This window comes from Gopherus evgoodei, chromosome 1, assembly GCF_007399415.2.
Source record: "Gopherus evgoodei ecotype Sinaloan lineage chromosome 1, rGopEvg1_v1.p, whole genome shotgun sequence".
NCBI lineage: Eukaryota > Metazoa > Chordata > Testudines > Testudinidae > Gopherus > Gopherus evgoodei.
This window is the reverse complement of record NC_044322.1, coordinates 277,970,954-278,042,663: the sequence shown is the minus strand read 5'-3', so window position 1 is coordinate 278,042,663 and position 71,710 is coordinate 277,970,954. Positions and strand designations below refer to the sequence as shown.

General features: G+C 43.6%; 1 protein-coding gene across 2 annotated transcripts; it reads left to right on the top strand.

Annotated features, from left to right (window-relative positions):
• Positions 1-11,580: 11,580 nt before the first annotated feature.
• On the top strand, positions 11,581-53,194 carry GAS2L3 (growth arrest specific 2 like 3). Of its 2 annotated transcripts, XM_030548452.1 has the most exons (10): positions 11,581-11,617; positions 12,554-12,644; positions 21,953-22,000; positions 25,149-25,317; positions 26,053-26,171; positions 37,753-37,894; positions 41,066-41,129; positions 42,293-42,431; positions 43,955-44,062; positions 49,249-53,194. In XM_030548452.1, the coding sequence occupies exons 3-10, from the start codon at positions 21,977-21,979 to the stop codon at positions 50,677-50,679; spliced, it is 2,196 nt and encodes a 731-aa protein (XP_030404312.1). In that variant the 5' UTR covers positions 11,581-11,617; positions 12,554-12,644; positions 21,953-21,976; the 3' UTR covers positions 50,680-53,194. The 2 variants fall into 2 exon arrangements, with proteins under 2 accessions (XP_030404312.1, XP_030404313.1); XM_030548453.1 differs by lacking the exons at positions 11,581-11,617; positions 12,554-12,644 and adding an exon at positions 20,660-20,737.
• Positions 53,195-71,710: the final 18,516 nt, after the last annotated feature.

The following is a 71,710-nucleotide window of genomic DNA, read 5'->3' as shown; positions in this document are numbered from 1 at the left end:
TTTGTCCACAATCATGAGGGCTGGACACCTTTTGAAAAAAATAAAAGCTGAAAGTTTCACATATTCAGATAACATAAGTTATAACAAAAAACACTAAATATTGTGATAAAATTATAACAGTTGGCAACACTAAAGTTGTGGCAGAACAACATTATTATCCTAATCTAAAATAGGATTCCTACTGATACAGATAATTTATAACTTTTTGAAGTGGTCTTTTGTCAGAGATGTTTTGTAGTAACAATACAAACACATCCTCTTCTTGGTCCTGCCCACTCCTTTCCCTATTATCCATTATGCTGGCATGCTTTTTTCTTTTATGTTTTTAGCCACTTTCTCACTAGTGGCTAATATTGCCTTGCCTATACTAAAGCTTCCATCCCACAAAAATATACACACACTTAACTTTATATATGTGAATAGTCCCATTGACTTCAACAGGACTTTGCTAATACATATTTTCAGGATTGGAACCTAAATGTTTTCTTAAAATCTCCACCTTTGCACAGTCACTTTTTGTTGCTCAGTAAGCCCACGTCCACACTACAGCTTAAAATCGATGATATTAAAATCGATTTTATAATACAGGGTTTATAAAATCGATTTTACGCGTCCACACTAGGGCACCTTACGTCGGTGGTGTGCATCCATGTTCCCTGGCGTCCATCGATTTCAGGAGCGTTGCACTCTGGGTACCTATCCCACAGTTCCTGCAGTGTTCCCTGACCCTTGGAATTATGGGTTACTACCCCAGTGCCTGATGGGGCAAAAATCACTGTCGTGGGTGGTTCTGGGTACAGCCTCACCCCCTCCCTTCCGGAAAGCAGCAGACAGCCATTTCGCGTGTTTTTTACTGGGTGAAGTGAGCAAACGCCATTTTGCAGCAAGCATGGATCCTGGTCAGATCATTACCTTGATCGCGGATGTTGTAAACAGTTCACGCATTCTCCTGCTGTCTATGCTGAACCATGAGCCAGAAATGCAGGAGAGGATGCTGCAGCGCGGCGACAAGAGTGATGAGGACTTGGAGAATGAGTTCTCCGAAACCGCGGGCCCCCGCGCTTTGGAGCTCCTGATGGTAATGGGGGAGGTTCTACCCGTTCCTCGCCAATTTTGGGCCCGGGAAACAAGCACAGACTGGTGGGACTGCATAGTCTTGCAGGTGTGGGACGATTCACAGTGGCTGCGGAACTTTCGCATGCGTAAGAGCACTTTCTTTGAACTTTGTGACTTGCTTTTCCCTGTCCTGAAACGCCATAATACCAGGATGAGAGCAGCCCTCACAGTGGAGAAGCGAGTGGCAATAGCCCTCTGGAAGCTTGCAATGCCAGACAGCTACCGGTCAGTCGGGAATCAATTTGGAATGGGCAAATCTACTGTGGGGGCTGCTGTGCTGGAAGTAGCCAAAGCAATCATTAAGCTGCTGCTACGAAAGGTTGTGACTCTGGGAAACGTGCAGGTCATAGTGGATGGCTTTGCTGCAATGGGATTCCCTAACTGTGGGGGTGCCATTTATGGAACCCATATTCCTATCTTGGCACCGGAGCACCAGGGCACCCAGTACATAAACCACAAGGGGTACTTTTCAATGGTGCTGCAAGCACTGGTGGATCACAAGGGACGTTTCACCAACATCCACGTGGGATGGCCAGGAAGGGTTCATGACGCTCGTGTCTTCAGAAGCACTACTCTGTTTAAACGGCGGCAGCAAGGGACCTACTTCCCAGACCAGAGAATTACAGTTGGAGATGTTGAAATGCTTATAGTTATCCTGGGGGACCCAGCCTACCCCTTCATGCCCTGGCTAATGAAGCCATACACAGGCAGCCTGGACAGTGGTCAGGAGTTGTTTAACTACAGGCTGAGCAAGTGCAGAATGGTGATAGAATGTGCATTTGGCCGTTTGAAAGGGCGCTGGCGAACCTTACTTACTCGCTCAGACCTCAGCCAAACCAATATCCCCTTTGTTATTGCTGCTTGCTGTGTGCTCCACAATCTCTGTGAGAGTAAGGGGGAGACCTTTATAGCAGGGTGGGAGGCTGAGGCAAATCACCTGGCCGCTGATTATGCGCAGCCAGACACCAGGGCAATTAGAAGATCACACCAGGAAGCGGTACACATCAGAGAAGCCCTGAAAACGAGTTTCATCATGGGCCAGGGTACGGTGTGACTGCTGTGTTTCTTTCCCCTTGATTAACCCTCACTCCCATGTATTGACTCCTGCTGCTGCAAGCGAGATTCCCTCCACCCTTCCAAAACAGCTTGCTTATGGCAAATAAAGTTACTATCTGTAGAAAACATTGTATTCTTTATTAAAAGTCAGTCCCTGTAAGCAACCCACCCTCCCTCTTGCTTTTACAAGCATGTGATTAAAAATACATAAGTAGGGGTTTTGGGGGGAGGATAGTAGAGGGAGGGAGGGAGGAAGGGAAGACAAAGGCAATTAAGGAAGCCCTGAAAACGAGTTTCATCATGGGCCAGGGTACGGTGTGACTGCTGTGTTTCTTTCCCGTTGATTAACCCCCCTCCCCCATGTAATGACTCCACCCTTCCAGAACATCTTGCTTACTATCGTAACCAACCCACCCTCCCACTGCCTTTGAATAGCATATCCTAAGAGTAAAAGAAATGAAAAGGTACCCCGGGAGTGGTTTGGGAGGAGTATAGGAGGGAAGAAAAATGCCATTAAGGGCATTTCAATGTAATGACAGCCTTTTGGTTGGACTGTCCACAGGGTTGGAGTGGGCAGGTGCAGAAAGCCTTCCCCCACGCATTCTTACATGCCTGGGTGTGGAAGATATGGGACATGGTGAGTACTGAGGGAGGTTAAACATGGGCTGGAGTGGCACTCTGTGACCCCGCAGCTCTTCCAGCAGACTTTGGAGGAGGTCAGTCTGATCGCGAAGAAGTTCCAGCGTTGCTGCCCGCCACCGCTGATCTTCCTGCCACCACATGTCATTTCGAGCATCCCTCCTGTCCTCACGTTCACTGGCAGCATCCCTGTACTTTGCGAACACGTGTTTCCACTCCCCCAGATGAGCTCTTTCACTGCGGGTTACTGCCATTATTTCTGTGAACATCTCCTCCCGTGTCCTCTTCTTCCTCAGCCTCCTTATCTGACCTATCCTTCGGACAGGAGAAGGGAGGCTGGAGAAATGTGCAGCTGCGTGTGTGGGGGAAAAGAGTGATAAAAGGATCATAAGAGATACATTTCACAGAACAATGGTTATACTCTTTCACAGTGAACTAGACTATTCACCGTACGTAGCACATGTCACTTCACTACAAGGTCGCCTTAAGATTCTTTTAGTATTTAGTGCTTACGGCTGTGGAGTCAGAGATCAACACAGACGCAGGTCAGGGGATTACAAAAAAGCTTGCTGGAGGACATGGTAAGTCTAATGGCAGTGAACCATGCAACCTCTTTTATTACCCTGTACCCCCGCCTATTAACAGGTAGCATTCACGCTTGGCAGCCAAACTGCTAAAAAGCAAAACTCTTGCTTCTTTTCTTATGCCATCAGAAAGGTTCAGCACTAGAGGAAAATTGTGAATGGCTTCCCCCCCACAATCTGCATCTCTGCTGTAATGGCAGGTCACTTTACCGCCTCCCCCCTCCACCCTCTGCCTTGGCAATTAGCAGCGATAATTCCTGCTGCCCAAATGCTAAAAAGCTCAGCGCCATTAGAGACACCACCCCGTAGGAATTTGCAGGTTTTTACCATCCCCCACATGGCTAACTGCTAGGAAAGGTTTTTTTATTAAAGGAGCAAGAAAGCAGAAACGAAGGAATGGTCATCTCTGTCCCCTTAATAAAGTACATTACTTTTTAACAGGTGACCATGAATGATATCACTCTCCTGAGGATAACAGAAAGAGAAAAAGAAATTATGCTTCTTGAATGCCAGCAATCCCCGGGGCCATTCGCAGCTAGGCTTTGTCATGCAATGATACCCAATTACGTGCTCCAGGCATGGCGTGGTAAAGTTTCGTACCATGGTGGACGGAATAAGGCTGCCCTGCCCAGAAACCTTCTGCAAAGGCTATTGGGGTACCTCCAGGAGTGCTTCATAGAGATGTCCATGGAGGATTTCCGCTCCATCCCCAGACATGTTAACAGACTTTTCCAGTAACTTTAATGCCAGCTACTGCATGCAAGCCCTCATGGCAAATCAATCATTAAAAAATGGTTGCTTTTAAACTATGGTTTTTATTTAAAAAAGTACACTCACCAGAGGACGCTTCCACAGCTTCATTGTCTGTGCTACTGGCTTGAGAGGGCTGGGAGGGTACTTCTGTCAGGGTGAGGAAAAGATCCTGGCTGTTGGGGAGAATGGAGTGCTGTGTGGTCTCTGCCATCTCGTCCTCCTCCTGTTCCTCCTCCACATCTTCGCCGTCCGCAGAATCATCAGCAGTGGCTGAGATTATTACCCCCACCTCTGAATCCACAGACAAGGGGGGGCTTGTCGTGGCGCAGTTACCTAAAATTGCGTGAAGCTCCGCGTAGAAGCGGCATGTTTTTGGGCCAGATCCGGATCTGCCATTTGCTGCTTTGGTCTTCTGGTAGGCTTGTCTGAGCTCCTTCACTTTAACTCTGCACTGCACCGAGTCTCTGCTATGTCCTCTCTGCCTCATGGCATTAGAAATCTTTTCAAAAGTTTTCTCATTTCGTCTACTGGAACGCAGTTCTGATAGCACAGACTCTTCTCCCCATACAGCTATCAGATCCAATAACTCCTGTGTGTTCCACGCTGGAGCTCTTTTCCTATTCTCAGGAGACTGCATTGTTACCTGTGCTGCTGAGAGCTCCACGCTGGCAAAACAGGAAATGCAATTCAAAAGTTCCCGGGGCTTTTCCTGTGTACCTGGCCAGCAGTAGAGTTCCTTTACCTGTCCAAAGCGGCCACTGGTGCACTGTGGGATACCTCCCGGAGGCCATTAACTTCGATTTCCGTCCACACTAGCCCAAAATCGATTTTGTAAAATCGAGTTTAGGGTTACTCCTTTCGTTTAGATGGAGTACAGAAATTGATTTTAAGATCCCTTAAAATCGATTTTAAGTGCCTTGTAGTGTGGACGGTTACAGCGTTAAATCGATTTAACGCTGTTTAAATCGATTTAACGCTCTAGTGTGGACCTGGCCTAAGTCGTACAAATGGAGGCTCTGGCATTTACAACAGTGGAATTGTCTAGATCTGCTCTGAGCAGGGTTAGAACAGGCTGGTGAAAACACCTGTGCCCTGTTTATGCTAGCACTCCCACCTTTGCTACCTCTGGGAAGGGACTGCACTGGTAATAATGCACTAGTGAAAAAGGAAGAAATATTGTAGTGTAGACACAGCCTCTAATTGCTTTTCACCATGACAGAGTGTAAAGACAAGTCTTCTGAAATGTAAATATTTGACTACAGGTGTTTCCCCATCGTGTAGTTGGTATCCTGCTTGGAGAACATATGACAAAATCAGTTGCTATTACTCTAGGGAACAAGAGTTGCTTTCAAACATAATTTGATTCTTAGATTATAAGGCTGTGACATTTTGCTCAGCATACCCAAAACTTTAAATCATTATATTACCACATTGCCTCAGCAGCTTTGCTGCTGCTAAGCTGTGTGTCAGCCTGGCTGCCTTGCCAGCAAACTCCTTGAGACTCTGCCTGTATAAACCTTGCCTTGAGGTAACAATCAGTGAACCCCAGTTCCCAAGTTCCCCAGAGACATCTCCTTGCAGTGTCCAGACCCTCTCACTGTGACTCTGGCAGAAATTATTAAATTAGCTGCTTCTAAGGAGACAGAGCACACACCACCCTGTTAGGCTAGCGAGCTGAAGACTTACACTTCATTTTAATACACAGTGTTGGGATGGTTTTGTCATAAAGCAAGAATACATTTATTATTAAAGACCAGAGATTTAAGTGATACTAAACAAGAATAAAAGAGATAGGTTATAAACAAAACGCCCTCTGGTGCCTAAAACTTAATTTTAGCAAGTTACAATCTTTTGCCTGTACAGTTTTTTATTTATATCAAGTTACCAGCATCCAGACTACTATACCTCCAGAGTAGGGGATTGGCTCAGAGATAGTGGTACCCTACGTCCCCTAGTCCTGGGTCAGTAAAATATCTTTTTGATCCCCTTATATATTACCCAGAGTCCACTCAAGGCTTCTTGGAATGCAATGTTCACCTCTGGTGAGCTCGCTAAGCTCCTTCCTCAGTTGCTCATTAGCTTGATTGCTTCGTTTACCTGATATGTATATGTATTTTCATTGTCCTCTGCCTGTAATCAAGCCAGTCAGGCAGGGGAGTCCACATTCCTATGACTATGGCAGGCTCAATGTCTGCACTGTCTCCCAAACACATTTTAAGAACAAATTTCCAGAACACACATACAACTCTTTGTACACAACCCGTATATATCTCATGCAATGACTTTCGGTGCCAGCATGTCACCAGTTTACATAAAACACCTTACAAGAAAGCCACCTTTTAGATATATATTATGACAATAGTGCATTGTGGGTAGTGAGTGTGTCAGGCTTGATATGAGTTACACTATAGTGGGCCCTCTGTCAGTGAGCACTGAGGGGCTCTTAGGGTCACAAGAGACCATTGTGATCATCTAGTTTGACCTGGGCATAACACAGGCCATGGAATGACACTGAATTCATCTTTGAACTTAGGGTGACCAGACAGCAAATGTGAAAAATCGGGATGAGGGTGAGGGGTAATAGGAGTCTATATAAGAAAAAGACCCAAAAATTGGGACTGTCCCTATAAAATTGGGACATCTGGTCACCCTATTTGAACTAAAGCAGGGCTTTTCAAACTGGGGGTCACGAGATTATTACCTGGTGGTCACAAGCTGTCAGCCCTGCATCCCAAATCTTCTTCAGAGTCACTGCTTTCCGGGACAGAGTCCCCCATCCTGTAAGTATGGCTACGATCTTTGTTCCTAGAGGGATACATTTACATTTAGCCATATTAAAACACACAGTTTTGTTGTACCCAGTTTACGAAGTAATCCAGATAGCTCTGTATTAGTGACCTGCCCTCTCCCATTATTTACCACCAGGCCCATTGACAGTAATTCCGGGCCCCAGGGCAGAACAGCCAGTGGGTCCTCACGCATGCACAAGCTGCACCAATGCAGTCCATCTGACATTAGAGTGGTGCTGAGTTTGCGCTGGCTGGTGCCCAGCAAGCTGCCGGCTGCACTGCTGGGTGCACTTTTTCAGCATGGCCAGGGCTTCCACATGCCCACTCAGTAGGGTTGCCAACTGTTTAATTGCGCAAACCCAAAGACTCTTGCCCCACCCCCTGTCCTGGGGCAGGGTTGGGATGCAGGAGGGGGTGCAGAGTGCAGGCTCTAGGAGGGAGTTTGGATGCAGGAGGGGATGCAGGGTCAGGCTCTGGGAGGAAGTTTGGATGTGGGAGGGGATGTGGGGTCGGGCTTTGGGAGAGAGGTTGGGTGCAGGAGAGGATGTGGGGTGCAGACTCTGGGAAGAAGTTTGGTGCAGGAGGGAATGCGGGCTCTGGGAATGAGTTTGGGTGGGAGGGCAGGCTCTGGGAGGGAGTTTGGGTGCAGGGTGTGGGCTTTAGGCTGGGGCAGGGGCCTGGGGTGCGGGGGGGGGCAGAGGATCGGCGCTTACCTTGTGTGGCTTCCGAAAGCAACCAGTATACCCCTCTGGCTGCAGCAGCTCCTAGGTGAGGGCCTATGGGGGTCACCACATGCCTCTTTGGCCGCCCTGTCAGGGGGCCTGTTTACCATGCTCCCAACTTCGTGTCATTTGCAAACTTTATTAGTGATCATTTTATGTTTCCTTCCAAGTGATTGATAAAAATGCTCAATTGTGTAGTGCCAAGAATGGATCCTTGCCTGACACCACTAGAAACACACCTGTGTCATGTTTCAGAGTGGTAGCCATATTAGTCTATCAGCAAAAACAACGAGGAGTCCTTGTGGCACCTTAGAGACTAACACATTTATTTGAGCATAAGTTTTCGTGGGCTAAAACCCACTTCATCTGTTGCATGGAGTGAAAAATACGGTACGCAGTACATATATTACAGCACATGAAAAGACAGGAGTTGCCTTACCAAGGGCAGGGAGCGTCAGTGCTAATTCAGTTAAGGTGGAAGTGGCCCATTCCCAACAGTTGACGAGGTGTGAGTATCAACAGAGGTAAATTACTTTTTGTAGTGATCCAGCCACTCCAAGTCTTTATTCAAGCCTAATTTGATGATGTCCAGTTTGTAAATTAATTCCAGTTCTGCAGTTTCTCTTCAATGTCTGTTTTTGAAGGGTTTTTTTTGAAGAATGGCCACTTTTAAGTCTGTTATTGAGTGTCCAGGGAGACTGACGTGCTCTCCTACTGGTTTTTGAATGTTACAATTCTTGATGTCTGTCTGGTTTGGTCAATGTACATGGCAGTGGGGCATTGTTGGCACATAATGGCATATATCACATTGGTAGATGTGCAGGTGAACCAGCCCGATGGTGTGGCTGATGTGGTTAGATCCTATGATGGTGTCACTTGAATAGATAGTGGACGGAGTTGGCAATGGGGTTTGTTGAAGGGATTGGTTCCTGGATTAGTGTTTTTGTTGTGTGGTGTGTAGTTGCTGGTGAGTATTTGCTTCAGGCTGGGGGGCTGTCTGTAAGTGAGGACTGGCCTGTCTCCCAAAGTCTGTGAGAGTGAGGGATCATCCTTCTGGATAAGTTGTAGATCCTTGATGATGCGCTGGAGAGGTTTTAGTTGGGGGCTGTAGGTGACGGCTAGTGGCATTCTGTTACTTTCTTTGTTGCGCCTGTCCTGTAGTAGCTGACTTCTGAGTACCCTTCTTGCTCTGTCAGTCTGTTTCTTCACTTCAGGAGGTGGGTACTGTAGTTATAAGAATGCTTGATAGAGATCCTGTAGGTGTTTGTCTCTGTCTGAGGGATTGGAGCAAATGCGGTTGTATCTTAGAGCTTGGCTGTAGATCGTGTGATGTGGGGGGGAAAGGCTGGGGGTGAGGGAGGGGACTGCACAAGGCGAATTAGTAAAGCTGTGTGCTGCTGACTTGAAGGTATAAATTATCCCCAAATGTGAAATAGTTGTGGGTGAGGACAAAGTCACAAAGTTCAGTCACCAGATTTGCCGTGACATTATCGGGGATACTGTTCCTGACAGCTTGTAGTCCATATTTGTGTGGAATGTTGGTGTAGAGAGCTTCTACATCCATAGTGGCTAGGATAGTGTTTTCTGAAAGATCACCAGTGGATTGTAGTTTCGTCAGGAAGTCAGTGGTGTCTTGAAGATAGCTGGGAGTACTGGTAGTGTACAGTCTAAGGAGAGAGTCCACATAGCCAGACAATCCTGCTGTCAGGGTGCCAATGCCTGAGATGATGGGGCATCCAGGATTCCCAGGTTTATTAATCTTGAGTAGCAAATAGAATACCCCTGTCTGAGCTCTAAGGGTGTGTCTGTGTAGATTTGTTCCTGTGCTTCTTCAGGGAGTTTCTTGAGCAGATGGTGCAGTTTCTTTTAGTAACCCTCAGTGGGATCAGATGGTAATGGCCTGTGTCATGGTGTTGACATGTCATGGTGATTCTCTCTGTATAATTACATTTTTGAGACCTGTTAGTTGGCCAGTTTTTAATCCATTTAATGTGTGCCATGTTAATTTTTTATTGTTATAGTTTTTCAATCAAAATATTGTGCAGTACCAAGTCAAACACCTTATGGAAATCTAAGTATATTACATGAACATTATTACCTTTAAAAGCAGCAAAAATCCTGTGGCACCTTATAGACTAACAGATGTTTATTACTTTTGTCAACCAAGTTTGTAATTTCATAAAAAAATTATCAAGTTATTTTGACAGGATTCATTTTCCATAATGTCAACTGTCATTACTTATAACAATATAATAATAATAATAATTCTTTATTAACTAAGTCCTGGATGAGCTGTTCCATTATTTTGCCCGACATTGATGTCAGGCCTATAATTAGACAAGTCATCCAGTTTACCCTTTTAAAATATTGGCATCACATTAACTTTCCTTCAGTCTTCAAGAACTTCCTCAGTGTTCCAAGACTTATTGAAAATCAACATTAACAGTCCAGTGAGCTCTTGGAAGCAAGTTGTCAGGACGTGTTCATTTAAAAATGTCTAATTTTATTCCTGCTGTCTAACATCATTCTGAGTTACTACTGGAAGAGGAAATGTTTCATCGTGATCATCATATGATATGACTACAGCATTTGGATTTGTCCCAAATACAGTATTGAAATATCTATTTAACACTTCTGCTTTTTCTGATTATGGACAATTTTACCATTTCCATCTAATAACGGACTAATACCATCTAACGGGCATACACTAATATTTATTAAGTACTATTATTTAATTCTCTTCTCTGACCAGATATAACAGACAAGGCTAGAAAATGATGTTTTTGGGTAAAGAAAGTAAAACCCACAGCAAAATGACCTCTCTCCTCCCCCATTTTATAGTGGCTAGAGTTTGCACAGTACACAGCAATTTCTTGCCCACCCTAATGATGGAAAGAGACTGTACGCAAGGTCACATGTACTCCACAGTAACTGCGACCTAAACTTTGCAGCAAGACCCCAGTATTCTTTGGCACTCCAGAGCAATTGACTCTGCTGCAGCTTCAGCAAAATTCAAAAACTCGGGTTTGCAGCACATGTGAAAATGAGTAATATACTCACTACAGTATCCCTGTGTCTCACTATTACATTCAGTTATTTTATGCTGTCTTTACATTTTTAATTTTTGTTATGCTGAACATTGCAGAGCGGCACTGCAAAGTTGGCAGAGGGAAGCAGAAGGTGGGTGGGGTGACTGGCTTGGGACTCTGGCACTCAGGTAAGTGTACAAGACAACTGTTGGCTTGGAAAAGGGAGCTGGACGTTCAAACGATCAGCATGAAACGGTTAACAATCAAATTGACACTGCAAATTGCATAACCAGATATAAAAGTGAATGCAGCTAGAGGGGGGCAACACACCTTCTGGGAGTGGGAGCTATTGTTTCTGGTGTCTGCAGCAGGCACTGCACGGTTCCCCGAAGGCTCTCAGAAGGAAGGTTATGCTCACACCCTACGAACCACAATTCTGCAGCACGGGGAGGACTCTGCAACACGTTCGGGGGCTGCAGAAGAGCAGGATGCATGGGCCACGGCCCCTGCCCCTCTCATGGGGACAGCCTGCAGAGACATCCTCCCCCTCCTCTCCCCGGACAGAGCCTAGCCCGGGACTGGGAGGCGGCAGCAGCAGCACAAGGGCTGTCAGGTGATGCTGTTGCAGCCGCCCCAGGCCACAGAGCGGCTGAAGTTTGAGTCTGCGCCTAAAAGGCCCCGCAGAGGGTGAGGCCCGGCTCGCCCGACGGAGGGGTGGGGCTGGCTGTGGCCGACATCCAGGGCTTCCGGCCCGGCTCGCCAGGCTCCTCCTCGCTCCGCCTGATTGGGCCTTTCGAACGGTGCGGGCGGGCGGAGGCGAATGAATCAGCGCCGGGAGCCGCGGATGCGGCAGCTGGGAGGGCTCTGCCTGTGTCCGCAGCGTGCCAGGTAGCTGCACTGGGGGAGCGGGAGTTCTACAGCCCCTGCCTGTGAGTACTTTACCCCAGCTCGGCACACGGGAACCACCCTGTATCCTCGGCCCTAGGCCGCGTAACCCGCGGAGTGGCTGTAGCCGCTACACGCTCACTCGCGGGGGAAAGGCTGGGGGTGAAGGAGGGGACTGCACCTGGCGAATTTGTAAAGCTGTGTATGTGCAAGCGTCTCCCCTTCTGGGGCGTGAATGGTGGGGGATAATTTAATTTAATGCGGCACAAAAAAAGCATGAAGGATGCTCTTGGGGTGTGAGTTGCAGTGCAATACATAATCTCTGAGCACTGTCTGACATCTGCCCTGCAGTCAAAGTGCCACAGCAGCTGGATTTTGTGACAGTTCTCACTGATCAGGTCTCCTCTTTCCAGGAGGAATCTTACTGGCATTGAAAATGAAACTAACCTTCCGAATAAATTGCTGCTAACGATGATGATCATTATCATCCAGATTTGGAGATAATGTGATTTGGAACCTGTTCCAACCCAGAGTCTTTAAGTGTTCTTGATTTGATCAATACACCCCACCCATTCCTGTTGCTAGAGATCTTTGCCCCTCCCTCTGGCAGTGGTAAGAGATCTAGGCATCTTGAAGTACAATGTAAAGAGCTACATGAGATGAAGTGCACTTTTGAGCTAACTGTGGTTGTTGCTAATCAATATTAAGTACTTGAAAGTCAGGCAAAGGAAAAGCTAGGGGAATCATTTTAACTGTAACTTGCCTATTTTAACCATACTATATATTAAGGTGTATATTAAACAGCATAACCATTATATGTTTATATAAATGAGAAATATTTTTTCAGTTTATATGCTGTATCTAGCATAAATCTCAGTTTGCGGTAGGAGGAAATTACCATAGAAACTTTTCCATTTCTTGATTTTTTTTTTTAATGTTTAAAATTACAATTTTTTTGTTAACATCTTTGTATTTTGTAGGTTTATGCTGGAGGACAGTTTATAAAACACCGATCTCTCTGAAAGTATATACAACTATAGAACTCAGAATGAAATGACAACACCACATCATGTAACTATGAAACTTAAATAATGTGTATTTGTATTGTCTTTAATGGGACTACATTTGGATCTGAGGGCCAGTGAAGGCAGATCACTTTGCCAGATCATAAAAATGGCCATATTGCCTCAGACCAATGGTCCATGTAGTCCAGTATTCTGTCTTCCGATAGTGGCTGCGGCCTGATAATCCATTGGGAATGAAGTAGAACAGGTTTATTTTTTCAGTGAGCCAACCTCTGGCAATTAGAGGCTTAAGGACGCCCAAGAGCCTGGGTTTGCGTCCCTGAACATCTTGGCTAATAATCATTGATGGATCTCCATGAGCGTACTTAATTCTTTTTTGAATCCACTTTTACTTTTTGCCTTCACAATATCCCCTGGCAATGAGTTCCACAAGTTCACTGTGCCTTGTGTAAAGATGTAGTACTTCCTTTTGTTCATTTTAAAGCTGCTGCCTGTTTACTTTATCCACAAAATTCATGTTTTTATAGACTTATATTCACCCTTTGTTGTCTCTTCTACGATGAACAGTAACAGTCTTTTTAATCTCTCCTCATATGGAAACTGTTCCATACCCCTAGTCATTTTTGATGCCCTTCTCTGTACTTTTGTCAATTCTAATCTATCTTTTTTGAGATGGGGAGACCAGGACTGTATTCAGTATTCTAGATGTCAGCATACCATGGATTTATGTAGTGACATGGTGATATTTACTGTCTTTTATTTTCTATCGCTTTCCTAATTTGGTTGGCTTTTTTGACCACTGCTGCGCATTGAGCAAATGTTTTCAGAGAACTATCCACAATGACTCCAAGCTCTTTCTTGAGTGGTAATAACTAATATAGACCCCATCATTTTGTGTATATATAGTTGAGATTGTTTTCCAGCGTGAATTACTTTGGATTTGGCAAATGAAATTCAATGTTGATATTTTGTTGCCCAATCATCCAGTTTTGTGAGATCTCTTTGTAACTCTTCACAGTCTGTTTTGGACTTAACCATTTTGAGTAATTTTGTACCCTCTACACACTTTGTTACCTCATGGTTCACCCCTTTTCCCAGATAATTTTATAAATATCTTGAACAGTATTGCACCCAGTACAGATCCTTGGGGGACCCCACTATTTAACTCTCTCCATTGTGAAAACTGATCATTCTTACTCTTTGTTTCCTTTTTTAGCTAGTTACTGAGCGATGCAAGGACCTTCCTTCTTTTCCTATTTCTGCTTATTTTGCTTAAGAGCCTTTGGTGAGGGACCTTGTCAAAGGCTTTCTGAAAGTCAAGTACACTGTGTCTGCTGGATCACTCTTGATCTTTGACCTCCTCAAAGAATTCTAGTAGATTTGAGGGATGGTCTCTCTTTACAAAAGCCATGTTGACTCTTCCCCAACACATCATGTTCATCTGTGTGTCTGATAAATTTTGTTTCAACCAATCTGCCTGGTTCTGAAGCTAGACTTACTAGCCTGTAATTGCTAGGTTCACCTCTGGGACCTTTTCTAAAAAAAAAAAAATGGCGTTACATTAGCCATCATTCAGTCATCTGGTACAGAGGCTGATTTAAGTGATAGGTTCCATAGTTAGTATTGCTGCAGTTTCATATTTGTGTTCTGTTAGAACTCTTGGATGAATAGCATCTGGTCCTTGTGACTTATTACTATTTCTTAATTTATCAATTTTGTTTAAAAACATCCTCTATCAACAGCTCAATTTGGGACAGTTCCTCAGATTTGTTTTTTAAAAAGGTGTGGGAATCTCCTTCACATCCTCCGGAGTGAAGACTGATGCAAAGATTTCATTTAGGCTGTGTACACAATTTATATTGATTTAAGTTATGTTGCTCAGGGGTCTGAATAAGCCACCCTCCTGAGCGACATAAGTTATGCTGACCTAAGTGCCAGTGTGGACAGCACTATGTCAGTGGGAGAGCTCCCGGCTCTGCTGGAATAATTAAGTTGATAGGAGAGCTCTCTCACTTTGGCTTAGAGCAGAGGTGGGCAAACTTTTTGGCCTGAAAGCCACATTGGGGTTGCAAAACTGTATAGAGGGTTGGTTAGGGAAGGCTGTGCCTCCCCAAACAGCCTGGCCTCCGCCCCCTATCCAGTCCCTCCCACTTCCCACCCCCTGACTGCTCCCCTCAGAACCTCTGACCCATCCAACCCCCCTGCTCTTTGTCACCTGACCGCTCTCCCCCTCCCCCCCAGGACCCCTTAGCTAACCCCCCATGCTCCCTGACTGTTCTGATCCCTATCCACATCCCCGCCCCCTGACAGGTTCCCCCCCGAACCTCCGCCCCATCCAATTGCCCACTGTCCCCTGACTGCTCCCCGCCCCCTTACCATGCTGCTCAGAGCAGCCGCGCCGCTTGACCAGAGCCAGACACGCTGCCATGCGGCCTTACAGGAGCACGATGCCCTGCAGGAGCAAGCAGCCCCGCCGCCCAGAGCACTGCGCACACGGTGGTGTGGCTACGGGGAAGGGAGGACAGCAGGGGAGGGGCCGAGGGCTAGCCTCCCCGGCTGGGAGCTAAAGGGCCAGGCGGGACGGTCCCACAGGCCGGATGTCGCCCGTGGGCCATAGTTTGCCCACCCCGGCTTAGAGCCTCCACCAATGCAGCTGTGCCACTGTAAGCTCTGTAGTGTAAGCCATAGCTTTTCCACAGTGGCCTTATCTTTTTTTCAGTGCTCCTTTTGCACCTTGACCGTCCAATGGCCCCACTGATTGTTTGATAGACTTCCTGCTTCTGATACACTTAAAAAATATATTTGCTGTTAGTTTTGTGTCTTTTGCTAGTTCCTCTTCAAATTCTTTTTTGGCCTAATTATACTTTTACCTTTGACCTGCCAGAGTTTGTTCATTTCTATTTTCCTCAGCGGCATCTGACTTCCAGTGTTTAAATGATGCCTTTCTGCCTCTAAGTGCCTCTTTTAGCTTGTTGCTTAGCCACGGTGGCATGTTTCCAGTCCACTTACTGTTTTTAATTTGGGGTATACATTTAATTTGAGCCTCTACTGTGGTGTTTTTAAAAAGTTTCCATGCAACTTGCAGGCATGTCACTCTTGTGAATGTTCCTTTTAATTTCCGTTTAACTAACTTCCTCATTTTTGTGTAGTTCCTCTTTTTTTGAAGTTCAGTATTACTGTGGCAGACTTCTTTGGTATTTCTCTCCCCCTCCCCCGATGTTAAATTTAATTACATTATGATCACTGTTGCTGAGCAGGTGTGCTTTATTCATCACAGGATCTTAATCATCAAACTTGAATAAATCAGGCTCCCAGGAACCACAGATTCAAATCCCATAGGGGCAACACTGTCCTTCCAAAGTGGATCCTGCAAGCTGAGTGCCATGGAGATCTTTTGGAAGACACGTTGAAAATCAGGGTGCAGTGTTCTCTTCCTGGACACTTGATCCTAGTACTGATTTTATAGGAATGAGGTTTGCTCTAATGTCCTTGGCTAAAATTCCCATTCCTGTTGTTCAGTGTGCTGAAAATGGTGGACTGCATTTTATCTAGTAATACATGTTGGCATCTTTTGGGATACAGACAGTATATATAAATGTAAAGTATTATGTACCTTTGGTCTTTAAGGCATAGGCTTATACAGCTGAAATCTTACTAGTGTTGTGTCAGGATTTTCATTGTAAAACACAGGCAGATTATTCATATTACAATTTGTCCTGCTCCTGCCAGGGTTCTTTTAAAACCTTTTCCTTGGTACCTGACTATAGCCATATAACAGGATGGCCAGGCTTTGCCTACCCAAAGAGCAACATGCTGGGACTTTTAGGGCTGCACTCCCAGTTCCTGCCTTGCTGGGTAAAAAGGGTGTTTATCAGTTAGTTAGCTTATCATGATTGAAAAGCACTATTGAGAAGTGCTGTTGAGGTGCCTTTTTCTTGAGGTAACTAATGCACATGAGCTATTCTGAGGTGGAGCGACAGTGAAGACCAGGCACTTAAGTTTTTTGCCCTGAGGTAAACTCCCTAAGGTCAATCCATGGAGGGGCTATAGAGCTGTTTTCTTCACAGTAAAATTGAAGTGTTGTATTTTTTACCTCAGGATAGCTCACGTGCGTTAGTTACCCTGAGGTAAAAAACACTTTTTTTTTTTTTTTTTAGCAGGGAAGAGAAGGCCTTACATGTCTGAAACCATGTTCAAAAGGCTTTGGCTCTGGCAGTGTTGTAGCCACGGGTCCCCACAGGCTATATGTATTCATATCAAGTGAACCAATTACACCCTTGCTATAGAGGTGCTGCTTGATGAGCTGGCATGTTCCAGCAGGAAATGCTCCTTGAGTTCTCTGTCATGCAGGGACTTGTATGAGTTCAGGAGCCTCACCTCTGTATTAAAGTGGGGAGTTGTAGAATGCTGTATACGCCGTTGTTTTGGGCTCCAGAAAGAGACTCCCTGAGGAGCAGCGTTGCTGTACATCCTGATGAAAGGATGTTTGCCACCGCAAGGTGTTTGAGCCCTGGTGACTAATTTTGGTTCTTTTTCTATTCCATGCCTTTGAGGCCCCCTCCCCCAAGAAAAACAATTTGAAAGTAAGCAGGAGTTTTGTTTCCTATGATGTAACTGGAGGCCTATAGTTGCTGTAGTAAAATACATAGTAGCACACTCTAGACGTCACATCTGTTCTGATACATTTAAGAACCTAACATTCAAAACAAAATTGTCAGTATGTATAATGAAGATATCCTGGATATATTAAGTATACACCCTGACATTAGGAAGGAAAAGAAGCTGTGTTTTTATTTAAAAATGAAGATATTTTGTAGGGATGTGGGTTCCAACAATACTGTCAGAACTAATATAAAACTTCCATCAATTTCAGACCGATCTGTTTGTGACTGTCTTGGGGGTTGCAATCTTCCACCCCAGTATGCTTTATATTTAAATCTTCAACCTGTATTTTGAGAGAGACAGTCTTATGTACAAACATTTTGTAATGAGTTTATAAATGTCTTTGGGTTCCACCTCCATCTAAATTAGTGACTACCTCCTTTATATTTAAGATGCCAATAACTGCTGGGTTGACTTTTTTGTTGTATTGCTCAATGTCTGAACTGCTTATGGGTCACTAATTACAGCATATGTGATTTTGGCCAGACTTATAAACTTGCATTACAGAATAGCTTGTATCTAATTTAGCATCTTTTGCGACATCATGACTTATGGGGCTAATGAGTAGGAACTACCCATCTTATTTAATGCATTTAATTGCCATTTGAAACACTACTCTCATGGCTTGTCTTTATTGCATTATCAGCTTGACCTATAACTCGAGTTTTCCCCGAACTCCTGTCAACACGCAAAATCTGTAGCTCAAATTAAATGATACCTTAAGCTTGAGCTAACTGGCCTAACAGAGAAGTGGGTTGAAGGTCAAGCACTGCTAACTGGAGTTTATAATGCAGTGAGGATAAAGCAGCTCAAGTTACAACAACTCCTAGTTCTGCTTATCCAATCACTCTAATCATTCTTGCTTGAGGTAGCTGTCTTGAGTGTAGTAACTTGAACTAACTGTTACAGCACAGACAAACTCTAAGCTGCACCTCCTGAGTCTTTATTAATTTTTGCAGTAAATGCTTTGGTTCATATTGACTGGAATACCTGTGGTTCTGTTTCTTTGATCTGCTGTGCACCAGGTGGTGGCACTGTGGGGTGTGGAGAGGGAGTGAACTGCCTTATGAGGGCATGTTGAGAGAGAGAGAGAGAGAGAGAGAGTGTGTGTGTGTGTTTATTACCTGGGCCATTGAGGCCTGTGCAGAGGGTGTGTCCCAAGCCATACCCTCTTCCTGAGATACACGCACATCTGTGTGGTCAGGTGCCCTTCCCTCCACTTGGATCCATCACCCTGGCCTCCCCTGGCTGAACTCCATGCCTCCAATTACTGCCTGCTCCTGCCTCCCTTAATGAATCAATTAATGTCTGGTCTGCATCCCACAATAAATTACCCTAGCTGAGCCCCTCCAACAATAAATTTAATGCTTCTCCCCCAACAATTAGTTCTGTACAGACTCCTCTGCTGGGGTGGCAGGAGTGGAGACAGAAATCCACTGTCCTTCCAGTGCGCGCACAGTTCCCCAGCCTGGAGTGCTGGAGGCAGGAGCGTACACACATGCTGGGCTGGGATGGTTGTGCCCCCTGCTTTGGAGAGAGAGAAGGGATGAAGCCCTGCCGCTGCTCTCTCCTTCAAGGGGTGAAGGTGGGATACAGCCCTTTAGGGCAACTTACTCTTCATAGTGGCAGCTGACTCCTCATCTGATCTGCAGTGGCAGGACTGGAGCCACTTTTGCAGATTTATTAACTGTGTTGGTTACAGTGTTCTCATACTGAAGGCTTCTGCTACAGAAAACAGCACTAGAGACATAATCCTGTTTAAAAAGAAGGCAACTTGTTTAGAAAGGAAGATGACCATCGCCTACCATAGATTCCTACTTGCCCTGGGGGAGTAGATTTTTTCAAGCCCTGCTTGTGATAGTTAAGACTGATACCTACACTAAAAAGCAATTACACTTTAAACCAAATACTCCACTAGAACACTGTAATGTGAGAAACTTGTATGTCTGGAAATTAACAAGCTTCCAGCAGCAGCCTTAATTCTGACACTCACCCAACTCATATTCCAAAGAACTCCATTATCCCAGAGGGCAGAAGACTTGTCTGTTAACCCACTTACTAGTTATGAATCAGCCCTCCTGTGGACCACAGCATCTCACATATCTCTACACACTGGCTGCCTGAGACCCGGTCCCATACCTAGCAGCCCATTAGAGGCTATACCAGAGATCAGCAACCTTTGGCACACAGCCTGCCAGGGTAAGCAGTTTGTTTACCTGCCTCGTCCACAGATTTGGCCGATTGCGGCTCCCACTGGCCGCGGTTCACCGCAGCAGGCCAATGGGGGCTGCAGGAAGCAGTGGCCAGCACATCCCTCCACCCGCTCCACTTCCTGCAGCCCCCATTGGCTTGGAGTGGCAAGTGCGAACCGCAATTGGCCGAACCTGTAGACGCAGCAGTTAAACCGGTCCAGCCTGCCAGGGGACTTACCCTGGTGGGCTGTGTGCCAAAAGTTGCCAATTCCTGGGCTTATACATTCCAATTCCCCCATTCACCTTCCCTCTATTAGACCAAGGGCCAATCCACCTGACACAGGCCAACACCCCTTTTTTACCAAAACTGCTGTACCTGTATGGGCTGTGGTAGCCTACATTCCTCAGCAGTATGAACTCCAGATCTGCCTGTAACTGATGGTTTGAGAAAGAATTTAAGTTAGCAGTCAGTAATTCTAGTGTGAGTCCTTTTGAGGATACTTAATATTGTAAAAAATTGTTCTTGCTACGATTATTCAAATGTTTACTGTGTTAATGCAAAGCTTTAGCTTCTTAGGGAGCCCTCCTCTGACAACTAAGATTGCAGAATAACTTATGTAAAAAGAAATGCATGAAGTTCAAGTGTCACAATTTCCCTCAATCCCTTTATTTGTTTGTTTTTAAAAGACCAGTTTTGTTAGGCCTTCCCAAAAAATGCAGATGCTGAACATTCTTGTAATAGCTGCTTTGTGACTATTTTACTGTGTTCATGTTTTGAGCACTCCCTCTGAATTAGGCCGCCTTTTGTTCTTCTAATGGCAGTTGCCATGTTAAGGCTCTTGTTTGATTATGTGGGGCTTCTTATTTTAATGAGAACAGCTTTTCTACTGGCTGTTCTATCCATATTTTTTTTTTAAAGAGTCAATGAAGCCTCTTATTGGGACTCTCTCTTGGGACAAAGGATCTCTTATGCTAAAGGAAAATATATGCCCCTGGACCAACTCGTGGGAAGATGGCAGGCATTATAAATGAGCAAGTTATGTACTCTGCCCTTTCCCTCTAATATGTAGAGAGGAAAATGACATCAGAGATAGGACAATCCCACTATTTATTTTGTTTTCCTGCAAATAAAAAAGTGATGTAACTCTTGCATGTTCAGATATAACCAACTCAGGGCATCTTTGGTAAATCTTTACTTGATTGGCATGACACGTTTTGTACAAAGAAAAAGCTTCTGTCTGAAAACAAGCTGATTTCATAGTAGGAGTAAATGCATGGTCTTAAGGTATGTTTTGTAAAGTTTATTAAAAGACGTAGTGGGTGGAATGCAAAGGTCGAGGTAGCGGGAAGGGCAGATGGGAGAGAAACAACACAAACTCTTCTTAGGAAATGGAGATACTTCTGTCTATAGTAAAACTTACAGTTTAGAGAAAGCTAAAGAATTGTGTTACAAATGTAAATTTACGTTTCTCTTTGACTTTATACACACACACAGTCAAAACATCACAAATGTGCTTCAATCCCACTCTGGCTGTGTGGTGACTCTCTAGAACTGTTTCCTATTATCATCAAGCAGGTCGTCTTCTTTTTTTTAAAGAAATATCTGACAGATGTCTTTCCCTATCATGTGGTATTTACTCCATAGTGATGGACAAATTACAAAAGATAAATGTATATTTCAGAGTTTATGCAACAACTATGTTGGACATTTCTGTATCATATCTATGAAAGTCTGAATTTTTTTCCTTTCAGTTTTATTAAGAGCATGTGTAATTAATTTCATTACTTTGCTACATGAAATAGAATTACACCATATATGAAATGCATTATACGATATGGCATTCTTTGGAAAGGACATTGGGGTAGGGGCTGTCTTGTTCTGTTTGTACAGCACCTATCACAATAGGGGTCCTTGTTCAGGATTGGGGCTCTGAGGCCCTATCACAGTTCAAATATTAAATAATACAAACATTTTGTGTTTTATCTGTTTCTGAGTAAACTTTGACTTCTCCTATGTATTGCATGTGAAGAAACTAATTTTTATAAATATTTTACTTTAAAGACTGAGAGAACCTTAACTCATGATTTTCTGCAGTTATAATGCTTGTGATATATAGCAATGGACTACAACAACTTTAACTTCTTCAAGTTTAAGGTTTTTTGGGTACATGTTGGATAACTGATGTAATAGCAAACTTGGAAGTTTTTTCCTCTTCTACAAGTCAGAGAGCTTTGACACCTTCTTGGAAGCACGTGAACCATTATCAAATACTATTTATAGCTAAATAGTAGTGAAGAAACTTGCCATTTTGTCCTGTAATATTTACTATTTTCTGACAGTGTAGAGTGGTAAACTATCAGGTCAAGATTAGAACTCTGTTAAGAGAGTCAGTCTGACTGTTTTCACCTAATAGTTTAACTCTTGTAAAAATTAGAAGTGATTCCATTAAAAATAATTTGCTGGGTTGTTTTTTTTGTCTCTTCCTCCCCCCATGTCCAGGAAAAGCCTTCCATATAAATACAGATGACCATGCAGCATGCTGTTCAGGTAAATGACATTAATAATAAAAATGCTTGATACTTCATATGCATCTTTTCTTTATGCAAGGATCACAGGGCGCTTTGCAGACAAATTACTGCAAGGCTCACAGTTGACCCTGTGAGATCTTTACCATCCCATTTTACAGGTGGGAAATCTTAGTCACAGAGGTTAAATGACTTGCCTTAGGTCACACAGGGAGTCAGTAGCAGGACTGATAGTTCTGGAGCCTAGCTTTCTGTTTCAGCTACTAGATCATGCCACTTCTCCTTAGGTGGTGTTATCTAAGAAGATTTCTAAGGCAAAATAAGCGACTAAATCAAACGTAATTGTTCCTAAAATATAGTGACTTTATTTGTGTAACTATTAATATTCAAGTTTTGCAAAGTGATTAATTCTATAAGAGAATATGTAGTTGGTCCATCCACAAGTTAAAAAGTCTTGTGGGACCAACTAGCTCAGGGGTTCTCAAACTGGGGTTCAGGACCCCTCAGGGGGTCATGAGGTTATCACATGGGGGGTTGCGAGCTGTCAACTTTCACCCCAAACCTTGCTTTACCTCCAGCATTTATAATAGTGTAAAATATGTAAAAAAGTGTTTTTCATTTATAAGAGGGGGTCGCACTCGGAGGCTTGCTGTGTGAAAGGAGTCACTAGGACAAAAGTCTGAGAACCCCTGAACCAACTAATCATGGATGAACTCAGTCAACAGTTAGTTGTGTGGCTGGGCTAGGTTATCTGGGATAGGATGGTGAGGGCATGACATTTTGTGTGGTGAATGAGATCCTCTGAGAGGGAGGGGTTTTGTTTGGTTTTTCTTCGTCATTTTTTCTTCATCCCCATTACTCTCTTTGACTCCCTAAGCTAACCCTTAACAACGTTACTGATAGAAAAACCCATGAAAGAGGAAATTATCTTTCTTTAAATTACACAAGGTATTTCCAAGTGGAAGTTTGCCAGGAATCCTGGGATGAATTACTCCCAGCTTACCCTTCTGTCACCTTATCTCACAGGGTTGCATTCCAATGATATTGCTTTGGAGGGATTTCTATATAGAAGGAGTAAGAGGAAGAACTTGAGGCCTGGTCTACACTACGCGTTTAAACCGATTTTAGCAGCGTTAAACCGATTTAACGCTGCACCCGTACACACAACAAGGCCCTTTATATCGATATAAAGGGCTCTTTAACCCGGTTTCTGTACTCTTCCCCGCTCTCTGGTTCTCTGATACACTGGTTCTCTAGTACCCTTGCCCCATATTCTAGGCAGGACTGACTCTATTTTTAGATACAACATAAAGGAGGGAATGACCCACGGGGTCATTCTCATTTTTGTCTTTGCGCCCCCAGCCAACCTCGGCGAAGGTCAGCCAGGAGCACCCATGACAGCAGCAGACGGTACAGAACGACTGATAACCGTCTCTGCTACCTTGCAAAGGCAAATGAATGCTGCTGTGTAGCGCTGCAGTACCACCTCTGTCAGTGGCATCCAGTACACATATGATGACAGTGACAGAAGGCAAAACGGGCTCCATGGTTGCCATGCTATGGCGTCTGCCAGGGCAATCCAGGGAAAAAGGGTGCAAAATGATTATCTGCCATTGCTTTCACGGAGGAAGGAATGAGTGATCACATTTACCCAGAATCACCTGCAACACTGTTTTTGCATCATCATGCATTGGGATCTCAACCCAGAATTCCAATGGGCGGGGGCGACTGCGGGAACTATGGGATAACTACGGGATAGCTACCCACAGTGCAACGCTCCAGAAATTGACGCTAGCCTGGGTATATGAACACACACCACCGAATTGTTGTGCTTTGTGTGGCTGCGTGCATTTGACTTTATACAATCTGTTTTACAAGACTGGTTTATGTAAAATCGGAATAATCCTGTAGTGTAGACGTACCCTGAGTTTTTCCTTTCTCCTCATTGTCTCCTATTATTCAGACTTTTTTCTGCTTTACTCTGTAGTCAAGTCCTTCCTCGCTGCTTCTTCCCCTTTCCCAATACCCAAACTGTCCCAAAGAGCTTGCAATTCAAGGTAACATTTTACTCTCAGGTACTCTCAGTGGAATTCCATTGAAAACAGTGGAGTTAAAGGCACAGATTGATACAAATCAGAACAAATTTTCATCTGCCCCTATTTCTCTGTTCTGTTTTGTTTTCCTCCCATTCCTTGGGCACTGCAGGTAAAGTTTCTGCAAGGCTGGCTTTTATGTATATCATCAGAATTTCTTTGCTAACATGAGACAGGTGTTGACACAGGAAAAAATACAGTTAGAAGACTGGGACTGATATCCTTTTTCATTGATGCTATGATATAGTGAGCAAATGAAGTCTTCCTTCCTGCCCCATAGCGAAGAAAACACTTTCAGTGCCACTGCACGTTGCTTTAGAATGCTTGAATACAAGAGGTGAAGACTTGTCTAAGAAGTGTACTGTTCAGACTTGTTTAATACAAGGACATAACACATTTTCTATTGTAGCTTAAGAATTTTAATGTTCTCTCCCCACCCCCCCAAAAAAAAAACAACACCTCCTGTGAAATCTTTGATCAAAGAGAGAGAGGCCAGCAGCAAATTTAGTTTTAGGCTATAGATTTGTCTTTTTATATTGTGGATTCTGCCCAGTACTAACTTTCTTACAAGTTTTATAAATTAATTCTTTATTTATAAGGCAGTTAAAAAATAGACCTTTTTTGAGAGAGAAAATGTTTTTATGTATGTCAGGTGGAAAACTGTAAATCATAGACTGATGTAGTAGCATCTGAACTTAGGAATGATGACTGACAGCCGCAATAGATCTTTGCAGGGTTGATGAGTAGCTTAAAAATCAAAATTAGATCTCTCTTATCATTACCTGATGTGTGAGGAAATTATCAGATTCCATTATTGGAGGTTGCAGCTGCTAGACCAGGGGTTCTCAAATTGGGGGTCAGGACCCCTCAGTGAGTCGCAAAGTTATTACATGGGGATTGCAAGCTGTCAACCTCCACCACAAACCCCGCTTTGCCTCCAGCATTTATAATGGCATTAAATATATAAAAAGGTGCTTTTATCTTATAAGGGGGGGTCACACTCAGAGGCTTGCTATGTAAAGTTTGAGAGCCACTGTACCAAACCCATTTGTTTTAACTTACTGAAATCTTCTCTAGGTGTGGTTTGGAGATGATATTCCTTTAACTCCACGAAGTCCTCTGACTCCCAGACATGGCCCGGGCTTGGCAGATGTTTGCCTATATGATCAGTGGATATCTGTGCGGCATGAAGCAACTCTGGTACCTATGCAGGAAGATCTATCAATCTGGCTATCTGGATTGCTGGGTAATGCTAAAATCATCATTGTCTAATGAATTTGAAAGATTCATTATCCTGGCCAATGCTGACCTTTCATATTCATACATTTGCTAAGAGCGAGTGAATGAGACTGGGCTTGCGTAATGAGGAAAGTTGCATTAAAATGCATGTTTCGGTTTAAGATTTTAAGCTAGCATTGACAGTTTTCCGCTCATAATACCACTTACTTATATTTCCTGTTCAGTAAGTAGTCTGTAGTCTAATTAAATAATGAATATTTTATTTGATTTTATCTGAATTTTAATAGAAATAGTTTTATAGCTAAATAAACATTTTAATTTTAAATGTATGCCAATTCTCTTTTTAGAATCTCTAAAGCTATAGGATATAACTAACAGGCTGAAACAGTGCATGTTGAGAAGAGGGAAACATATAGTACAGATACATCTCTAAGTTAGTATCTGTTTTTTAGATTTAATAAAAGCTTACATTTATGTTATTGCTTCAGTGGCAGTTGATTTTTATGGTGCATATGTGAAGTAGCAGAAATTTTAAAGTTTATGCCATTCATCAGTTGTTTTAGTTGAATGGAATAAAAACTGGTATTCAAAATACTGATGATCTCACTTCTATTGTAGACTACGGGCCAACTTTGTGTCTTTTTAATGGTGGAATGCCATGTCTGAGTTGCCTGCATGTAGTTTCTGTTAGGCTGCCTTCCTCTGGAATAATTCTAACATTTTCCACTTTTTTTATTTTCAGGGGTAGAAGTTACAGCGGAACGGTTGCTGGAAGAGCTTGATAATGGTGTACTACTCTGCCAGTTGGTTGGTGTCCTTCAAAGTACAATTAAAAAATGCTGTAGCTCAAAGGACTTAAGGGTGAGTTATCTGACTATTACAGTAATTGATAAACTTCATCACTTCATGTGCAACCACTTTTTAATCTGCATTTAACAAAATTGCACTCTATATGCATTGCACTTGGAAATAAGAAGAAATGTGATGTCTTAACGGATCAAATAAGTAGCTACAAATGAGATGTTGACTATTCATTGTGTGTCAAATCCTAAAGCCCTCACTTCAATAGAGGTGTGCTGATGGAAGGCCTGATTAAGGACCTTATGGTCTGACCCCTCAAGACTCTGATTCTTATTGATTTGTGTGTGGTGGGAAGGACTAACTGGGTAAGAGAAACAGGAAACCTGTTGGCATTTTGTACCAGTAATTGATCACTAGACTAGAGTGTGCTGCACGGTGAACAGCCACTAAAAATCCCTAAAACAACATATGTATGGGAGACATGCTTAAGCACCACTATTGGGAATAAAACGTGGCAGAAACAAGAGTGGCTAAAACTCACAATTTATACAAAGTAGAAGGATTTGAAGTCTTTATGACACATGACTTGACCCTTACACCTGTGCAAACATTAGCATATGCCGTGTGTGATTGAGATGTACAGAAGATAGAGAGAATGTTTAGAATAGTGCTTTCATGTATCAAAAATATTGGACAGTCATTTCATGTTTTATTAGTTCCCTCTGAGAAAGAAGTGGCTGAATCACTGTTCCCACAACTTTAATTTCTTCTTCGAGTGCTTGCTCATATCCATTCCAATTAGGTGTGCGCGCGCCGCGTGCACGTTCGTCGGAGACTTTTTACCCTAGCAACACTCGGTGGGCCAGCAGGTCGTCCCCTGGAGTGGCGCCGGTATGGCGCCTGATATATACCCCTGCTGGCCCGCCCGCTCCTCAGTTCCTTCTTACCGCCCGTGTCGGTCGTTGGAACTGTGGAGCACGGCTAGCCATTCTCCACCTCCCTAGCGTTTCACTCTTCTGCAGTCTAGTGTATATAGTTGTAGTTATAAAGTTAAGTAAGTATAGTTGTAAATAGTTATACTGAGGATCGGGGGTTCGCCCCTTTTTCCTCCCCGCGGTGCCGGGGCCCATGCCCGGTTCACCCGGCTTTAAGCCTTGTGCGGCCTGTCATCGGCCAATGCCAACAGGAGATCCGCATGACTCCTGCCTGAGGTGCCTAGGCGAGTCCCACCTTGTGGACAAGTGTCGGATCGGCAAGGCGTTCAAGCCCCGAACGAAGAAGGAGCGGGACAGTCGCCTGAAGCAGATCCTGATGGAGGCAGCGCTGACTCCCCCACCGTCGGCACCGACTCCGGCACCGGGACCAAGTGTCGCCTCCGCTTCGGACCGCCCGGCGCCGGCGAAGGCTCCAACTTCCCACTCGGCACCGGCCCGGCACCCTAGCCGGCACCGCTCCCTCTCCCCGAGGAGCAAAAAGCACAGGGCTCCTGCGGTGCCTGCAACTGCACCACAGTCAGAGCGTGCCTCAAAACCTGACCGCCCGGCACCGTCATCTGCCGCGGCACCGAGCGTCGTCGCACCGTCGACTCCGGCCCCTAGAGACCGTTGAGTCCGGTGCCATTCAGCTTCCCAGTGAGGACAGGGGTCAAGCTTGTCGCGCCCTCCACACCGGAGACCTTCTCAGCGGCACGCGACATCATCGCATTGACAGAGCCCGAGCTGCCCCAACCCCCGGCACCGCCGGTGCGGGTTATCCAATCGCTGGGCAAGCCCGCCATGGTACGGCCGCATTCGCCGGGTACTACCGGGCATCGGTCCCGTTCCAAATCAAGGGACCACTCCCAGCGTCGCCGCTCGAGATCTAGACGCCGCTCGCAGTCCCGGGACCACTACCTGCGGCACCGGTCGTACTCGCGGCACCATTCAAGATCCCGGTCGCCGTCGTACTACTCTCGGCACCGGTCTAGATCGCGGCACCGACGTTCATACTGCAGCCGATCCCAGCACGGCAGTGGACGGCACCGGTCGACCTCCCGGCACCGAGCCGGTAGCAGGTCCCAGTCTAGATCACAGTACCGCCATGATTCCCAGTACCGTTCACCGGCACCGCGCAGCGACGTCGGGATGCGCAGAGGCCTGCCACAGTCGTCGGCGGCTCCTCCATGGCCTTTGAGGCACTCGTCCGCTTCTTCCCATATGGACAGTGCCTCTTACGGGGGTTCGGATGTGCACGCCCGCACGGACCAGGGTCCACCTCAGTGGTCTTTTTGGACGCCCTGGGCATACCACCAAGCCCAGGGCAAACCTTCGGGACAAGCTCGCTCCAACCCATCGGAGCGTCGTGCACCAGAGGCCACAATCAGTCGCCCACCCCCCCCCCTCAGGTATGGAGGAAGACCCCACGGATACCCTGGGGCAGCAGGATACCCGGGAAACGGAGGCCCCTCTGGACGAGGCTTCCGTGCAAGAACCACTCCTCCCTGGGGTGTCTTCGTCCTCGTCCCTGGATGAGGCGGTAGCGGGCACATCTTCATCGGGGCCCCCGCCGATCGATCTCCGGGCACATCAGGACCTGCTGAGGCGAGTGGCCCAGAACATAAACCTTCCTGTAGAGGAAGTCCCGGAAGTAGAGGACCCGGTAGTAAGCATCCTCTCGGCGGAGGCACCGACCAGGGTATCCCTCCCCTTCATTAAGTCGATCCAGGCGAAGGCAGACACCATCTGGCAGTCTCTGGCCTCCATTCCACCCACTGCCCGCGGCATGGAAAGGAAGTATATGGTACCATCCAAGGGGTATGAGTACCTCTACGTACACCCTGCTCCTTGGTGGTACAGTCAGTCAACGAGCGGGAACGCCACGGCCAACAGGCTCCTGCACCAAAATCAAGGGAAGCCAGGCTCATGGACTTGCTGGGCCATAAAATTTATTCTGCTGGAGGCCTTCAACTCCATCTGGCGAACCAGCAGGCCCTCCTGAGCCGTTACAGCCACAACACCTGGGAGGCTGTCGGCAAATTTACAGAGCTGCTCCCCCAGGACTCATGCCAGGAGTTTTCATCTCTCCTGGAAGAGGGCAGGAGGGTCGCCAGAACCTCGCTACAGGCGTCCTTAGATGCCGCAGATTCAGCAGCGAGGACTCTGGCGTCGGGCATAGCCATGCGCCGTATATCGTGGCTGCAGTCTTCCGGACTACCGCCGGAGCTACAATACACGATCCAGGACCTGCCATTTGACGGGCAGGGCCTCTTCTCTGAAAAGACGGATCCGAGGCTACAGAGCCTGAAGGATAACCGGGTCATCATCCGTTCACTGGGAATGCACACGCCCCAGACGCAGAGAAGGCCATTCCGCCCCTACCATCAGAGCACTTACCCCCCGCCTCGCCCCAGACAAGATTTCAACCGGAGGCGAGGCCGGCCAAATCGTAGACGGCAGTCAGGTCCTCAAAGGGGTAACACTTCCGGGTCCAAAAGGCCACCGCAGGGACCCAAGGCGAACTTTTGAAGGTGCGCCTGAGAGCAGCTTACCAGTCCCGTCTCTGGATACACTTCATTTCCTCAACCGCCTCCGCCACTTCCTACCGTCATGGTCCCAGCTGACTTTGGATCGTTGGGTCCTGAGCACGGTGCAGTTTGGTTACCATCTTCAGTTTGTTTCTCCACCCCCCTCCCATCCTCCCTCCTCGTCCCTCTTCAGGGACCCCTCTCACGAGCAACTTATCGTCCAGGAGGTTCGCAAGCTCCTGTCCATTGGGGCTATAAAGGAGGTGCCAAGGGAGCTAAGGGGCAAGGGGTTTTATTCCCGGTACTTCTTAATCCCCAAGTCAAAAGGGGGCCTACGACCCATCCTGGACCTGCGAGGCCTGAACAAATTCATCAAAAAGTTCAAGTTCCGCGTGGTAACCTTAGGAACCATCATCCCTTCCCTGGATCCCGGAGATTGGTACGCCGCTCTCGACATGAAGGATGTGTACTTCCACATTGCGATCTTCCCCCCGCACAGATGGTATCTCCGCTTTGTGGTGAATCAGGACCACTACCAGTTCACGGTCCTCCCTTTTGGGCTCTCCTTGGCCCCCTGGGTATTCACCAAGTGTATGGCGGTCTTTGCTGCTGCCCTGCGACGTCGTCGTATCCATGTCTTCCCTTACCTCGAAGACTGGCTCATTCGAGGCACGTCGGAAGCGCAGGTGCCCGGGCACATCACTATCATCACGGAGCTGTTTGTGAGCCTAGGCCTGACCATCAGTCTGGACAAGTCCACTCTGGTGCCTACGCGGAGCATAGAATTCATAGGGGCAGTGCTGGACTCCAACCTCGCGACGGCCAGCCTCCCCCGGCACCGATTCCAAGCCATAGTGTCCATGGTCACAAGCCTGCGGGCCTTCCCAACCACATCTACTCGAACGTGCCTCGCTCTCCTGGGGCACATGGCCGCATGCACTTCGTCACCAGACATGCAAGACTCCGCATGCACCCGTTGCAGACCTGGCTCGCGTCGGTCTATCGACCAGGCAGGGATGCCATAGACACAATAGTAACGATTCCACCGAATGTTCTAGGCTCCCTAGGCTGGTGGACAACGCCCTTCCAAGTGTGTGCGGGCCTACCGTTTCACGCCCCACAGCCCTCAGTGTCCCTGACAACGGACGCATCATCGCTGGGCTAGGGTGCGCACCTGGGGACCCTGCGTACACAGGGTCTGTGGTCACACAGAGAGTTGACTCTTCACATCAATGTGCGGGAGCTACGGGTCATTCGCCTAACATGCCAGACATTCCAACGCCATTTGCACGGTCGTTGTGTTGCGGTATTCACGGACAACACAACGGCCATGTATTACATCAACAAGCAGGGTGGGACCTGGTCCTCCCCGCTGTGTCAGGAAGCAATACGTCTGTGGGACTTTTGGATAGCCCACTCTATTCATCTAGTGGCCTCCTTTCTCCCGGGAGTGCGGAACACCGTGGCGGATCACCTGAGCAGATCCTTTCTGTCCCACGAATGGTCCATCTGTCCGGACATCCTCTGTCATTTTCCAGAAGTAGGGGTTTCCCCAGATAGACCTGTTCGCCTCTAGATTGAACAGGAAATGCCAGGTGTTCTGCTCTTTAGAGGGTCGCTCCCCGGGATCCCTGTCGGACGCGTTCCTCATACCGTGGACGGGTCGTCTTTGCTACGCCTTTCCACCCTTCTCTCTCGTCCATCGAGTCCTGATCAAGGTCCGGAGAGACAAGGCCCGCCTCATACTGATTGCTCCGGCGTGGCCGCGGCAGCCTTGGTACACCATGCTGCTTAATCTGTCCCTGGCGAATCCGATTGCCCTACCTCTTTGGCCGGACCTGATCACGCAGGACTTCGGCAGGATGCACCATCCGGATCTACAGTCCCTCCATCTGTCTGCATGGCTCCTGGCTGGTTAAGCCAGTCCGAGCTGCGCTGTTCCTATGCAGTACAACAAGTGTTGTTGGGCAGCAGGAAGCCTTCCACGCGTTCAACCTACCTAGCGAAATGGAAACGCTTCTGCTGCTGGTGCAGTCAGCACAGCCACGACTCACTCGCAGTGCTAGTCCCCCACCATCTTGGACTACGAGTGGTCTGTCTCAAGCAGCAGGGCTTGGCGATCTCCTCTCTACGCGTCCACCTCGCGGCCATATCCACCTTCCACCCAGGCGAGGCTGGCAAGTCCGTATTTTCTCACCCAATGGTGTCAAGATTTATCAAGGGCCTGGAGCGACTCTACCCTCAGGTCAAATGGCCTACCCCTACTTGGGACCTGAACCTGGTTCGAACCAGGCTCATGGCGCCCCCCTTCGAACCCTTAGCCACATGCTCGCTGCTGTACCTATCCTGGAAGGTGACCTTCCTAGTCGCTATTACGTCGGCCCGGCGAGTCTCGGAGCTTCGGGCTCTGACCGTGGACCCTCCGTATACGGTGTTCCATAAGGACAAGGTACAGCTGCGACCGCACCCGGCGTTCCTCCCTAAGGTCGTCTCCGCCTTCCATATTAACCAAGATGTCTTCCTGCCAGTCTTTTACCCAAAGCCGCATTCATCCCGAAGAGAGCAACAGCTCCACTCCTTGGATGTCCGAAGAGCTCTCGCGTTCTACATTGAGAGAACTAAACCCTTCCGGCGTTCACCACAATTGTTTGTGGCAGTAGCAGAACGCATGAGAGTCATGGCAATCTCCTCCCAGCGTATCGCATCCTGGGTCACGTCCTGCATCAGGACATATTACGACTTGGCCAGTGTGCCAACGGGACCCCTTATTGCCCATTCTACCAGGGCTCAGGCTTCCTCGGCCGCGTTTTTGGCTCATGTCCCCATACAGGAAATCTGCCGTGCGGCCACATGGTCTTCTGTGCACACCTTCGCATCACACTATGCGCTGGTACAGCAAGCTAGAGACGATGCCACTTTTGGCGCAGCGGTTTTACAGTCCGCAACGTCTCACTCTGACCCCACCGCCTAGGTAAGGCTTGGTAATCACCTAATTGGAATGGATATGAGCAAGCACTCGAAGAAGAAAAGACAGTTACTCACCTTTGTAACTGTTGTTCTTCGAGATGTGTTGCTCATATCCATTCCACACCCGCCCTCCTTCCCCACTGTCGGAGTAGCCGGCAAGAAGGAACTGAGGAGCGGGCGGGCCGGCAGGGGTATATATAGAGCGCCATGGCGGCGCCACTCTAGGGGGCGACCTGCCGGCCCACTGGAGTTGCTAGGGTAAAAAAGTTTCCGACGAACGTGCACGCGCGGCGCGCACACCTAATTGGAATGGATATGAGCAACACATCTCGAAGAACAACAGTTACAAAGGTGAGTAACTGTCTTTTTTTAGGGGCAGTGGGTGGAAGCAGCACAAGAAACAGGGACTACACCTTTCATGCATTATATAACAAAGACAAAACAAAAACCCTGATAGCAATGTCCAGCACTGACAGAAAAAATACGTGTAAAGGAAATGACTTGGAAGGGATTAGTCTTTATTCTTCTAACCTCCAACATAAAGCAGCTGTTGCAGTTCAACTAGCCTAGAGCTGTTTTTGCTAGAACTACATAAAAATCAGGGTCAGTATTTTTTTTTTTTAATAGAAGCCAGTTAATCATGTGATGGCAGCACTAGTTAGCTTCTACCAACTGGTAGAAAACACTTTCGGTACTATTCCCCTTTACCAAACTACGGCCTGATCTACACTACACGTTTAAACCGAATTTAGCAGCATTAAACCGATTTAACCCTGCACCCGTCCACACAACCAGGCCCTTAATATCGATATAAAGGGCTCTTTAAACCGGTTTCTGTACTCCTCCCTGACGAGAGGAGTAGCGCTGAAATCGGTATTGCCATGTTGGATTAGGGTTAGTGTGGCTGCAAATCGACGGTATTGGCCTCCGGGAGGTTTCCCACAGTGCATCATTGTGACCACTCTGGAAAGCAATCTGAACTCGGATGCAGTGGCCAGGTAGACAGGAAGAGCCCCGCGAACTTTTGAATTTCATTTCCTGTTTGCCTAGCGTGGAGCTCTGATCAGCACGGGTGGTGATGCAGTCCCAAATCCAAAAAGAGCTCCAGCATGGGCCGTACGGGAGATACTGAATCTGATAGCAGTATGGGGAGACAAATCTGTTCTATCTGAGCTCCGTTACAGAAAAAATGACAAAGCATTAGAAAAAAATCTCCAGGCTATGATAGACAGAGGCCACAGCAGGGACTCAGCACAGTGCTGCGTGACAAGCGTGACGGAAAGCCAAAGAATGAAATGGATGTTCATGGAGGGAGGGAGATGGGACTGAGGACTCCAGCTATCTCACAGTCCCCACAGTCTCTGAAAAGTATTTGCATTCTTGGCTGAGCTCCCAATGCCTGTAGGGTCAAACACATTGTCTGGGGTGGTTCAGGATCTATCTCGTCAACTTACTCCCCCCTCCCTCCCATGAAAGAAAAGGGGGAAAAAAATCGTTTCTTGACTTTTTTCAGTGTCATCCTGTGTCTACTGCATGCTGCTGGTAGATGCGGTGCTGCAGCACTGAACAGCAGCATCCTCTCCCCACCCCTCCCCAGTGGCAGACGATACAGTACAAAAGGACTGATAGCCGTCCTCGTCATCATCCCTTGAGTGCTCCTGGCTGTCCTCAGGTGAGGTCGGCCGGGGGCGCCTGGGTAAGAATAGGAATGACTCTTGGTCATTCCCAGCAGGTGGTCCAGAACGGCTGGTAACCGTCCTCATCATAACAACTGGGGGCTGAGCTCCATCAGCCCCCCCTTTCATGTCTAAAGAGAAGATTCTGTCCTGCCTGGACTATCATAGCAGCTGGAGGCTGCCTCCCCCTCATTTTATCTCACTAAAAACTCAGTGTTTCTTATTTCTGCATTCTTTATTACTTCATCACACAAATGCCACGGTAGCCCAGGAAGGTTGGGGAAGGAGGGAAGCAATGGGTGGGGTTGTTGCAGGGGCACCCCCCGTGAATGGCATGCAGTTCATCATTTCTGTGGGATCTGACACAGAGCAGCTGTGCTCTCTGGTTCTCTGATACACTGGTTCTCTAGTACACTTGCCCCATATTCTAGGCAGGACTGACTCTATTTTTAGATAAAACATAAAGGAGGGAATGAACTGGGGAGTCATTCCCATTTTTGTCTTTGCGCCCCCAGCCGACCTCAGCGAAGGTCAGCCAGGAGCACCCATGACAGCAGCAGACGGTACAGAACGACTGATAACCGTCTCTGCTACCTTGCAAAGGCAAATGAATGCTGCTGTGTAGCACTGCAGTACCGCCTCTGTCAGTGGCATCCAGTACACACATGATGACAGTGACAGAAGGCAAAACGGGTTCCATGGTTGCCATGCTATGGTGTCTGCCAGGGCAATCCAGGGAAAAAGGGCGCGAAATGATTATCTGCCGTTGCTTTCACGGAGGAAGGAATGAGTGACGACATTTACCTAGAATCACCCGTAACACTGTTTTTGCATCATCATGCATTGGGATCTCAACCCAGAATTCCAATGGGCGGGGGCGACTGCGGGAACTATGGGATAACTACGGGATAGCTACCCACAGTGCAACGCTCCAGAAGTCGACGCCAGTCTCGGTACATGGACGCACACAGCCAAATTATTGTGCTTTGTCTGGCTGCTTGCGCTTGACTTTATACAATCTGTTTACAAAACCGGTTTATGTAAAATCGGAATAATCCTGTAGTGTAGTCATACACTAACTTTCTTTTTATATTAGTACTTCGTGTTGTAGAAGCTAACAGGAAGTTGTCATAAACAGATAGTTAAGGGTTAATGTCTCTCTTACCTGTAAAGGGTTAACAAACAGGGAACCAAACACCTGACCAGGGGACCAATCAGGAGACAAGATACGTTCAAATCTCGGTGGAGGGAAGCCTTTGTGTTTTTTGGGTTTGTTTTTGTTCTCTCTCTGGGTCCTGGAAGGGACTAGACGTGCAACCAGGTTTCTTGCCAATCTCCCTGCTACAGTCTCTTATATATTCAGAATAGTGAGTATTTAGTAAGAAAGGCGGTTATAGTCTTTCGATTGTTTTCTGTATTTGCAAATGTGTATTTGCTGTAAGTATTTTAAATTGTATTTCTGCTGGAGGAGGCTTTTTCCTCCAGTTTCTATAAGCTGACAGACTCTGTAACTTTTACCATCTAAATTACAGAGATAACTTTTACCTTTTTCTTTCTTTTTTTTTTTATTAAAAGTTTTGTTTTTAAGACCTGTTTGATTTTTTTCCCCTTGTTGAGGCTCAAGAGAATTGAGTTTGTACTTAACAGGGAGGGGAGAAGGGGGAAACCCTTTGTTTTAGATTCACGGAGCTTGAATCTATATTGCCTCTGGGTGAGGGAGAAAGGGGAAGGGGGGGGAAGGGACATTCCTCCCTGTTTTAAGATTCAAGGAGTTTGAATCACGGTAAACTTCTAGGGTAATCCAGGGAGGGAAATCCTAGGAGAGGCATGGGTGAGGGAAAGAGTTTACTTTCCTTGTGTTAAGATCCAGGGGGTCTGGGTCTTGGGGTTCCCCAGGGAAGGTTTTGGGGGACCAGAGTGTATCAGGCACTGGAATTCCTGATTGGTGGCAGCTTATCAGATCTAAGCAGGTAATTAAGCTTAGAAGAATTCATGCTGGTACCCCAACTTTTGGACTCTAAGGTTCAGATTGGGGAAAGATACTATGACAGAAGGCGGACATTTTTAACTATTTAGCTAAATATATGAAGGCTAAATATCAGTAACCAACTGCTAAAATTCTTGAGGGAGGTATTTGATAGTAAAATAGGAACAACTTTCCCAGAGCACTATGTTGGATATTTATAAGTTGGGCCCTACCAAATTCACTGTCCATTTTGGTAAATTTCATGGTCATAGCATTTTAAAAATCTTGACTTTTACAGTTTCAGATATTTGAATTAAAATTCAAAGTAAGGGTGGCAAAAGAGGACTATGGAGAGGGTTGCAAGGTTATTGTAGAGGTTTATGGTATTGCCACCCTTATTTCTGTGCTGCCTTCAGAGCTGGGCATCCAGATAGCGGCAACTGCTGGTCAGGCACCTAGCTCAGAAGGCAATGCTGCCATCACCACCAGCAGTGCAGAAGTAAGGATGTCAATACCATACCATGCCACCCTTACTTCTGCACTGCTGCTGGCTGTGGTGCTGCATTCTGAGCTGGGCGCCTGGACAGCAGCCACCGCTTTCAGCTGCCCAGCTCTGAAGACAGCATGGCAATACTGTGACCCCTCCCCTACAACAGGCAGATTTCAGAGGGAGACCAGATTTCACAGTCCCTGACATGTTTTTCATGGCTTTGAATTTGGTAGAGCCCTATTTATAAGGGACACCCATGAATGTTGCAGATCATCATTGGCTGTGAAAAGAGAGAAGATAACTCACCTGTATCCCCAAAGTTGTTAAACTGGTTTAGAAAAATCTGAAAGCAACTACTTTCTTAAGGAAACTCTACCCCCTTTCTCCGTACCACACCCATCTACTTATGGAAGGGCTTGAAAAGTGCCTGAATGCAACAGCTAGTGTAGTTTCACTATATTTTGGGGGGATGGGGTGGAAGGGTTGTGTCATCCATGTAGCTAGTGCACACCCCTTGTGCACTGTAGAGATATGCTCTAAGAGTAATCCTTTTGCTACATTGTACAGGGAGTTTGAGGGTGGAACCAGTGGGACCACGACTATGTAGATCCACCAGCTAAACTTCTCCATGTGCTGCGAGCTGGTGGAGGTTAGTGGTAGACTGTTAAATATAGGAGAGGCCACACTACTGCATCTCAGGATGCAGAGTTGCAATGGAAGATTTCTTTTCCCCTACCTTGATTCCTGACTTCAGCAGAGTAACCATACACACACTGTCTTCTTAGACACAAGAATGACGACTTTCCCTTTGAAGGCCTATGTCTAACATGGTTGTAGCCATCAAATGGAGAAAGCTTCGTCTGCATTTCAGATATGGATGTAGCTTACATCAGTTATAAAAAAATTATAATAGTTATTAGCCAGCCGCCATGGTTGTACTTTAAATGTGATATTCTTACTTGATCTTATGAAAATGTGTTTCAAAATGTCACTTATGTATCTGCACAGCGTATTTCATTTTTGAAATATTTTTTTGCCAGAATTTTCCTATGAGATGTGTCCCGTGTAAGAAGAATGCACCATCAGGATCCTTCTTTGCTAGAGATAATACAGCCAACTTTCTTAACTGGTGTAGGTGCATTGGAGTTGATGAGACTTATCTCTTTGAATCTGAAGGTTTAGGTAATTATCCCTTTCTGTAAAGCTATTTTGGGGGCATAGAACTCTCTTTGGGCCCGATCCTGACCCTTACTGTGACACTTTCTTGGGGTGCCCGGGATTGTGATTCATCCCTCTGCCTCAGCTAGAGAGAGATTTGCTGATGCTAAACTAGTGTGTCAATTCCCCGACACTCATTCAGATAGCCACCCAAATGCACGCCTCAGGACTCTGCCAGCACTTATTTTGCCTTGCAAGGTAACACTGACTTAGTGTATCTCCATCCCCGAGCTCCATAGAAACATCCCCCTGTAGTGTTCAGCCCCTGGCACTAGGCACTCACAGTAATTACCAAGTTATGCTGTCCCCAAAAAGACAGTGTACACACAGCTGGAAAGTTACACCTCAGGATCAGGTCCTCTATAACACTGAATTACAATCTGTTTATGGTGAAAACGAATACATTTATTACGCACGAACAGAGATTCACAGATTCAAGTGACTATTGAGTAATAATAATGGAAACAGAAACGGGTACAAATGAAACAAAGTATAATACACTTTCTAGAGAGTAAAACTTAACAGGTTATAATCCTTGTCTAAAACAGTCTCTCACCTAAGATTTTCTGCAGGGCTTGCTAGTTTTCAGTCATAACCAGGACCCAGATTTTTCCCTATGTCCTTTGAAATGTATCCTGAAGTGCACCCCCAGATAAGATTATTTCTTTTTCTCTGGCATGCTGACATCATGTTGAGTTCACATCCCCCCATTAACCTATTTTTCCTGTTTACTTTACATGCAAATAGAGTTCCTTTTGTATTGACTTAACCATGCTTAATTTACATTTCATAGAGAGAGAACTACCTTCCCTCCTGTCTGGAAGAAACGTGGTTTTCCCTTTGTTTGGTTACAGACTTTAAAGCATAATATCAGTACATATACATAATTCCTCATATGATCTTAATACATCCATTTTACAACAATTTTAATGACCAGTATGTCACCAGCTTTCATTTGATACCTCACAAGAGGCTTTTGGATAAATACTATGAAAACAGAGTGTTAGGTGTAGTGAGTTTGTCAGGCCTGATAGGAGTTGCTAACAGAACTGGCAGGTGCTGCCAGTTGGCACTGAGGTGCTCTTAAAGTCATACTTGTGTGAGACAGGAATAATCATATAAGTAGTGATTGGGACTTTGATAGGACTGTTCATGTGACAGAAGCTTTGCAGGGTCAGTTGCTTATGGCTGCACTGAATAATCTGATTGAATAGTGCTTTTGAAGCATCTGAAAAGTTGCATTGTGGGAGAAAAAATAAAAGAAGTGCAGTGAAATGCAACATTTTCTGCATAGCAAAAAAACCCCAAAACAGAATAATTGAAAGCGAGACCAGCATTTTTTTTAAGTGCCAAGAGACCACATGAAAATTTTTAAAACACAAAAATATCCTTTATTCAGTATTTAATATCTTTTTCTTGCTGTATAAAGTGCTCAGAATAGTACACACATGATAGCTGAATTAGAGAGCTACGTCAGGATTTTGTGCCTGAAGTTACAACAGTCTGTTACTAATTAACGTTTACCTCAGGATTTACCCTATATGATTCTCAACCCCTTACTTTTCCGCCTCTAACTAGATGGTTATGAAAACAAAGATTGTAAATTGAGTTTATGCCTCTAGTGTTCAGCCTGTACTTTGTAACTAGCAGCTGCTGGACTGATCTTCCAGATGGCATGAAATCTTTTACTGATCATTAAGAAAAGTTGTATATTCATTGTAAGATAATTAATTGTTTTTGCATCACTTACTTTTTAAATAGAAACAAACAAGCACAAGCCTTTCTGTGGCAACTCAGGTACTCTTTAAATATTGCAAAATTCTTTGCGTGTCAAAAGAACATATAAAATCACCTATATTTGCAATGTATATTAAAACTTGCAATAGTGACTAAAAATGTAGTTTGCAATTAAAGTAAGGGTTATTTTATTTATTTAATTAAAAAAAAACTTGTTATTACACACTGCTAACGTTTATGACCCTTAAATGGCTTCTGTCACTGCTTACTCATTTTATTGGCTAACTAGTCTTTGAAATTCCCATTGCTACCAGTTGGAGATGCCCATTCCTGTTCTTTACTAGACCATTTTTCTACTAAATTAGAATGAAATAGCTAGAAATCCTATCCATCTATCTAATCTAAAATATTAAATGTATTACTATATTTCAGTGGTGCAAGTAGGAGAAAAAAATGTGTAATGGAAGTAGATTGTGTATATCCTCAGTTCACTCTCAGTATAAACTGAGGAGCCTAAACTCATTAACTGCACTCTGAAACAAATACTTAAAATATGTTTAACTTCCTTGGGATCAGCCGTCAGGATTTCCTAATGCTGCCTTGTTTTGTTTGTAGCTAAAAGTATTTTGAAGTCTGTTTGTTGTTGTTTTCAGAAACTGGCTTTGTGGCATAAATGCCAACTTTGTGTGCCTTTTGGCAGTGAGTCTCATTAGGGAGGCTGCAAGTCTTCTCACTCCAGTTCCCCCCTTGCCCAGGCAAGCTTTCAAGCTCTTGTTGATGGGTGAAATGGGAATGACTGCTTTTGTGATTTGGCTATTACCCATTCCTGTGCAAGAGCCATGCTGTAGCAACAGCCCCTAGAATGGGTAGGAGGTTATGGAGGTAGCGAATTAACTGACCTCAGAATGGCTTTCACGTGGGCAGTAGTTTGTTTCTGGATGCTCTGTCCCGCTCACCCACTCTGATATCAAGCCAAACATCTTGATTGCTAGTGAACACTATCTATAAAGCTTGAGACTTCTCTTTGTGATCTAGGCATAAAGGTACTTGTCTTCACTTTCAAGGCCTTCATAGCCTATCCCACCTTGTCCATCATCTTTCATTCACTATCGAGATGTCGACTCCCACCTCTGATTGGCCCTTGATATAAGCCTCCATCACCCACCTGTTAAATTTTCAAATAGGCACCTTCTGTCTTTTTGAGGCTGTTTGTAATATCCCACAGTTTGAAAACTTAGTCTTGTGTGTGTATATATCTTGTTTGCAGGATGTAAAGATGACTTAGGAATGGGTGACAATCTTGCCTGCCTTCTATTTTCTGTACTTTAGTTCACAGGCCGCCCCCTTATCTGGTAAAGCTTTCCAAACGTGAAGTATGACTTATTTTTTCCTCTGTAGTTTTGCACAAGGATCCAAGACAAGTGTATCTCTGTCTACTGGAAATTGGTCGTATCGTATTGAGGTATGCACTCTGTGTAGTTTTCTAACTAGAAATTGCATTCTGTTAAGCATATAAAGTTTTAGTGTTGGGTTACATACAGTATTTTGCAAATTGCAGTCTTTTAGTACAATGAAAATAGATTCTGTTTTGGTTCAGAGAGTAATTAACATCTCTGTTGTTATGGCCTACCTATACTAAGGATACTCTTCAAAAATTTCCTATTGTTGCTAATACCTGCCTAAATGCTTTCTAGTGAGGTGCAGCTCCACACTGCTGCTTAATACGGGCTGTGCCTAAATGTCACAATCAAGGACATAGATAGCACCAAGATATCTACATTTGTAAGGCAGGGAGATCGTGAATGGAGACCTAAGTGGCCTCAAAAACAGAACTTTAACTCTTTGTTCTTAAAATTTAAGTTTGAAAAATGCCTCAAGTGTTGTAGTCATTTCATAACTTCGAAAACCTCTAAGTCTTCTCAGTCTCCTGTTTTCCACTGGGAATAAGAACAATTTTCTTAACACTTCCTCATAACTTAAATTGGTCAAATCCGATGAAAACTTTACTATCTTCTGCTGTAGTCTCTCTAAGACCATCTTTCCCCCACTGTGGTACATTCACTGGGGATGTGTACCTGCTATTTAAACTGAACCCAGACAGCAGCAAAATGATTCTAACCAATTTAAAGCATGTCTGAGAGAAATTCTAACCTTAATGCTATTACAGTATTTGACTTATTAGATAATTAATCCTCTGACTGACCAAAGGCAGCATGCGAGCTGATTTTCAGTGGCACTCGCACTACCCTGGTCCTGGCCACCATTCCGGGGGGCTCTGCAATTTAATTTAATTTTAAATGAAGCTTCTTAAACATTTTAAAAATCTTATTTACTTTACCTACAACAATAGTTTAGTTATATATTATAGGCTTATGAAAGAGACCTTCTAAAAACGTTAAAATGTATTACTGGCATGTGAAACCTTAAATTAGAGTGAATAAATGAAGACTCAGCACAGCACTTCTGAAAGTTTGCCCTGGACCAGACTTTTCTTATATGAGCTGCTTTTTCCCCTGTTCGGTTATTCAGCACTTCACATGTATTTTCTTCACTGGCTCCTTTGTATTTGTTTAGTTTCATAATGTCTCCTCTTACCCCCATTATCATCTTTGTATTTGTGTTCAGGTATGGAGTTGAACCTCCTGTGCTAGTAAAACTGGAGAATGAAATTGAGTTAGAAGAGACATTGTTAATGACCTCTGGGCCTGTAACATCTTTCAGCACCCCAAAGTCATATTGCCACCATGGGGAACTGCATGAAGCAGTGAGTATTGTGCATGTTTTTTGCGGTGTGGGCTTTGAATTACTCCAGCTCCTAATTTTGCGTATGTGCTATTTAGATAATTAAATGCAAGGAATTTCTACGTAGCATGTATGTGCCTTCTTGCCCTAAGAGGGCAAGGATACGCCTCTGCCAATGGACATGTTCTAAGTGTGCATAGTGCATCTTTTTATCTATAAGTATAGTGTTTAAATGGGTGCATAGCAGACACCTCAGCATAGGGAAAGCATGTACTGAAATCTCTCCATCCTTCTTTCCTATGCTGATGGAACACAGGAAAACGCACACACATCCAGTATATTACATTCCCATTCAGTAAGTCTTAAATGGTATTATTTAGTGGTGTTTGACTAAACTATTTAATATTAAAATAATAGGCTTTTTTAAACATGTTACAAAATGAAAATGTTTTTTTTTTTTAAATATGAAAACTTCCTGAAGAAACATGCCTGCTAAAATATCTTGGAGTAATCTTTGAACAAATCTCTGTAGTTGCATCCCTAAGAAAACAGACTTTCATGCTCAAAGGAAATGAATCACTTAGCTTGTGAACAGGTCATAAGGGACTGATCCCCATTTTTAAGTAGTTTAGAGAAGCAGTGTATGTGAACCTACATTTTTAAAAATAATTTCCTTCATAGTCTATGGCTTCATAGCTTGAGACTGAATGACTAAATCCATTGTGACACACACCTCAAACTGTTAAAATATAATAATGAATGATCACACTTGCATCTCCTTCTGCTTCTCTGGAATGCTCCAGCCCTCAGTTTGTCTTTCTCTGTTGAAGGGTGAGTAATTCTGTAGCTCACCAGCATTCTTGCATTTCTATTTTGTACCCATTCTTTGAAGCTCTTTCTCTGCTTTTTAAAATGAACATTTCTCTTCAACACTAAGGGTAAGTTGTGGGTGGCTTCCTTTTTAGTGTCTGGATTGTTTCTCTGTTGCTCCCTTTTTGGATACAGTTGTTTTTTGTTTTTGTTTTTTCCCCTTTGTAAGATTACGAAAGATTTCCAACTGTCTTGGAGAATACTGGTGCTTTTGGACCAAGTACAGAATTTTGACCAATTTGCTCATCTGATGAGACTGGTCAGACTGGGCCTACTAAAAACCATTTCAGCAATTCAAGAGAGGCCCAGTCATCTGGTACAGTTCCTTGAGACATAAAGTCTATCTTTATGAAGCTACACTTACTACTATTGACAAGTGAATTGGGGTAAAGAAAAGAAAGAGAATTTAAATAGGAAAAGTGTTCTAATACAATGAGAAATTAGAAGAACCAGATCTGAACCACTCAAAAAATTGAAGTAATCTTGTGCATGGACAGTTTTATCTGTTCAGGTCATCTTGTAATGAGGGAAAGTATTTTGACAGGGACATATTTAATCTTTTGCCATGGTTAAATGACTATCAGTGGTTATTCCCCAAAACAAGAAACACTACACTCCTGTAATTTTTTTGAAAAACTCAATTTTCTAACAGGTACTTTCCTTTTTAAAATCTAGGTTAAGCACATAGCAGAAGATCTTCCCTGTAGCTGTTCCCATAGATTTTCAATTGAGTACTTATCTGAAGGACGTTATAGATTGGGAGATAAAATACTCTTCATACGAGTAAGTGCAGTTTCTCAAAATGTTTCCTCACCTCATTTTTTAGTTTTGCCTCCACTGTATCTGGCCTGTGGTCAAAGCTTTTTCACTTGGGTTCGTATGTCTGTCCAGCACAACAGAAGTGTACAATCTGCATGTTTTTTGTCTCACTGGATTCATCCCTGGACCATTGGCAGTGGCCCTCCAGTCTTCTTTCCCCTTGGAATCTCTTGCAGGTCTTTGGTAAAGTATGGTAACCTAGGGGCATAACATGGAGGGAATGATGTTTAGACACATGAACCTTGGAAATCAAAGACTGTAGACTGTTGTAATGTCCCATCAGAATGTCCATACACCTGTCTGTAATCATAACAGTTTTATATCCTAGGGACCTCTGAAAGGGATCAGTATCCATGGGTGGACCATCAAAATGCTCCTCTTGCCGCCAGCATGGTGGAATGGCCTTGACCTCAGCTTGAAGGAGAGGGTAATTGGGCTACAATGGGGGCAGACATTCACTCTGTGAATAAAGCTATGAGAAGCAGAACTGGCAGGAACTTGAGTTTGGTCATGGGGAAAGATACATATTTTTAAACTTGGCTTAGAAGTTGTGTGGTTAGACTGGCTGGGTCATTACAACAATCTGCTATACTTGACAATTGATAGAGTAGTGTGTGCAGCAGCCAGGAGACTTTGGAGTAGGGAGAAAGAGGCAGAAAATGTGTTTTCCCTTGTGACTATTGAAGAGTGGTTGGAGCTTCAAATATAATACTGTCTATCCAGACACTGATCCAAAAGCATCTTGGTTGAACCTCCAGCAGCTGTGAATATCTGGGATTCTTATCAGAACACTGCAGATATTTGGGTAGTGTCTGGGAGGATGAGGAAGACAGAGAAAATGACAGACAACTTCTCTGGCTAATAGGTTTAATCTTCTAGTATGTAGGTGTCTAGTACATTTCCTCTTCCCCCCCCCCCCCCCCGAGTCCTGGCTGTTCTAGTCCATACATACTAATTCAAAAATATTGGTTTAACAAGGAAACAAGCATTGAAGTCATGAAATATTAGCTACACAGAAACTGATCACTATATATTTGTCTTCATGACTTTCATAGTAAATTTGTATAAAATTCTTACATTTCATAAAGAAACTTTCTCTGAGAGGGGATATCATGATTTTATAGTGTAAATTTAATGTCCCAAACATCACTACCATTTAAATAGTGACAACTAGACTGAATCCCTTAAGTTTAGAGTATAGTGTCGTACTGCATTGTGTCTATTCAGAGTCAGAACCTGAAGTGCAAAGGAAGATAACTGAATATTAATTAAGAATATTAATCCTTGAATGTTGACTATCAAACTTCTGGGCTATCGAGTAGTATAGCTGATCTACCGCTTAACCTCACAAATTCTTTTGCTAGCCTAAATGTTGAAGGGGCATCATCAACATGAAGACAACTTTTCTGTCTGAAAATGATGTACCTACTGCCTATAGTTTGAAATGACACATACAATTACTATAATGGAAAGAAGTGGGCAGAAACAATTTTTTGCTTTATTATTTCAGTTTACTGTGTACATGTTACAGACCTGCCTAGTAGCTACCTCCAGTTTGTTGTAAATGAATCCAGTCTTCCAAGCCAGCTGGGTCTGAGCAGAGTCCATTCGCTGTTTTCTAGCTCTGAGCCTGTAAGGCACACTCTTAGAGTGTCAGACAGGGAGTCTGCACCCTCCTTGCAGTGTGGTACTCTGCTGTCCATCTGCCCTAGGCTCTGAAACCAGTGCTGTTACCTCCCAATCTGCCCTAGTTGCTTATGCTTGCACCCCCAGAGTTCCACTTTGCCGTGGGTGCTCTGCTTTATAGCTTAACTCCTCAGGGACCAAGTGGCAGGTAAAGCAAGGAACACAGGAATTTTTTAACCTCGATAATTCGTACTCTCAAAACACACAAGAGTTACAGATCTTTGGGAAAAATAACAGAAGCCTATACACCCTCTCCCTTGAGTGTATGTTCACCCACCTTGTGAGTCTTAAGCCAGTCAGTATGTCAAGTGGACATACTGCCCTCCTGTCATCTGGCAATGGATGCCCAGTGAGAGAGAGGAAGCCTAGAGCAGATCCTACTCTTAAATAAGGCTTCTGTCTCCTCTGTCAGGTGACCAGCTGATCAGCTTCAGAACCACACTTGGGTGATTAACTGGGATGGTCCAGCACCCCTGGAGCCCAAACTGGGAAAGCCAGTTTCTTTTTGCCTGGTCACACTCTGTAGCAAAACCATTGTTGTGAAGTTGTTTTCCAACCAAAGGCGTCCAATCACAGTTGATGATTCTAATGTTGGTTTCTTCAGGGAGTCTTGCATCTGTCTTTGACAACTCTAGGCATTTCCAGTTGCATACCCAATGGTAGGCCAGATTCTTCAAAATGTCAGTTAATGTCAACTGAAAGTCACAATTTGATACAGAGGTGGGTGAGGTAGTATCTTGTATTGGAAGGGGATGTTAATGGGCTGCTGTGGCGGGGGAAACACCACAGCAGCCTAACACGGTAGCATTTAATTTCAGAAAGGGGAACTACACAAAAAGGAGGAAGCTAGTTACACAGAAATTAAAAGATACAGTGCCAAAAATGAAATCCCTGCAAGCTGCATGGAAACTTATTAAAGGCACCATAATAGAGGTTTAACTTAAATGTATATTCCCAAATTAAAAAACACAGAACCCAAAAAGTGCCCACATTAGCTAAACAACAAAGTAAAAGAAGCAGCGAGAGGCAAAAAGGCATCCTTTAAAAAGTGGAAGTTAAACTCTAGTGAGGAAAATAGAAAGGATCATAAATTCTGGCAAGTGAAGTGTAAAAATATAATTAAGAAGGTCAAAAAAGCATTTGAAGAACAACTAGCCAAAGATTCAAAGTAATAGCAATTTGTTTTCTAAGTATCAGAAGCAGGAAGTCTGCTAAACAACCAGTGGGGCCGCTGGACAATCGAGATGCTAAAGGAGCACTCAAAGATAAGGCCATTACAGAGAAACTAAATGAATTCTTTGCATTGGTCTTCATTGACAAGGTCGCTCACCAAAGGCTCTTAAGCAAAGTAAGTTGTCATGGGATAAGAGGGAAGGTCCTTTCATGGATCAGTAATTGGTTAAAAGATAGAAACAAAGGGTAGAAATAAATGGTCAGTTTTCAAAATGGAAATAGGAGAATAGTGGTGTCCCCCAGGGATCTATACTGCAGCCAGTTCTATTCAACATATTAATAAATGATCTGGAAAAAGGGGGTAAACAGTGAGGTGGCAACATTTGCACATAATACAAAACTACTCAAGATAGTTAAGTCCAAGGCAGACTCTGAAGAATTGCAAAGGAATCTCATAAACCTGGTGACTGGGGAACAAAATGGCAGATGAAATTCAGTGTTGATAAATGTAAAGTAATGCACATTGGAAAACATAATCCCACCATTACACATAAAATGATTTGGTCTAAATTAGCTGTTACTACTCATGAAAGAGATCTTGGAGTCATTGTGGATAGTTCTCTGAAAACATCCACTCAATGTGCAGCGGCAGTCAGAAAATGCTAATAGAATGTTGGAAATCTTTAAGAAAGGGATAGATAATAAGGCAGAAAATATGTTGCCTTTATAAATCCCCGGTACACCCACATTTTGAATATTGCGTGCAGATGTGGTCGCCCCATCTCAAAAAAGGTACTGTATATTGGAATTGGAAAAGGTACAGAAAAGGGCAACAAAAATGATTAGGGGTATGGAACACCTTCCATATGAGGCAAGATTAATAAAAACAGGACTTTGCAGTTTGAAAAATAGATGACTGAGGCCTCGTCCAGACTAGGGGAGGAAAATCGATCTTAGATACGCAACTTCAGCTACATGAATAACGTAGCCGAAGTCGAATATCTAAGATCGAATTACTCACCCGTCCAGACGGCGCGGGATCGATGTCCGCGGCTCTCCGTGTCGATTCCGGAACTCCGTTCGGGTTGATGGAGTTCCGGAATCGATGTAAGCGCGCTCAGGGATCGATATATCGCGTCTAGACTAGACGTGCTATATCGATCCCCGAGCAATCGATTTTAACCCGCCGATACGGCGGGTTAGTCTGGACGTGGGCTAAGGGAGGATATGACTGAGGCCTATAGATTCATGATTGGTGTGGAGAAAGTAAATAAGGAAGTGTTTACTCCTTCTCATAACACAAGAACTAGGGGTCACCAAATGAAATTAATAGGCAGGAGGTTTAAAGCAAACAAAAGGAAGTATTTCTTCAGACAACGCACAGTCAACTTGTGGAACTCTTTGCCAGAGGATGTTGTGAAGGCGAGGACTATAACAGGGTTAAAAAAAAATTAGCCAAGACGGACAGGGATGATGTCCCTAGCCTCTGTTTGCTAGAAGCTGGGAATAGGCGGCTGGGGATGGATCACTTGGTAATTGTCTGTTCTTTTCATTGCCTCTGGGGCATCTGGCATTGGCTGCTGTCAGAAGACAGGAAACTGGGCTAGATGGACCTTTGGTCTGCCCCAGTGTGGCTGTTCTTGTGACCAGCATGTGCTGATGAAACAGACGAGCTTTTGAGCTATACAGAGCTATTCAGGTCTGGGGAAGGTATCCTGGCACTGACACAGCTATAGCAACATTGCATACAACAATTTGATACAAACATAAACCAATCTGTCACCTTACCCTTATTACAGTATAATTCCAGTTACCTGAATTTCCTTTTTCTGAAAATCCTACTTATCCATATCCAGTATGTCCCCTCTCCAGAGCCCTATGTTAGTTAATAACTGGTTTTTATCCTAATGCCCAGTTATCTGAAAGTTTCAGGTGTCCCCCAGGCCATTTGGATAAATGAGAATGAACTGTATTTGTATTACCATAACACCTAGTAGCTCATAGATATTTAGTTGCCCCTGCATATTCAGTCAGTGTCTCAGTTGCTGGAAAAAAACTTATTAATGTCAAGAGGGGAGCAGAAAACCCCTGAAATCCTTTCCTTTTTTAAAAAAGGAATTTAAAACAAGGGGAATTTCAGGCTATTATTTAAAGGATGCTCTCTTAGAAATAGGATACATTCAAGTTGCTAGTGCCTTACACTTCCTGTGTTACATTTGGTAATAAATTGTGTACTAAAGTAGATATGATTTTAGTGTTCTGCCATCTGCTTCTCTCCCCCTCCTTCTTAGATGCTGCATGGAAAACATGTGATGGTACGTGTTGGTGGAGGCTGGGACACTCTTCAAGGTTTTCTTCTCAAATATGATCCATGTCGAGTGCTGCAATTTGCAACTCTGGAGCAAAAAATCCTGGCATTTCAAAAAGGTGGCCCCAGTGAAAACACCCCTGATTCATCATCTAGAACGCTGCAGCCTCCTCTCATGAATCCCATATCGGCTATTAATATGTTTCAGAAACAAAATTCAAAACCACCCACTTCTGTTTCAGTTATAAAAACTGCTCAGGTGGCCAGTGGTAAGCAGGCATTATCTAAACGTCCACCTGTCCTGTCATCTCCAAAAGGGGCAATCAAGTCCATATCAGCTCGTTCCAAGTTACAAGGATCTCCAGCAAAGGGTGCCCAATCTCCTTTCAGATCCTTAACAGGTGCTTCAAAGAAACTGGATTCTTCTGCACGCAACTTACCAACTTCTGCTATTTCAAAACTTGCACAACCTGCAAACAAAAGTTCTTCACTTGCATTATTAAATACTGCTCCTGATTGTTCAGGGCCACTGCGCAAACGCATCTGGTCCCCTGATACTCCTAATGTCAAACTTACGCCATCCCAGAATTCTCCAGCAACAATTTTACATCCTACCCTCTCTTGTTCTACAAGTCAGCTTTCAGAATTACCTGGGACAAGAGAAATGATGACTTCGAAACAAAAATATGCTTCTTCTAAATGCAAAACTGTGTCTAACTCCACCACCAAACCTAATTCTATTGCTTCAAAATCCTCATCAAAATCTGCTAGGCCACCTAACGCAAATCTGCCTGTTGTTTCTAAGCCTTCACATTCTTATCAGTCTCATGCAAAAATAGCAAAACCCACTTCCAAAAGTAACAATGAAGCATTGGGAATAGGGTCTCGGCCTCCCACAAGAGTGCCACAAACAGGATCTGGCCCAGAGAGGAATCTCAGAACTACTCCGGTCTTAAAACAGCCAGATTCTGCATCTTTGCTTGCAGCTGGTAAAACATCACAGTTAATGCCTCCTCTGGGATCTCCAGGCAAGAGCATAGCTTCAGCTGCTAATAAACGGCCTGCAGTAAGGTGTTTACAGGGACAAGATAGCAGTAGAAACCCACAGATAGGATCCAGTTTATCAAAACATCCTGAACGCACTCCATTATCTGTTGTACGACTTCCCCAAACTTCAGCCAAAGCACAAACGACAAAAAAGACGGCACAGCCTTCCACAACAAGTCACTCCTCAATCAAAACCTCCCAAAAGAGTGATGAAATCCTGGCTTCAACAGCCAAGAAACCCCTCTCAAAAGGAAAGACTACAACAGCATATGGCAAGGGTACCCCTGATGTATTAAAAAATCCTATTTTGAAGGCTAAACAAGATCACTATTTTGTTATGACAGGCAGTAAGAAACCCAGAAAGTAAGCAGAAATATGGTGCTTTCCATTTAAATAACATTACACTAATCACAATGGTAACACTTTTTATGTCTCCGACATGTATGAGACCTAAGTGTATTCTTTTCTATAAGGATTATTTACTATATACTCTGTCCATACTTTGTAGCTAAATACTGTTCCACTTTTATTACATATGATGAATAACAAGTAAAGTTACTTTTCATAACACAGTACAGACAGAGTACACCAGTCTGGTGATTTAAGGCTGTTTTGGTTTTGGAGAGGAGGATTGTTGCTACTCTCCTTAAATGGATTTTAGCTTATTCTAGCTATTTCTTCAAAGCAGGATCCAGATGATGATTCAGAACACTCTGTTACATCGGTGTCAAGTACCTGCTGTTGCTAATTACATTACTTATACTGTACATGTATAATTGATATCACTAAAAGCTAACTTATTTGAAAATAAAGATAACCAGATTAACATTTTCTTTGCACTAAATGAGCAAACCAATTTATCAAATTTTGGATGGTCAGTTGGTACGGATAAGAGGAATTAAGACTCTAGGCCAAGATTTTCAAATGGCTGGTGATTTTTTTGGGTGAGATGCCGTAAAGTGGCCTGATATTTCAGAAGGCGCTAAGCATCCAAACTCTGAAAATGTGGCCACTTTAAGGTATCTCAAGTTGGGCACAAGTCACTTTTAAAAATCTTGGCTTTGGCTCTCATCTTTTTAGTGCCTTAGCATTTGAGTGCTCAGTAACACTCTCACACTGAATGTCATATCTGAATGTCACACTGTTGTTGTTTTTAGATTATTATTATTATTATGACAAGATATATTTTTAAAAAATGAAAGAGGATGGTGCTGTGGACAGTTTTATTAAATTGCCATTGTTGTTTTTAAAGTGTCTCTTCTCCCTAGGCTATGTCTTCTGTTTAAATGTGCTATAATAACTCTACATGGTCATTCCTTTTTGGAGCTAAGTAACCATTTCCCAAAGTGCTAACAGGGCTACATTCACCCTCTTCAGAGGGCTGCATGTGGCTTCTTACATAACACTTAGGCCCTCAAAATAGGGTTTAAGAAGTACTAGTATGGTGCCTCAACCTGGTGCTAACCTTTTGCACAAGGGTGAAATTCTTCTTGAATGAATGAAAACTCTGGTCACTTGCACTAATTACCCTCTCTGGGTCAGTGTTATCTGAAGTCATGATATTTTACAAGTTTAAGGAACAGCAATGCAAGCATTTAAAAGGAATCTTCTGTCTAAAGTTTCATAAATGGAATATGATTGTGTGACTTACAAACTGAGAGAATATTTTTCTCCTAAAGAATTTATCTATGGGCCAATGATAAGGCTACATTATAGTCTGAATTTTTTTTCTCAGAACTGGAGTTAAAGAGCTGTTTATAAACGAATCATGTTTTTTTAATTGGCAGTGGCAACCTCATAGATCTGTCATTATCAGCACCTTGTTAATTTTCTGTTATTTATATACTGTAAAGTATCGATTAGTCTGCTGAAAGTGGATATTGTGTAAATAAGCTACTAGCTAATCCTTTGGAATATTAAATACACCAACCTTGATATCTGAGAGAGCAAGTCTAAAAAGCTTGTTTAGCTACAAAATTGTTTGTTTTTAAAAAAGTCTGTTGCTAATTTGCTTTACCTACACAGTGGTGAGTTTGGCCCAGTGTATTTGTAAGTGGGAAAACTCTAGTAACTGCAGTGGAGTTAATCTCATGGTAGTATTGAATTTGTACTGTTGACTCATACACTGAAAAAATTCTCTTCACAATAAGAGAACTGCTTAAGAGTAGACTTCCAGATATCCTGTAGTTAAGATTCAGTACATCCTCTTGGGTAGACTAATGGCAGAACTCTTGGGTTTCTTCTTTATGAAGTATTTGTTTTAAGTTTTTTAATTGCTATGGAATACTCTAAGTACATACTAATTCTGTCATACTTTGAAATATGTCATCATGGTTTCAAAGAAAAGGAAATTTGACGATTTCGTCTTTTGACTTGTAAAATTTAATGTATTAAGTGTGAGAGTCCCGAAGTAAAGCTTGAATATCAAGCATAAACTTCTGAGCTGGGAAGGTGTGGCACTGCAGGGGATAAAAATGTGCCTTATATCTGAAATCAGTGCAATAAGCTATTAAACGGTTAAGCAACGCACATTAAGTTCCACTTTTGCATTTACACAGATCAACCTGAGCATTGTGCTAAACTAAATGTAATAGTTATAAAATATTGACCTATGTTCAATCTTCAACACCAGTTGCATAACTTGACTAAGGCTTACATCCTGTAACTTGGCATGGAGTGAATCCAACAAGGATAGCAGTAGTCAAATTTAACAAAACAGCTCTTGTCATTCTGAAGGCCTCTAACAGGAAATCCATAAGTTTTTGCAATGTTTACACTGGCAAAAGATATGTCTAATCTGCTTGTACCAAATTTTGTGAAAGAAGTTGAAGCAAATCTTTGAATTCTTGACCCCTTTTCTGTACTAACATCAGTTACTTTAAATAAACTCTTATACCTCACTTTTTTTAGTCAGTGATTGATTTAAAATGTACAAACTTGTTTGCAAGATGATTTTTAAAGTTTTATGTTGTTGTAGCACAAAACATGAAGAAAATTCTCTGTGTCAAGCCAATATTAAGATACAAAGGTCTGTGCCCAATTAAGATTCTGAAATTTTAATTCCATCACTTCATTTCAGTGAGGCTGAATTTTTTTTATTTGCAGGAGTAAGGCACTATTTAGTCTGGCTATTCACAGTTTACAGATCTGATCCTAAGACTAGTCACAAATCTTTTTGCACTTCAGTTACTCATTGCCTCATACTAAAATAGTGTGTAGAAGGTGAGGGAATTTGGCAATTACACAGACATTTTAATTTTAACTCTGGACACAGTCTTGCTTCCATTTAAGTCAATGAGACTCTTGCTATTGACTGAGATGGAAGGAGGACTAGCAAGGTATTTTTATTTTATTTTTAAATTGCAAAGGGAAAACTATGCTGGGACAGATTGGGGCATATTTTGTTGAAGTCAACAATGGGCAGCTCAAGCAAGGGGCACTCAATAAAATACAACACAGTCTGTTGAAACAACCTCTGCGCCTAATGGAACTACTACCCTGTGCAGTGAAAGAATGAGCTGTGCCCCTGGTAGTAGCCCACCTGTTGCTGTCACAGTAGTTCTGCTGGAGTAATTTCTCCTCACCGAGGTGGGTAAAATTGGAGAGCATGAAAAGAAAGCACATAGATTATATCTGTGCAACTTCCAGTACCACCAACAGGAGTCACACAGCAGTTTCCTTGCACTTTCCGTGCAAGTGAAATATTTTTCATAAGGTACTGTCAGCAGCCAAGGATACTGCATTGGGCAAAGTCCTAGTTTGAAGAGTTTGGGTTGGTCCTTGATGTAGGCTCTAGCAACTTAAAACCTCATATAAATGAGTCCAAAAGTCCTTGGTCCTCAGTGCTTTCATCCTCAGCTTCTGCTGTTGTACTTCAGAAGCTTGAGAGAGAGCCTGGTACAAGCTTCTCATGCAATGAGTTGTACCCATAATTGACCATTCTGTTTTGCTGTCTGCAGTCAGGTTGGGTTCTCAACCTCTGCCTGCCTGGTGGTTTTTTGTTTGGGGGGGGGTTGGGGGGGAGGGAGTTGTTGAACCCACCACATGGGTGTATATATACTTGGGCAAATATATAGCTTGTTATATAGACTTATAATGTTGAGTAATGAGCCGTTTTTCTATAATAGTCCTCTAAGGTCCTGTTTTTGGATTGGGGCCCCATTATGGTTTGTTTGTTGTATTGTGATGAGTCACCATAAGTACATTTAACAAGAAAATGTACGATCTGTCAATTAGTTATTTTCCTTATTACGATACCCCTTTCATCTTCTGCATAGGTTTCAGTAACAAATATAAAATATATAAAAATTCACCAATTGTAAGAAATTGCTGAAATATCTTATTGTTACATGGAGGCAAAAACGTACTCATTTTAGCAATGGTTGATGTATTGGTAGAAGAGTTTAATTTTACTTTTTTTTAAAATCAAACTCAATGACCTCTTCAGAATTAATGGAGGAAGCATAGGAAAGAATAAGAAAAATGCCTATTGACTCAATTGCAAACCAGCATCTACTGTGTTAATCAGATCACAGCTTTCCACTATAAAAGGCCAAATTCAAGCCTGATGTAAGGGCATTCAGTGCCCCTGAGCTCAAGAAATACAAGTATTGGGGTGGGGGAGAAAAGGAGGGAAATGTCACAAGACTTAAAATGGCAACTGAATGAAATTTTATAAATTTTAAACCCTCTTTTCCAGCCCTGTGAATGTGTTTGTTATGAAAAGGAGACAGCTGGAGTTGATCCTGCTAAAACTATTGCATCAATTGCCATCACTGCTGGCTAGTGTAGGAGCTCATACGCAAATGCAGGAAGGAAATTTGGTTCAACAGTCACAGGTGGTTTAAAAACCTGCATATATTTTATATATTTGTAAATTGGTATGAAGTATTGCTTATTTTATCCTTCTGAACTTCAAGTGTGCATGCATGAGCTACATGACTTTGCTGTGTGAAACGTGCTTGAGTAAGATTTTTTTTGTCCAAGCTGTCAAATTATTTTGAATGGAATTAAAATTCTTCATGACTTGTCCCAAATCCACTTACACTCAAGTGCTAAAAATCGTGTTGAGACATATGCATTATAAATGTGTGGACAAATGTCTGTATATATAGATTCATCCACAAGCATACAAATGTACCCTGACATATAAGCATCAGATATTCCACCTTCGGAAGGGAATGTCTTTTCTGTCTTAAGATTTTCTGTTCACCAAGTGTCAAGACTGAAATACTTGAATTTGTTATATTAAATAGCTTCTCTGTTCCTTTGTTTTTGTCTTGAGATTCCTTTGCCTAACACAGATGTGATGCACAGCTGCAATAGATTCCAATTTTGAAGCACTGAAATAATCCAAAGGCTCAATACTTCCATGTTTAATCAAAATCAGCTAAATTCACACTACTCGGTGATTTACCTCCCAGCAAATTATAGGGGGATATAGCCTCAATATTGGAAATGACTACTGAAAAATATTCTGTACAGACACTTAACCAATAGGCTGAAGGGACCAGAAATTGACCAAGAATAAGGAAACTCATACGTGACTTTCTATGTATATACCTGCAGAAATTCACATAAGGTACCATGTAAAATTGACTGCAGCTTTTTATCTATCAAGTAAAAAGAAAATTCATGTGTCCCCAAAAGACTTCCACATAACACTGTGTATATCGTCACAATAACAGATGTGTGGTAGAGATTGTTCATGCCTGCTATTCCCAAAATGTGTGCACTGCCTCATGAAGAAACTGTTCATTTTGAATCCATTGCTGCAGAATGTTCAGGTGACTTTTTTTCTCTCTTCTTATATCTCTACACACCCTCAGAAGCCACATGTGAACAGGGACAAAGAAAAGAGTGACATACAATGCAAGGTGAGGAAAAGACTGATTAGATTATGAGGACAGAGTCTGGAGCTGATTTATCTTTGAATATCATGACTGTTCCGAGATTTAAATGCTTTAATACTTTCTCCTGATGTTACTTTAACAAAGTTTCTCTTCCCTGTTCTAGTGATTGTTCATACAGTACATTTATCATTTCTGCAATTTATACTTAGGAATGGGATGCCAATGTTGGTAGTGTTCTTTCCTATGTACGATTACCACCCTGTGATTCACTGAACTGTCACTAAGGCAAATGTTAATGGCTGTGTGTGGGGGAGGTGTTGACACATGATAATGGGATTTTTTTTTTTCTCTCTGATTTGGATTCTCTGTAAAGCTTCTTGAACTGGTTTCTTTACTTTCTTTTCTTTATGAATAATAATTAGACTTTTATTGTTTCTTCCTTTTAAAATCTGATGAAATGATAAAGCATTTTCTTTTAACGTTTCAACAGGATGATTGCAGAGCAGACGAACAAACTTCCTTTATTTTCAGGGGAAGGAGAACATTCGTTCTTGAAACAAAAATGAAACGTTGCTGATCAGAGTATTATGGGGACCTCTAGTGGCTAACAAAACCACTGTCAGCGACCCAGTTTGCAATTGTATCTGAGCTGCTAATAACCCTGTTTAAATTAATGGACAAAATTTTCCTCTTGGATCCATGCTGTAGACTCCCAAATGTGGGGTGTGATAAAGTCACAAAATGATTACAGAAATTTAAAACGCTGTGGAATGTTTTCATTTAGTGAAACTAACTTTCTTTTATAACTCCATTTCAGGGAGCTTAGCGAACAGGAGCTGCTAACAGGGAGTTTTGCAAGGGAGTTTGGAAGGGGAGTAGGAAGGGGGGGGTCCCTTGTCAGTCTCATCTGTGACCCATTGGTCCCCTGAACCCATAACCTGAGCCACATCGAAAACCTTTCTGTTTATAGCAAAGAGGAGCGGATAGGGAGCTGTAGACAGGAATTTGAGAGTGTTTGACAGAGGGAGGCTTACAATGGTGAGGAGGACCCGCAACACCTGTGCCAGCACTGCTTCTGTCTCCTCCACCTGCGCCTGTAGCCAGACAGAGCACCAAAGCATGGATGCTTTTACCCAGATTCTGGTGTGGGCTTGCAAAGACTGTAATTTGCAATTTCCACTTACTGATATCCAGGCTGGGGGTGGCATCCAATGTGAAAGGTGCCTGCTGGTGGAATCTCTCAGGCAGCAGGTGGGAGAGCTACAGGAGGAGGTGGCCAGGCTGAGGAACATCTATGTCCATGAGCAATTCCTGGACAGTATCCATGTGGAGACAGCTGATGGTGCTGTCCCAGTTGACAGGACTACCGACACACCAGTGGAGGAGGAGATGCCTCAGGGTGTATCTGACACACCAGTGGAGGAGGAGGCTCAGGGTGGACACAGCCAGCTGGTTACTTCTAGCAGCAGGCAGTGCTCCACCGCTGCTGCAAACCCTCCCGTTGTGGTAAAAGATAACCATTATGCTCTTCTTGATACAGGAGAGAAGGAATCACCCCCAACAGTTAAGGGGGTGAAGCCTCATACCCCTAAGGCTGGGAGGTCTGCTGCCACTTCTGATAAGAAACGTAGGGTTGTGGTGGTTGGAGACTCTCTGCTGAGGGGGACGGAGACACCCATCTGTCGCCCTGACCGTTCATCCCGGGAGGTATGCTGCCTGCCAGGGGCCCGTATCCGAGATGTTACAGAGGCTTTGTCGAGGATTATCCGGCCTTCTGACTACTATCCCATGCTACTCATCCATGTGGGCACAAATGATACTGCGAGGTGTGACGCTGAGCAGATCAAGAGTGACTACAGGGCTCTGGGAGTACGGGTTAAGGAGTTTGGAGCGCAGGTGGTATTCTCTTCGATTCTTCCTGTTGAAGGTAGGGGTCCGGGCAGAGACAGATGCATCGTGGAGGTGAATGCCTGGCTGCAAAGATGGTGTCGCCAGGAGGGCTTTGGCTTCCTCGACCACGGGATGCTATTTGAGGAAGGACTGCTAGGAACAGATGGCGTTCACCTTTCGAAGCGGGGAAAGGCCTTATTTGCGCACAGACTGGCTAACCTAGTAAGGAGGGCTTTAAACTAGGTTCGACGGGGACAGGTGAGCAAAGCCGATAGGTAAGTGGGGAACAAGACCTGGGAGATGGGTTGGAAACAGGAGGGAGCACGGGCTATAATGGCAGAGAGGAAGGAGGGTCAGGGCAAAGCTGGGAGGCAAGATCAAACCAGTATCTTAGATGCCTTTATACAAATGCAAGAAGTATGGGTAATAAGCAGGAAGAACTGGAAGTGCTAATAAATAAATACAACTATGACATTATTGGCATTACTGAAACTTGGTGGGATAATACACACGACTGGAATGTTGGTGTGGATGGGTATAGTTTGCTCAGGAAGGATAGACAGGGGAAAAAGGGAGGAGGTGTTGCCTTATATATTAAAAATGTACACACTTGGACTGAGGTGGAGATGGACATAGGAGACGGAAGGGTGGAGAGTCTCTAGGTTAGGCTAAAAGGGGTAAAAAATACAGGTGATGTCGTGCTGGGAGTCTACTACAGGCCACCTAATCTGGATGAGGCTTTTTTCAAACAACTAACAAAATCATCCAAAGCCCAAGATTTGGTGGTGATGGGGGACTTCAACTATCCGGATATATGTTGGGAAAATAACACCGCGGGGCACAGACTATCCAATAAGTTCCTGGACTGCATTGCTGACAACTTTTTATTTCAGAAAGTTGAAAAAGCTACTAGGGGGGAAGCTGTTCTAGACTTGATTTTAACCAATAGGGAGGAACTTGTTGAGAATTTAAAAGTAGAAGAAAGCTTGGGTGAAAGTGATCATGAAATCATAGAATTTGCAATTCTAAGGAAGGGTAGAAAGGAGTACAGCAGAATAGAGATAATGGATTTCAGGAAGGTGGATTTTGGTAAGCTCAGAGAGCTGATAGGCAAGGTCCCATGGGAATTAAAACTGAGGGGAAAAACAACTGAGGAAAGTTGGCAGTTTTTCAAAGGGATGCTATTAATGGCCCAAAAGCAAGTTATTCCGATGGTTAGGAAAGATAGAAAATGTGGCAAAAGACCACCTTGGCTTACCCTTGAGATCTTGTGTGACCTACAAAATAAAAAGGCGTCATATAAAAAATGGAAACTAGGTCAGATCACGAAGGATGAATATAGGCAAATAACACAGGAATGCAGAGGCAAGATTAGAAAAGCAAAGGCACAAAATGAACTCAAACTAGCTATGGGAATAAAGGGAAACAAGAAGACTTTTTATCAATACATTAGAAGCAAGAGGAAGACTAAGGACAGGGTAGGCCCACTGCTCAGTGAGGAGGGGGTAACAGTAACGGGAGACTTGGAAATGGCAGAGATGCTTAATGACTTCTTTGTTTCGGTCTTCACTGAGAAGTCTGAAGGAATGTCTAGTATAGTGAATGCTTACGGGAAGAGGGTAGGTTTAGAAGAGAAAATAAGGAAAGAGCAAGTAAAAAATCACTTAGAAAAGTTAGATGCCTGCAAGTCACCAGGGCCTGATGAAATGCATCCTAGAATACTCAAGGAGTTAATAGAGGAGGTATCTGAGCCTCTAGCTATTATCTTTGGGAAATCATGGGAGATGGGGGAGATTCCAGAAGACTGGAAGGGGGCAAATATAGTGCCCATCTATAAAAAGGGAAATAAAAACAACCCAGGAAACTACAGACCAGTTAGTTTAACTTCTGTGCCAGGGAAGATAATGGAGCAGGTAATCAAAGAAATCATCTGCAAACACTTGGAAGGTGGTAAGGTGATAGGGAATAGCCAGCATGGATTTGTAAAGAACAAATCATGTCAAACTAATCTGATAGCGTTCTTTGATAGGATAACGAGCCTTGTGGATAAGGGAGAAGCGGTGGATGTGATATACCTAGACTTTAGTAAGGCATTTGATACAGTTTCACATGATATTCTTATAGATAAGCTAGGACAGTACAATTTAGATGGGGCTACTATAAGGTGGGTGCATAACTGGCTGGATAACCGTACTCAGAGAGTAGTTGTTAATGGCTCCCAATCCTGCTGGAAAGGTATGACAAGTGGGGTTCCGCAGGGGTCTGTTTTGGGACCGGTTCTGTTCAATATCTTCATCAACGATTTAGATGTTGGCATAGAAAGTACGCTTATTAAGTTTGCAGACGATACCAAACTGGGAGGGATTGCAACTGCTCTGGAGGACAGGGTCAAAATTCAAAATGATCTGGACAAATTGGAGAAAGGGTCTGAGGTAAACAGGATGAAGTTCAATAAAGATAAATGCAAAGTGCTCCACTTAGGAAGGAACAATCAGTTTCACACATACAGAATGGGAAGAGACTGTCTAGGAAGGAGTATGGCAGAAAGAGATCTAGGGGTCATAGTGGACCACAAGCTTAATATGAGTCAACAGTGTGATACTGTTGCAAAAAAAGCAAACATGATTCTGGGATGCATTAACAGGTGTGTTGTAAACAAGACACGAGAAGTCATTCTTCCGCTTTACTCTGCGCTGGTTAGGCCTCAACTGGAGTATTGTGTCCAGTTCTGGGCACCGCATTTCAAGAAAGATGTGGAGAAATTGGAGAGGGTCCAGAGAAGAGCAACAAGAATGATTAAAGGTCTTGAGAACGTGACCTATGAAGGAAGGCTGAAGGAATTGGGTTTGTTTAGTTTGGAAAAGAGAAGACTGAGAGGGGACCTGATAGCAGTTTTTAGGTATCTAAAAGGTTGTCATCAGGAGGAGGGAGAAAACTTGTTCACCTTAGCCTCCAATGATAGAACAAGAAGCAATGGGCTTAAACTGCAGCAAGGGAGATTTAGGTTGGACATTAGGAAAAAGTTCCTAACTGTCAGGGTAGTTAAACACTGGAATAGATTGCCTAGGGAAGTTGTGGAATCTCCATCGCTGGAGATATTTAAGAGTAGGTTAGATAAATGTCTATCAGGGATGGTCTAGACAGTATTTGGTCCTGCCATGAGGGCAGGGGACTGGACTCGATGACCTCTCGAGGTCCCTTCCAGTCCTAGAGTCTATGATTATTTCTGATGTAAATAATTTTGTGCTAAAAGTGCCGAGACAGCAAATTTAGGTGGACTGTAGATAACTTTGGAACCAAAATGTGTTAAATCTCTTTTAAAATAAGAAACATTTGAGAGGCCTGTTCCACACCATGGGTCTCTTATACTTGCTGCACTCCCCCCTTGACTTGTCCCTGAGCTTCCAGACACATTACAAGTGCAGAATAGAAAACAGAGTGACAGACATGCTATGGATGAAATGCTAATCAGAGAGGTGAATTTATGCCCTACAAATAAAAGCTGATTGGATGGCTTAGAGGCCTAGTTTGTGGAAGGTGCTGCTTTCTAAATACAGGAGAGAAAAGAGGGAGACTAGAGGGTTTACAGGAGCAAAAGAGAGGTGGGCTGTTTATGGGAAGGTGGGTAGCTGAAAACAAAGTGGTGGTTGATAACTTTTGCAAACAAGATTTTAGGGGTCTGGGAGTACAGCTGGGGACTTGGATGTGAACTGGGGTAGGGAGCAGTCAGGAGGCACAATGTAAAATCCAGGGCTATAAAACCATTAGGGTCAAATTTACATCTTACCCCAAAAAGAACATGTTTGGATAGCCATACAGTGGTAAAAATAGGGTTCTTCAATGCATTTAATGCAAATGTGATATTGAAAAAGACCAATGTAATATCAAGACCAGGTTACCTATATTTCGAATGTATAAACATATACACTGGCTGCCAATCATTTGAAAAGAAATGTAATAATTGCCATTCAGGTTTTGATTTTATATAACTTTCTGTCTCCCCTCCCACCCCGCTCTCCAGCTAAACCTTTTTGTTTGTTTGTTTGTTTGTTTTTTACCTTTTCTAAGATGTAGTTGCTGTTACAGAGACTTTTCTGTGCTGGCACCTGTGGTCCCAGAAGAACATAGATAATTACCATAGTGCGTCATTCTGATGTTCAATATGTCTGTTAGCACCTATTTATTTGCTGAGTCTAGCCTCCTATAGACATCTGTGAAATAGGATCATAATAAATTATTTGTATTGTGCACACACTGCAGCAGTGACCCTGGCAGTCCCTTGAAGCTATTTATTACTGCATTCAAAACTAAGATGAGCGGAGTGAGTTTGTTTAAAACAAACAAAAAACATCATAAGCATTCGGGGCCTATTATAATCTCTTGGAGTTAAGCTTGTTTATAATATCTAAACTAGATCCAGTAGTCCTGTGTAAATGCAAAGGTGAGTGATTTTGTCTTTTGATACATTGTTAGCAATAGCAGAGGTGTGTGATCTGTATTCTTGTACATCCTTAGCAAGATACCCAGCTATGGTTATTACTTAGTCCTGCCTTGAGTGCAGAGGGCTGAACTAGATGACCTCTTGAGATCCATTCTAGTCCTACACTTTTACGATTTTTTGTATAAGCCTATAACAGAGGAAGTATTTTGGAGTGTATCAGATATGGGCTATAGGGGAATCTATACTAGACTGTGCTTTACTTTAACTTTACAGTGGTAAACATTGGAAACTTTATGTACGTTCTTGATGAAAAAGCACTGGCTTCCAGTGGGAGATGTGCACCTATGTCACAGGCCTTATCTACACTAGGAAACAAAAGATAGAATTCTAACGTTAGATGTATTTTTAACATGTTTAGACATGACTTGAGGTGCTTTTGAAAATTCTACCTAGTTTCACACCTGACAAAATTTCCCATCATGCTTTCTCCGACTAAATAAAAATCTCTTCAGAAGCCTTGTAAATGCACACTATTTCTGATATTACTTCACATCTAAATTCTGCTATTATAACTGGCAACCCATTTATATCTTCTTCTGCTAGAATGACCATGCCACACCATCTAGAATGACTTCAGAGATCTAAAATTCTGCTAATTTTAAATCTCCACTGTATTTTTAGCTCTACAAACTATTTTTCATTTCCTTCCCTAAATTACTGTAAACATGACTTTGCACTGTTCAACACTTGCTGCATTTCAATCCTACAGTGGCTGAACTGATTCCTTCATATATTATATGAAGTCAATGGAGTCCTATGGCCTTCTATATAGGAAGTCAAACTAGATGTAAGACTCAGGAACTTTTTGGTAAAAATTGGTTTAAACTGAAAACGGAAGGGCTTACCTATTGCTTAGCCCTCTTTCACCTGACATACTGCTAAACAAGAAATAATTTTATTCACACATTAGGCATCTAAGTTTTGAAGAAGGTATTGCAATGTTCATAAAACAGAAGAAATATTGTGAAAATAAGGCATTTAATTCCACCTGAACAAGTACCAGCCTCAGCAAAATCTGACTTGTACAGGCAGGGTGAGGGAAAGTTCAAGGGCACATGCCATAAAGCAGCCTGACTAATCCCCAGTTTGTGCAATCCATGAAGTATAAAACAAATGTCATAATCAGAAAAACTTATTTACACCTTGTATCACCCCCAGTGTCTACAGTGACATGTATTTGGTCTAACTTGACCAGACAGCAAGTGTGAAATATTGGGATGGGATTGGGGGTAATAGGAGCCTATATAAGAAAAAGACCCCAAAATTGGGACTATCCCTATAAAATCGGGACATCTGGTTACCCTAATTTGGTCAGAATAAGTCTTGCACGTTTAATTAAGACATTAAGCATGTATGTGTTTTCAGGATCAATTTTATACATTCATAATCTAGAAGACTCATTTATTTCAAAGGGATTGCTCACATGAGTGAAGTTAAGCACATACATAAAGGTTTATAGGATTAGGGCCTTAGTTAGCAATTTGTTGAATGAGTCGAAACAGAACTCAGCTCACTTGCTCATGGCTGTGATGGCTCTGGAGGGCTAACCAGAGAAAAATGCAGTGAAAACTTACTTTTGCCATTAAATTCAGCAGGTGTGCCTCAATTACAACAGAGGAGATCTCTTGAGTAGGAAGGAGCAATTTTTATACAGCTGTTCTTCTGACCACAACTGAGACAAGAATCCCTTTGATTAAATTTTTAGTCTACAACAATCTATTTCTAGAGTTCAGCAACTTAAGCTACTAGCTAAAATGTAGAATAGGAGAGAAATATATGCTTTAAGAGGAAATCAATAATGTTGATCATCAGCAATGGCTTCAGTCCTCTTGAGGCCAGTTTACAATGACACATCCTATTATTGATGAAGACATACCATCTTATACCAAGTAATCATTGCTTGAAATGGGTATGAAATGACTCCAGACACTTGTGTCTATTTAAGCACCATCTATGTTTCAGATCCATATGAGAGAATTGGAATTATGCAGGTTTGATAAATCCATACTTTTGTGTATAGTTTAATCTTTTCGGCTTTACCTTTTGTATATAGTTTCACCTTCTTTTAGCAGGTCCTTCATTGTTGTGGCTGCTAAACCTGGGAGCACAATGGCTGAATATTCACTGGAACTTGCGGGACCATGATGCCATTAAATAGAAGTGCAGGTATCCGTTCATACTGCATAATGATGATAAAAGCCGTTTAATTTTCTAACAATTCATATCCTGTGTAGCTAATTTGCCCATTTTAGTTTGGTAACTCTGGAGGCACTTTCTCTATGCTGTTTTGGCGTGGTTTGATCTGTCAAATCAATGTGGGAGTCTATGGGGTTGAAATTCACTCCCCTAACCAGGGACCAGGCAACTTTTATACGCCAGGCTAGGGATGGAGTAATGGCTACAGACACTCCATTCCATTTGTGTGTTAAGTTATGGCTACTAGAGCTAGGTGAACACAGATCCTCTGGCCCCTTGCCTGGTCTGATGCATTATAGTCTCTGTTCTGGATTATGTACGGGACAGGTATGCAGAAGTCTTCCATTTATTTTCAACTTGAATCCACCATGTCAAACACAATGTTCAAATGAAATGTTCAAAAACCACGCGACTTCTTAAAAAATGGCATTGTTTTTCCATCTTTTTGAGCCTTTAGAGAGAACCGACCATGCCAAATTAGTATGTGCTCATTTCAGGTTCAAAGTTCAATCTTAAAGGCACGTGCAAAGATGTGGGCATCTCTGCTGGCTGGTTGGAAAGGGACTTCACTTACCCTGGCCTGTTGTCTGAACTACCATTCCTTCTCTACCCTCCTTTATCACAATCCTTCCTGCTTCCTTGTACATTCCCCCTCTATGCCTGAACAGTCGTGTGTCTCACACCTCTTTCCCCTTTCTCCTCACAGTTTCATACACCTAATTTTCTTCTTAAGTCTCCTCTCTGCATCACAATCTTTCTTCCAATCATCCTTGTACACCCATTCCCTTGTCTCCCCCACCTCACTCCAGTTACATGCTGCTCCCCAGACTGACCTGCGCTGTCTCCTGACAGCATGGTGTGCACCACAGTGAGGAGAAGCAGTTCTGGTGAGCTGCTGTGCTGAACATTCAAACATCAACCTTTAGGTGCACAGGCAAAAAGGTGAGTCTCCCCTCTACCTGCATGGAGGGGGACTCCTCTTACCTCTTCCTAATCCCTGGGACATGGGTGCCATCCTATTCTTCTCCGTCCCTTCCCCTTATCACCATCCTTGGCCAGTGCTAGCCCAACACACCCTAATAATGGCCCTCTGGAGCTGCTCGAAGCTCTAAGCAGTTGCTTAGTCCGCTTATGCCTAGCACTGGCTCTGATCCCAGCTATTATCTTCCCTTCATTGCCCCTCCCCCACGTTACACAACCCAGACTCTTCCCCCACTCATATGCTGCTTCTGTGCTCCAGTGAGAATCCTACCCCCACCCCACCCCTGGCATCCTTACCCCTGCATTTCCCTCCCTTTTCTTTAGTGTCCTGCCCCTCACATTTCCCCCCTTCACCATTGCAATCTACTGCCCCCTTCAGTCTCCCTTGTATTGATCACATTCCCTTGCAGTCTCCTCACTCCTCTCCCTACTCTCCTTTCAGCTCCTACCAAACCCTCACATTCTCCTGAACCTCCACAGTGTCCTTCTTCTTCCAACACTTCCTTGCATTCCCCCCAGTCTTCTTCTGGGGCTCAGAAAGCTCAAGAAGCTGCTCTCAGACTCCACTGACGAGTGGAGAAGACTCCAAGGCATGAAGAACAGCAGTTTCCTGTGTCCCTTCCTTGCTGCAACATAACAGGGCAAAGCCTTCTTCACAGACCACCATTTTCCTAAGTCTTGGCATGTGCAAGAGAAGCTGCCTCTATGAAAGATGGCTGCCAGCTCCCATTGTTTAGAATGGGACAGAAACCAGGCTGCCCTCAGAAGATGGCTGCCACTTTGTGATTAGCAGCTGGATAGGAAGCTATGAGAAGACAGGAGAATGTGGGAAGCAAGGTCTGCTTGCAGGAGACTCAAAGGAATGCAAGGAAACGGGGAGCAGGACGACACTGTGGTGGCGCAGTTGAATTTGGAGTGTAAGGAGGGAGACTTGAAGGATTCATGGGAATGTGTATGTAAGCAGAGTCAGGATAAGCTCTACACTGACATCTGGTGGAAAGAATTTCAGAGAGTGTATTTGCATAGGCACGCCTACCCTATCCCAGACTGCCAAGCTGTGGGACTGCTTGGTGACAAATTGCTCACCCTCAGTTGGGTGGTACTTGCTAGACAAGGGACATGGGTTCCAAAACCCAGAGAACTGAGAGAGGCTGGGGACAGGTATCTGTGCCTGGTGGTGCAGTCTCCTTGTGGAGCCAGAAGCACCAGTTCTAGCCCCTCCTCTCTCCACTGTGGAATGTCAGAGTTGATTTTTTTATTCCCTTAAGAATTTAAATACAGGTTACTGAGCTGAAATCACTTTGGGCTAATGGTGCACTAGCACTGGGGCTCCCCTACTATGAGCTGGAATCACTAAGAGCTGAAAATCACTAAAAAGCTAAAATCACTGAGCTGAGAGCACTGAGTACTGTGCTAACTAGTGGGGAGCCCAAAGCTATACTGTGGAACAGAGCTGCTGGCGGAGTGGAGCAGTTGTGGGGACAGCTGGAGCGGATCATGGGACAGCTGGTGGCAGTGGAGCGGCTGGCAGAGCGGAGGAGCTGTGAGACGGGTGGAGCGGCCCACAGAGCGAGCAGAGCCGAGCAGTTTGCAGGGACAAGTGGAGCAGCTCACAGGACAGCTGGTGGAGCAGAGCAGCTGGCGGAGTGGAGCAGTTTCTGAGGACGGCTGGAGGAGCAGAGTGGAGCGGCTGGTAAAGCGGAGAAGTTCGTGGAGAAGGCGGGAGCAGAACCCACGGAGAGGCAGGGCAGTTGGCCCCGGACCACGTAAGGTGCCCCTTTCTACCAGGCTGGGGGGGGGAGACCTCTGCAGATAGACTCTCTCGAACTTTGGGGCTGCACTGACCCAGGACAAAGACTTTGGGGACTGTGGGTGATTTGGGGGTTGCTGGACTCAAGAGCCCAGGAAAGAGGACACAGCCCAATTTCCTGGGGTGGGTCTTTGCTCACAGTTTGGTCTATGAACTCTAGTTGAGGTGTTTTTCCAATTTAGTGTTTGTTGTTTATCTCATGTATTAAATCTTTTTTGCTACACCGAGACTCTGTGCTTGCGAGAGGGGAAGCATTGCCTCTTTGAGGCGCCTAGGGGTGTGTGTAAGATTTTCCCAGGTCACTGGGTGGGGGCTCGAGCTGGTTTGGCATTGGGTTATTGAAACGGAACCCCTGGATACTGAACCCGGCCCTTGTTGCTGCCAACTCAGAGGGGCAGAAGGGTTACATGTAGGTTTAGAGGAGCCAAAAGGGGAGTGTGGAGTAAGGAGGAGGATGAGGAGGTTGCAAAGAAATATGATGATTACCTGGGAGATTGAAGAGTTGCAGCAGACTGTGGGAGTGAAGGAGGAAGATGCGAGGGGTAGGATATTGTAAAGGGAAGGGAAGAAAATATGAGGGTCGGAATGTAGGGGGTGGGGTAGGGTGGAGGATAAGGGAAGGAGGGAGAGAGACAGCTCTCCACATTCCCGGTTCTTAGGAAAGGGTAAGAGAAGTCCATGTCCAAGCAGCCAACTCTGAGGAGACATATTTTTGCCTGTTCATTTAAGGTTGATGTTTGAAACCGAAATGATCAAGCACAAAATAGGGGTGGACTGTTTCCCCCAGAGATTCAAAGGTCAGAAGGCAATTTAAAAATATCCCCCAAAACATACATATATAAAATTAAAAAAAACATGAGCTTAAAAACTCATCTTTTAAATTTTTGGGGTTTGCAATACTGAGACTGACAACATGTGGGAGTGAATACCGCTCAAAGGAAAGGAAGGGAACTGGAGAAAACACTAACAACAAACAAAAAGCTACTTGAGATGCACAAGAGAAGAAAAAGTGAAACTAAGGAAGGGAAAGAAGTGTAAAAAAAAAAAGGCAAGAGAAACATTGTAAGTTATATATTTTTTAAAGTTTAGTTAAAAGCTGAATATTAAATATTGATACAAACTATTGTATTGTTTGAAAACATAATACAGGTGGCATCATAAATGTTCATGCTGTTATACACTAGTACTAGGTACTGTAAACTGTGTCAGAAAAATAACCAACACCCTGTCAGAAAGACTTGCAATGCAAAATCACAAGTGGAAACTAAAGTGGTGTACTTGCTGTTTTTGCAAATGAAGCTATCAAAATCCAGAGCAGCTCAGTTTTTTGTCAGGAGTCACTATGAGAAGAAATTCCGCTGCCTACTTTCTGAATGCAGTTCTCCTGTTTGTATAGTAATTTATCTTCACTAAATTGAAAGAGCTGAATTAATATCTGCCACAATAGAATCTGATCATTGGTGCTCCATTGCCAAGGTAAAGAAAGAAATTTCTGTGAGTCCCTTTGAATCTCTCTAGTTTGTTGATTTAAGAATAAATGGTGAAAGAATAAAACAAGTCCATGCCTTATTTTTCAATATCTGGACTAATCCCATTCTATTTTTCCCCAGTAATTGGGAAAACAAAGATTTTCAGAAGAAAATTACCTTTGCTTGTATGATTTGCATAAGGCAGCAGGCCCAGAGAGTCCAGTTTCTTTTGTGCTGGAATTGGGTGGTTATTGGACACAAGAAGGAAGGGACTGGATTAGGGGAAATACACAGGGAACTTTTATTCTGTGTGAGTCTCCTAGCAGGATGTGTGGGAAGGGGCAAGGCCATTTCTGGCCCTAGTGTTGCAAACATTAACGCTTGTGCTTTACTTAAATCTATTTAAATGCACAAAGTTCAGCATATGCAAGTTTGCTATAGAATCCAAGCGCTTTGTGCAAGCTACTTCAGCTGTTGTTCTTTTAGATTTTCATTCTGCAAGACTCTATAGCAACTAAAGGTTTCTGCCTATGTTCTTAAATTTTGGTAATGTGTTACCGGTTACAATAATAGATAAGACCTAGCACTTATACAGAGCTCTTAATCAATTAATCTTAAAGTGCCTTGCGAAGGGGATGAGCATCATCATTCCCAGTTTACATATGGGGAAACTAAGGCACAGATAGGGGAATTGACTTGCTCAAGGTCACCCAGCAGCCAAGCCAGAGGTAGTCTCCTAAATCCCAGTTTACTGCTCAATCCACTAGGTCACGCTGCCTCCTAAAGCACTTGTCTTTTAAAAAAGAACATGAATAACTTCAGAGAAGTTTATAAACTGATGCTAGGAAGTAGGGCATTTCAAACAATACGTTTTGGTTTGGACAGAATCAGCTTTTATTCTAGTACAGTTTTGTGTTCAGTCTCTTGGTCTGATTTAAATGCATTATAGAGCAAATATGTTATCCTGTACATGGACACAAATTTAAGAGAATTATAAAAAGTTAATTAAATTTATTTTACTGTTTAAATAGCTGAAAAAGCAAGATAATTGCAGGTGGAGATGCCCCTGAACCAAAACCTAAGATTTAAACAGTTGTGCCTCTGTCTAGGCTTCTCCAGAACTCCTGGAGTTTACATCTCTAACTGTAGACATAAGTCAAGGGGGATTAATCTGGGCTGGAGTTGAAGTCAGGAGGTAGATTCATCATACGATACTGTGAGGCAGAGATTAAGGGGACCTTAACGGGTTGGCAGCATTTGTCTGAAACACTGCAACCTGTTAGTAGGCATTGATCATTCTAGGAAACGGTTAAGTGGGTTTTGCTGACTCACTGAGGTAGGTGCTTCATTACCCCTACCTGATTATAGGGGAGATGGAGGAGTGGGGAAAGAATACCATTAGGATGTGGACTGAGTACTTCTGTGGAGAAGATATGTATTGTTCTTTCTCTTGGGCCTTTTCTGCACTGGGATTTTTAGTCACCAGTGTAGTTATATTGCTACAAAGCCCTAGTGTAGCTATGGTATACTGATGACAGCAGAGTCTTGCCCCAGTGCAAGTCAAGTTCACACCAGCGTAGTATGCCTATATATTAGAAGGTTGCAGTGATGTGGTCACATCAATGTGACTACACAGGTTTCTATAAACCGCAGGTAAGTACGCATCTAATGCTCTGGGCACCCTTGACAGTCTGTTTAATTATGCTAAAATAGACAGATTCATCAGTTCCTCTAGATCAAATAAAATAAGCCAGAAAAACCATAAATATAACACATTAATTTACCCATGTCCTGGGCTATCTTGCTACCAGTACCAGCCCTACCCAAAACACATGGGGAGGTTCTCCTTGTAGAGATTTGGCTCAGAAGTTTCTTCTGGGGTGTTTTCTCTCCCTTTCCCAATAGGACAGGTGGTCAGCTAGTCACCAAACTCTGTGGATCAGCTTGGGGTGGGGGGGGGGACTCTGGTTCTGTCCATTGACAGCATAGCTCTAATAAAGCAACACTGCCAGGGAATCCATCCTGTCACCATGGAAGGAGCCTTTGGAAAAGTCACACATCCTTAGACACTTACTTTTCATGTTGAGCTCTATGGGAACACTACGCATCCCCCTTTCTCCATTTATCCCCTCTTTTAGCACCCTCTGTGAGGAAGAACAAATACTGTGGAGGAGGCTGGCACCACTCTTTCATGCAGGAGTAACAGAGCTGTTGCTGAGATCTTGAGCCCTTGTATGAAATAATGTAATAACATAGTAAGTACCAGGCATTACAGAATGGACACTTTGTTCACATACCATAGTTTTAGTTTTAATTGTTTATTCAGATAATTTATAAGCTAGTATTGCTAGTAATAGGAGTTTTCATGACAGCATTTGCTGAGAGTTTGGCTTTTTTGTGCCGATTATTTGTGTGAGGCATAACAACTGGTCTCTTCTAGTGAAGTCCTGTAGATTAAGTCAAATTCTTCCTTGTGCACAGGGGATTTTTGTACATGGGAAAGCTGCTTGCACATTAAGAAGCAGAATGTGGCCCATATAACTTCCCCTAAGGTAAGAGCCACCTCATAGTTGTACCTCTTAATCTCCCAAACCTGATTTGAAGCAACAACCCTCAGCAATGCACAGAATTTTAGTCCAGATAGAGTAAAATGCTATGAGATTTATTTAGCAAACATTTCTATAACTTTGGTTTATGAC

Bases quoted from the DNA above. Each gene is read 5' to 3' on its own strand.
- GAS2L3 (XM_030548452.1), top strand. From the start codon at position 21,977: ATGACCATGCAGCATGCTGTTCAG. The intron at 22,001-25,148 runs GTAAATGACATT...AATCTTCTCTAG, and splicing joins CCATGCAGCATGCTGTTCAG to GTGTGGTTTGGAGATGATAT. The intron at 37,895-41,065 runs GTAATTATCCCT...TTTCCTCTGTAG, and splicing joins CTTTGAATCTGAAGGTTTAG to TTTTGCACAAGGATCCAAGA.